General features: G+C 40.8%; 1 non-coding gene across 1 annotated transcript; it reads left to right on the top strand.

The window, feature by feature from the left end:
- Nucleotides 1–40,374: 40,374 nt before the first annotated feature.
- Nucleotides 40,375–40,481, top strand: LOC145013619 (small nucleolar RNA R71). The gene has a single exon (XR_013665167.1). It is a non-coding gene; the product is annotated as a small nucleolar RNA R71 (small nucleolar RNA).
- The last annotated feature ends 31,608 nt before the right edge of the window (nucleotides 40,482–72,089 follow it).

The following is a 72,089-nucleotide window of genomic DNA, read 5'->3' as shown; positions in this document are numbered from 1 at the left end:
TGATGTGCCTTGTCATATGAACTTGAGGAAAATGGATTCGGTGTCGGGCCTTAGCCCAAATTAGAGTAAAGAAAAATGGCTATTATTGTATGAGTCATTCTTAATCAAGATTTATACTCCCGTGTGTTGACTCATTATTTTCTATTCTGGATAGTTCGGGATTTTCAGTGAGATGGTGGTTCGGGAATCTACTTCTTTGGTTTAGATCGACATTTCAAGGTGATTTATCCTCACTATATCAACAGGGTCTAAGGTACCAAGGCCGACCCTTTCACGGATTGTATACTTGTATTGATTTGATATGTGTGTTGATCTATTAGATCCGTGTCGTGTTAATTAGGATGGTACTATGTTGGTGACATGGTTCAGGTTGGTATCCTGGTATATAGGATGGTACTATTTTAGTGACCTGTTAGGTCGGTATCCTATATAGGATGTTGCTATGATATATGATCTGTTAGATCGGTTTGTTATATATGGACTGTTATGTGATTATCTGTTTATCTGCACATTATTGTTTGGTATGGGGGGTTGGGTTGAGGCGGTCCTGCTTCGTTCTATAGGCCAACATACCTAGGGTGGATAGGATAGATTGCAGACCTAGAAGGGTACATTGTCAGGCTGAAGGCCCAGCGAGCGGTTCGTATAGGCTGAAGGCCCGAGAGGGCGGTCTATACGTGCCGAGGCTCGGAGAGTGGACCAGACAGATTGAAGGCTCAGTGTGGGCTGTCCAGTCATACTGTAGACTTAGAGAGTGGACCAGGTGGACTGAGGTCCGTTATGGGCGGACCAGCCACACTGCAGACTCGAGATGCATGGTTGTTCTGTATTTGTTGATACGATATGATTATGGCTATATGAGGTTGGTATTTTGGGGGTAACTTACTAAGCATTCGAGCTTACATTTATCGATTATTGTTTCAGGTTTGGCGGATGACCATGGGAAGGCGAAGGCGTGATCGTACACTTTCCTTGATTTATGATTATGATTTCTGGGAACTCTGATATGAAACTGTTTTGGTAACCTTTTTGTAATAACTTCTTGCATTTTAAATGTTTTTAAAAGTTTAAATTTTGGCATGATTTTATGGGTGTTACAATCTAGCGCTCATTATGCCAAAACAAAGCTCTTTAAGGGTATAATGCATGATAGTTGGCCAATAGCTTGATAAATCTTATATCTTTAGGCCCAAGGGACCTCATGCTGTCCAGATCTGAAGTCTCAACTTCATTACATGCTCAAAGAACTTAGGGACTCAAAGAGAATATGGAAATGGTCATTTACTCCATAGTGAAGAGATATAACCAAAAAAATGATCAAGGTGATAGCCTTTTACCTCTAAGTAGCAGCTAGCACTGAAAGAAAACTAGATCCAAAGGCTCCCACTTATTCCAAGCCTTTTCCTCCTCAATCTCCTTCCAAAAATACACTAAAACATACAGTCTTAGCCCCTCTCTCTCTCTCTCTCATAGATGGTAATAGCTCGATTAGGGTTTCTCTCAGTATGTTAAGGTGACAAGGGAGGTGGAAATGAAGGCTTAAGGTCCTTTAACTAGGGTAAAAACCCTGAAAATTAGGGTTTTCTCACTCAGCTCCTACTCATCGAGTTGGGGTTCTCCAAATCGTAGAGTAGATTCTAAAAATCACGCGACCATTTTGAATCTCTACTCGGCGAGTTGGGGCCTCTAACTCGTCGAGTTTCCCTGAAAAAATGAATATAAATTAATTAAATATTATACCTGGGAGTCGGGATGTTACAATTCTCCCCCACTAGAATCAAACTTTGCCCTCAAAGTCATCCTCTGGAAATATCTTTGGGTACTACCCACGCATCTCGGACTTTGGCTCCCGAGTCCACTCGGATCCCTTCCGATGCTACCACTGAACCTGATCCTAGGGCACCTCTTTATTCCTCACGACCTTCACTCTTTTATCAAAATTTACCATCGGCTTCTCAATGTAGTTTTGGTGATCATCAACATGAATGTCCTCTAAAGGGACCACTGCCATCTCATCGGCTACACACTTCCTCAGCTGGGACACATGGAAGGTGTTATGAATCTGGCTCAACTCTGCAGACAACTCTAGTCGATAAGCTACCTTACCTACTCTAGCGATCACTCTGAAAGGACCAATGTATCTAGGGCCCAACTTTCCCCGCTTCCCAAATCAAATCACCCCTTTCCATGGGGATACCTTCAGGAGAACAAAATATCTGACCTGGAACTCTAGCTCTGAACGTTGCCGATCTGCGTAACTCTTATGATGACTCTGCGCCGTCAGTAACCTCTGTCTGACCTGTTGGATCTACTCTGCCATCTTGAGCACTATCTCAGTGCTCCCCATCACTCTATGCCTTACATCTCCCCAACAGATGGGAGTCTGGAACCTCCTCCCGTATAAAAGCTCAAAGGGAGGCATATCGATACTGGAGTGATGGCTTTTATTATATGAAAACTCAGCCAAGGGCAAGTAAGTGTCCCAACTTCCACTGAAGTCCATAACACATGCATGTAGCATATCCTCGAGCATCTGAATCATCCACTCCATTTTCCGTCTACCTGTGGGTGGTAAGCAGTGTTGAAGTGCAACCGGGTACCCAAACCCTCATGAAATTTCTTCCAGAACCTGGAAGTGAAACACACATCCTGATATGACACTATCGATATTGGAACCCCATGTTGTGCCACCACCTCTCAAACATAGATCTCGACCAATTTCTCAGTAGAAGAGCTCTCACTTATAGCCAGGAAGTGAGCACTCTTCGTCAACCGATCTACAATCACCCATATCGCATCGAAACCTTACACGGTCCTCGGTAATTTGGTAATAAAATTCATGGAGATCTGCTCCCACATCCACAGGGGAATCTCCAAAGGCTGCAACTGGCCATTAGGACGCTGGTGCTTCGCCTTGATCTGGCGATAGGTCAAGCATCTCTCGACTACCCAAGCTACATCTGTCTTCATATAGGGCCACCAATAATCCATTTTTAAGTCTAACTACATCTTGGTGACCCCTGGATGGATCGAGAATCTCGACCTATGGGCCTCCTCCATCAAAATACATCACGCTTCACTCATATATGGCACCCATATCCTCCCACAAAGGGTCATAAGCCTCGACTATCAGTCTCAAACTTAGTAATCTGCCCCATCACCTGCTCTCTCTTATGATTCTCTGGTCTCATGGCCACCACCTGGGCCTCTCAGAGGGTATCTAAGACTGGAGTCATCACGATCATCCTCATGTACACGTCTCGGATCAGAGCACTTGCTGATCTACCACTCAGGGCATCGACTACCACATTAGCCTTGCCAGGGTGATACAAAATCTCACAATCATAGTCTTTCACTACATCCAACCACCTCCTACGTCTCATATTCAGGTTGGACTGATCCATAAGGTACTTTAGCTTCTTATGGTCCGTGTATATGGTACATCGGGACCATCAATATAGTGGCACCAAATCTTGAGGGAGAACACCACCCTCTAACTCCAAATTGTGAGTGGGATACCTCCTCTCATGAGGCTTTAGCTACCTCAATGCATATGCTATCACTGTAACACCCTTAAAATTCAAGCCAATTTAAAATATTTTAACCCGTTAAAAACCATTAAGTTATACAACTTGTTTTCAAAATAGTTTAAACATCAGAGTATCCCCAGAACCAAATCACAAAATCATGCAATATGAGGAGCGGTACGATCACGCCTTTGCCTTGCCGCGATCTCCTGATGTACCTGAAACAATAAACTGAAGCTTTTTGCCCGAAAGCTTAGTGAGTTTTCCCCATAATACCAACCACATACAACCATAATCATATCATATCACAATACAGAACAACCATACCTCTCAAGTCTGCAGTGTGACTGGTCCGCCCTCAACATGCCTTTAGTCCACCTGGTCCACTCTTTGAGTCTACAGTATGACTGGACCGCCCGTACCGGGCCTTCAGTCTGTCCTGATCTATCCCGAGACTTCGGTATGACTGGGCCACCATACGGGCCTACAATCTATCCGGAACGCTCGTACGGTATGTTGGCCTTCAGTACAAAGCAGGACCGCCTCAACCCAAACATCAAGCAAATAACCATGTGCACATATAACATGTAATCACATAACGGTCCATAGACAAACAAATCAATCTAGCAGATCATAAAGCATAGCAACATCCTAACCATGCTACCGACCTAACCAGTCACTAATATAGCATCATCCTATATACCAGGATACCGACCTAAACCAAGTCACTAACATAATATTGTCCTACTTACCAGGACGCCGATCTAATCAGATCAATAAGCACATCAAACAATACACGTATAGATATCAGATATAACTATCTCATAAATCATCGATCATAGTTATCTCTCATAACCAAAACACCGACCTAACCAGGTCACTAACATACCAATCATAACGGATCATAAGATCATGACAACATACTGTCTATCCGGATACTGATCTAACATATCATAACCACATGTAGCATACTGTAACCAAGATAACAACTAAAAGGGCTGGCCCTGGTGCCTTAGACCCTATTGATATAGTGAGGATAACTCACCTTGCAATTGCCGAACTAGACCATGAAAGCACTTGCCCGAAGCACTGCTCCAAACTCCAACACCTGGTGCCATCAATGGACCACAACATAAATATCCAAAATACATAACACCCCTGAAGGTCAAATAGGTCAAAGTCAAAGTCCTTGCCAAAGTCAACCATCCTGATTGAATCTACTCGCCGAGTCAACCCGTCGAGTCGTTGAGTTCTTATACTCAGAAAACTCTTAGAACACGACTCAACTCGTCGAGTCACCCCAAGACATGTCGAGTTCAATGATCAATGAATTCCATCATGTCCAACTCACTGAGTCTCCAACCGACTCATTGGTCCGAAGTTTAACCACAAGAGGTTGGGGTTCTGCGACCTTACTCACCGAGTCCAAGAACAGACACGTCGAGTCCAAGACAATCTTCAACAGACTTGCCAACTTGTTCTTCCAGCTCTTCGAGTCCATGCCCATCTTCATATGACTCGCCGAGTCCACCCATGTGACTCGCCGAGTCCCTTCAATCCTTCATCCATACAGAGGCTTTTCGAGCTATGCAGGGGCTCTAAACTGTAGATCCACTCTTCTAGGGCATAACCCCTACATAAAGTTTCAAACTTTATGTGAAACCTAGGAGTTAAAGGTCCAAGTCACTCTAGGGCTTGGGTTTTGGACAAAGGGGCTTTACCATCAGCTCATTGACTGATGCTTTATGACATTCTGGACCAACACAAGTCTAGATCCGAAGTAGATCTAAACTCCAAACCCGAAATAGATCTCAAACATACCCAAAATGGCCCCAAATCTCTTTCATGAATAGATGTAGATGTAAAAGAGTGATGGTAACAGCTTATTACCTCCAAGATGTGCCCAAACTGAAGTAGATTCTGGATCTACACCACTCCCTTGATGCAAGCCCTTCTTGATCTTCAAGTTTCTTACACAAAAGACAACTTCCAAAGCTTTAATCTCCCTCCAAAGGCCTCATACACATGGGCTTAGGGTCTTCTAGTTCTCAAGGGAAATAAGGAGGATGAGAGAAGGACATAAAGTCCTTTAAATAGTGTGCAACCCTCGAGATTAGGGTTTTCTCATTCCAGCACCAACTCGTTGAGTACAGCTTCCAACTCGGCGAGTTGGCCACTTAACTTGTGATCAAATCCCGCTCCGACTCGATGAGTAGCATACCTACTCGACGAGTAGCTTCCTTAATTTACATTCTAAGACCTTCACTCATAGTTCTGGAATTTGGGATGTTACAATCATGTATCCCCTCTGTATCAACACGGCACCCATCCCCGATATAGATGAATCATAGTAGACTGAGAAGTCTAACACTCACTCAGTGAGGGATAACATTGGAGCTTCATACAATCTCTAGCGAAGAGTCTCAAATGAAGCCTGTTGCTTGGGCCCCCAAACAAAAGTAACACCCTTCCTGGTCAATCTGGTGAGATGAACGGAAATTTTGGATAAATATCTGATAAACCTCCTATAGTAGCCTACCAGGCCTAGAAAATTCCTGATCTCGGATGGAGATCTTGGCACCTCCCATTGCGTAACTGCCTCAATCTTGGCCGGGTCGACCAAAATCTAATTCTAGTTAATGAGGTGTCCAAAGAACTAGATCTCTTGTAACCAGAAATTAAACTTGGAGAACTTGGCATAAAGTCACTCCATCCTCAATACTCCAAGAATCTCCCGAAGATGATCTTCGTGTCGTTCCCTCGACATCGAGTACACCAAAATGCCATTGATGAACATGCTCACCGACTGATCCAACATGGGCCTGCACACCCGATTCACGAGGTCCATGAACATTGTCAGTGCATTGGTGAGCCCAGAAGGCATCACCACAAACTCCTAATGCCCATAACGAGTCCAAAAGGTCGTCTTCTGGATATCCTCATCGCAAACTCTCATCTGATGATACCCATATCTCAAATCAATCTTGGAAAACCAAGACTCCCCCTGCAACTGATCAAACAAATCGTCAATCCTTGTTAGTGGATAACGGTTCTTGACCATCAACTTATTCAACTCCCAATAATCGATACACATCCAATGTGAACCATCATTTTTCTTGACAAAAAGGATCGATGCTCCCCCTGGTGAGCTACTCGGTGTAATGAAACCCTACCCCCAACAGCTCCTGAAGCTGCAAGGATAACTCCTGCATCTCGGACGACGCATGGCGATAAAGTTCCATGGAAATAGGCGCCCCCCCTCCCCAAATCAGATTGATTCGAAACTCCACTTGCCTCTAGAGAGGCACACCGAAAACTCCTTAGGGAAAACATTTGGGAACTCACATACTACTAGTACATCAGAAACATAACTTGACCTCTTGGTGGCAACCCGCGTATCCATCACATACGCAAAAAATGCCATGCATCCCTGCTATAGACTCTGCCTCGCCCTGGCGGCAGAGCAAAAATTTGATCCTGATCTAGTTCCCTCACCATAAACGGTAAGTACTCCCCCACTAGGATCTCATTTCGTCACCATCTGATGCTCACAGACAATCACAGCCCTAAACCGACTTAACCAATCCATGCCTACTATGACACAGACATCACCCATTGCTATTGGCACCAGATCTATTAGAAACTCAATACCGATGATCTGTAATACAAATCCCTGGAATACATCAGTGGCAAAAACCGCATGCTCATCAGCTATAGAAACCCTCAACGATCGACTCAACACCTCGCGTCTAACACTAATCCGACAACTAAAGGATAAGGACACGAAAGATTAACTCGCACCTAAGTCAAATAACACCAAGGTAGGCACATAACTCATAAAAAAGTACCTATATACAACATAGTATAAGCATAAACAAATCTCAAAATAACATAAATAAGTAGTTATGTAGCAATAACAACATCAAGTGTTGCGCGGACCTCCTCCGTAGTCAACTGGAATGCTCTCTCATCAGCTCACATAGCCTCGGCCTTCCCCGGCCGACGATTAGTAACACGCAAATCAACAAGAGCAGAAACCTGGGTTGATCCCTGGGTAAGCTGATGACACTCGGCCTTCCGATGGAACTCCTTGCCAAATTTGTAGCAAATCCCTGCTCAACAAGACCCCTCATGATTCTTACCGCACTTGCCACAAGTGCGGCCCTTCTGGCCTCCTGCTCTCGAATCAGCAGGCAAAGCCTGCTTCATCATTAACTACGACCACACTGGTATCTTATCCCTCCCCTTCTGCTCTCCTTCCTCCCTGGTCTGAATCTCCAACTCAATATCTCTCCTCCTGACATTGGTCTGCAACTCAACTAATGTCCGATATGACGCGTTCGCCACTAACTCCCGAATATCTCTCCTCAATATGCTCAAATATTGGGTCACACGTGCCTACTCTATAGACACGTGCTTAGGGCAGAACAACGCTCTCTCATGAAACATCCCTGTAATCTTTGTTACTATTTATGTATTCTGCTTGAGAGATAGAAACTCTTGTGCCAACCATTCCCTCTCCACCTGGGGAACATACTCATCTCTATATGACTGGGTAAACCTCTTCCAAGTCACTACAACATGATCAGCAAGAGTGAAGTCATTCGTCACGAACTTTGACTAGTCCTTCGCTCCCAAGCGAAGCTGGTTCAGTGCAAACTGAACTCTCAAGTGCTCCGGGAATGAACATGTATAGAAACACCCGTCAGTGTCAGATATCCATCTCATGGCAGTAATTGGGTCCTAGGTCCCATCAAACTTTGGTGGCTTTGTATTGCTGAACTCTTGAAACAACAATGAGTTACCCCATGTAGCCTCGTAATAGCTACGACTGCAGTGGCTGAGGCAGCAGCAGCTTCTGTGACAGCAGTGTATCGTTCATCAAACGTCTCAATCAACATGGTCTTAATTGACCCGAACATTTATGGTATGACCTCTCTGATAGTTGTCTCTGAAACAAAAACACAAAAATCATCAGAGACTAACTCAAACACACATGCCATTACCCACCCCTACATGCTCCATAACATCCTAAGGTTCTAACTTGGGTCGCATACATACCCGATGCATTCAGTAGTACGGGCCCAATACTACCCTCCATACCAGCCCATAGTCGCCCAAGTTCTCTTCAAAGGATCCTAATTCACAAATACTCTATCCCTCATGGATATCAAACTACTCTCTCAGTAACTTTGTCAATGCACATCTAGGTATCTCTCCTAGAATGCTAAGTGATGATTATGAGATGAGTGTCTACCATATTTTAGACACGAGCACTGGTTTATTTTAGAAAGATGCCTAAAATGCTTCTATGTGTTAAGTGCTATATGTTTGCCGTATATGCTATTATTTGTTCGGATCTATGGTCTGACTGGATCTGGAAACCTTATGTGTTTAGGATTCTAAGCGATCGACTACGATATTAGAACTAGCATGTAATATTTTAGAGTGATAAGGAGGATTTAAACATCTATCATAAATAAACATCTAAATTCACCTACTTTGGTGTATAGATCAACATGGGCGGAAACCAAAGTGGAATTGGAAACGCGAATGAAAATATGAATCAGTGGCCATAGGAAATATGATGGGGAGATCACTTGTTTTAAGTGTGGAAATCCTAGGCACTATTCCAATGAGTGCTCCTTCAACAAGAAAGTTTGTTATGGGTGTAATGAGGAAGGGCACATCTCGAGGGACTACCCAAAGAAGAAGGAGGCAGCAAGGCCCAATGTCCCACCGAAGCCAAAAACCAAAGCTTTCTAGATAACCCTGGAAGCCGCAAAGGATGCAACAGATGTTGCTTTAGGTACCTTTCTTGTAAATGGATTGCCTACCAATATATTGCTTAATTCTGGAGCGAATTACTCCTTTATATCACATAAATTTGGTGGAATACTAGCATTGCCTATAGAAAAACTTGATAATGCTCTAGTTGTAGAAGTTGCTAGTGACAAATTCATACCTGTTAGAGATTTCATTAAGAATGTCATCATCGACTTGAACGGAGACGAATTCCACGAGGAGTTGTTACCCTTTGAGTTGAATAGTTTCGACATCGTACTGGGAATGGATTGACTTAGCGCTAATGATGCTGAGATATTGTGCAAGAAAAAGATAGTAAGGGTAAACCCGCCTAGAAAAGAGTCATTTATGGTTTATGGGGACAAGCACAAAGTAAATACTGGAATCATATCCCTGATGAAGGCCATAAAATTTTTGTCTAAAGGATGCACATCATACTTGGTGTTCATAATCGATGTTAAGAAGGAAAAGAAAGAGATAAAAAGTATACCAGTAGTGTGTGACTATATGGAAGTCTTTCCCGAATATCTTCCCGGATTACCCCCTGATAAACAAGTAGAGTTTTGAATAAACTTGTTACCTGGAACGACACCAATAAAAAAGATCACCATACCGACTAGCACCAATGGGTATGAAGGAGATTATGACGAAACTTCAGGAGTTATTGGACAACGGATTCATTAGACCAAGTTCATCACCCTAGGGAGCTCCAATGTTATTCATAAAGAAGAAAGATGGGAGCATGAGGATGTGCATAGACTATTTCTCAAAGATCAATCTCAGGTCAGGATATCATCAGTTGAAGGTGAGAAAGCAGGATATTGAGAAAACTGCATTCAGAACAAGATACAAACACTATGAGTTCTTGGTTATATGATTTGGACTAACCAATGCTCAAGCAACATTCATGAATTTGATGAACAGGGTTTGTAAACCATTCCATGATAAATCTGTAATAGTGTTGATAGACGACATTCTGGTTTACTCAAAGAGCCAGCAAGAGCATGGAAAGCACCTACGAGAAGTGTTAGAAGTTTTGAAGAAGGAGAAGTTGTATGTAAAGTTCTCCAAATGTGATTTTTGGATTCAAGAAGTCCATTTATTAGGTCATGTGGTTAACCAGGAAGGGATAATGGTTAATCCAACATAAATTGAAGCTGTGACGAAGTGGGAACAACTGAAAAGTCCCACGGAGATCCGAAGCTTTCTAGGATTAGCTGAGTACTACGGAAGGTTTATCCAAGGCTTTTCTTCAATAACAGTTCCGTTGACAGCTTTGACCCATAAAGGAGCTACATATACATTGAGTGAAAAACACAAAGAAGAATTTGAGAAGCTAAAGAAGAAGTTGTTTGAAGCATTGATTATTTCATTACCTGATGGAGTTGAAGATTTCGCAGTTTATAGTGATGCATCTAGAGTTGGGTTAGGTAGTGTTCTGAACCAAAGGGATAAGGTGATAACATATACATCGAGGCAACTGAAAGAGCATGAGAAGAACTACCCCACTCATGATTTGGAGTTGGAAGCGGTAGTATTTTCCCTAAAGATATGGAGGCATTATCTTTACGACACAAAGTGAAAAAATTTCACTGATCTTAAGAGTCCACAATATATCTTTAATCAGAAGGAATTAAACATGAGGCAACGACGCTGGCTGGAGTTACTCAACGATTACGAATGTGAAATACTTTAACACCCTGGTAAAGCAAATGTTGTTGTCAATGCTCTAAGTGGAAAGGTAAAGCTTGAAAGGAAAAGGGCAAGAGCGTTGAGAATTGAAGATGTCTCAACGATTGTGGAAAGCACTGAGAAAGCTCAAAAAGAAGCTTCAGAGAAAAATGACCGAACAGAAGAACGTTTGGGAAAAACGTTAGTGTTCAGTACAAATTCTTAAGGACTGAAGGTATTCCCAGATAGGATTTGGGTACCTAAGATGGGAGGAATAAGAGATCTTCTGATGGAGGAAGCTCACAAGACGATGTACTCGATTCATCCTTGCAACACAAAAATGTACAGAGACCTATAACCCTACTACTGGTGGCCGGCGATGAAGCTCGATGTTGCAAAGTATGTGGCTAAGTGTGTAACCTTTGCAAGAGTTGAGGCACAACATCCCCATATGGGAATTTAGAACCTTTACTTGTACCCATGGGTAAATGGGAAGACATCACCATGGATTTTGTCACTAAACTACCTAGAATGAAGAACGATTATGACATGATTTGGGTGGTAGTGGATCGGCTCACTGAGAGTGCACACTTCATAGAAACCAATGAAAGATGGTCTATGGATAAGCTTACAAATGCTTACATGAAGGAGGTAGTAATACTTCACAGGTTTCCTTTAACGATTGTATCAGATCGTGATAGTCTTTTCATGTCAAGGTTCTGGAGTAGTCTACAAGAGGAATTGCGTATGAAGTTGTGTTTAAGCACAGATTACAATCCGCAGACCGATGGTCAGAGCGAAAGAACGATTCAAGAACTTGAAGATATTCAAAGAACATGTATCTTTCAATTCCAAGGTAATTGGGATGAGAAGTTAGCTATGGTATAGTTTTCTTACAATAATAGATTCTACTCAAGCATCAAGATGGAATCTAATCGAGCTTTGTATGGACAAAAGTGTCGTACAACTTCATGTTGGCTTGAAGCTGGAGAAAAGTAATTTATGGGCCCCAAGATAGTCCATCAGACTGCTGAGAAGCTGAAAATGATTAGGGAAAGGATGTTAGCAGCTCAAGATCGTCAAAAGAGCTATGCTGACAAGAAAAGATGACCGTTGACATTCGAAGTTGGCAATTCAGTTTTGCTTAAATTCTCATCGTGGAAGGGGCTTATAAGATTCACGAAAAGAGGAAAGTTGAGTCCAAGATTCATTGGACCATTCAAAGTTTTTCAGAGGATTGGGAACTAATCTTACAAGCTAGAACTATCAAAAGAACTAAATGGTATTTATAACACTTTCCATGTGTGTTATTTGAGGATGTTCACGGGAGAAGTTTTCGAGATAATTCTATATTCTGAGCTAAGGATGGATGATAATAAGAGGCTAATTGAAGAAACAGAGGTGATTTTTGACCATAAGATGAAGAAGTTATGATGCAAGATTGTCGGCTTAGTGCTTGTGCAATGGAAACATACGAATGGGCAAAACCTCACCTCGGAAACGGAGAGTGACATGATGAGTCGCTATCTGCATTTGTTTGTTGATGTATGATTTCGAGGACAAAATCATCCTAAGGGGGAGAGAATTGTAATGTTCGTGTTTCGAGGCTAAACATTAGTAAGATGATGTAATAGTTAGAGTCAATAATTGTAATCAATTCTGAAGTAATAAAAAGGAATTATTTGACTATTATGTGAATTATATGATTTTGTGTGCTTATATACATTTTTATAAAGAAATAATAAATTAAGAATGAAAACAAGCATCAAAAATAAAATTTTAAATAAACCCAATATCTTGGAAAAAAGCTATAGTGGTCGTGACAAGGATTCCAGAGAGATAACGAACGCCGAAATCCGAGTTATAACGAATAAGTTATGACATCTTGAAGTTTCGCGACAAAACCAACACGACGCTATATCACATAAAAAGTGAGTTTACGATAAAGTGGTTTTTAGCCTTAGCGATCTAAACTAAATTTGGAGTATACATTCAACTGAGAGCGTGCATAAAAAAACATCTAAATCTGACTTCGTATGAGGAAGTTATGAATTTTCTCAGATTTGGTATAGCAGTGTGCAACCCGAAGTTCGAATTTTAGACTGAGCGATTTTTTTGCCGACACAACCTAAATCAGAATTGAATATCTCATTAATAAGAGTTCAATGATAAAAAGACAGACGAAAACGGAGCTCGTATGTAGTAGTTATGAATTTTACACGGTTGTTTAACACTGTAATTTCCTATAGTGTTAAATTTGAAATCGACCGAGAATTAGTCGACCGAATCTAAACAAAAGTTTTAAGGTATGTTCCCACCTACGTGTCGATATAAATAACGTCAAAAACGGAGCTCTTATACGAAAGTTATGGGGTTATAAGTTGGAAATCTAAGCCATTGCTTTCTCCTCACAAGATGACGAAACGTGGCACCAACTCAACGAGTTGGACCATCAACTCGATGAGTTTGGGCCAAAAACTCGACGATTTGGGCAAGAAACTCCACGAGTTCAACACTTTTTCGGCCTATAAATACCACCCGAGAGTTCCTTCATTTTCACACTTTTTACCATTTCTTTCCCTCTCTACTCAGTCTCTAAACCTCCCAAAACATTCCCAAAATCCTAGGAAGCTTCCTTAGCACTTAAAGAAATCCCCGGATTGTCCGGAGGCTCCAAGAAAAAGAGTTTTTTGGTTTGAAACTCTACCCAAGCAGAACCCGGTTTTCAACCAAACCTCCCAGTTTCATCGAAGCAAATCATTGTCCAAGTTGGAATCAACACCTTATCAAGTGAGTGTATAGTCACTTTCATCTTACACATAGACATGAAGTATTTTATATAAATTATGTGCTATGTGTATCTATTATTTGTTTACTTGAGATCTATGATGAATGAAAGATCTAAACTTCTTTCTTTTCAGATCTGAACTTTTTCTTTCAGATCTGAACTTTTTCCTTCAGATCTAAACTGTCTCTCTCTCTCTCTCTCTCTCTCTCTATATATATATATATATATATATATATATATATATATATATATATATATATATATATATAAATACTTTGAGATCTATGTTGGGTGAAAAATTGAAACTTTATATTTCAGATCTGAATTGTATGTGTATTTTATATCTACAAATATGTTGCATAAAAGATGGTTAGATTAAATAGTTGGTGTGTGATAAAATAAAATAATGAGAGGCCTCGGTGTTGATGATGATCCAGTCATGTAGCAGAGTATCGATGACGGCCACATACTTTTCTAGGAAGTCCATTGGAACGCTAGCAGTCGCATAACCTGTAGGTGTTTTTGAACAATGTGTTCAACAGTGTACTCCATTCCCCTCGTGGTTGCCCCTCGTGGTTGCCTTCAGCAGTAGTGTCATCCTCGATGAAATTCCTTAGGATAGGTACCTTATAATAGATGCCTTAGGGACATTAAGTGAGGATAACGTGAACGTGTAATCGGGTTGAATGATTGTTGAAATTAATAAACTTATTTATTGTGAGTTGAAAACCTTATATTCTCACCAGGTGCCCAACTTGACCCACTAAGTTTTTTTGTTTCACAGGCAGTGGCACAAGAGCATAGTTGGATGATTTGATGAGAGATTATGTATTCTAGGCCAGTAGAAATAAATAGAAATATTGTAAGGCCTGTATTGTTTTTGGTTTATGATTTTGATCTGTATTGACGATGACATCCCGAGTTTTGTAATGTAATGAAAATACATTTATTCGGAAATGCTTTGACAAATTCTTATCTATATTTTTGGGAACAAATTCTGCAATACTTTCTTTAAAAAGTTACTCTGATTCTATTATAAAGCATAAACAAAATCGATCTTTTATGGCCATGAAAATAGGGATGTCACAGTCGAGTCCCTTCAGTCCATCCTCTCATTCAGACGTTTTTAAGTAGAACTAAGGCCCCATACTCTAGATCTAACCTTCTAAGGCTGAAATATCACGTAAAGCTTGCAGCTTTATGTCCATGCATGGCATCTAGGGCTCATTATGCCAACACAAAGCTATTTAAGGGTTTAATTCATGAAAGATGGCCAATAGCTTGATGAAGAGTAGATCTTTAGGCCCAAAGGACCTCACACTATCTAGTTCTAAAGTCTCAACTTCATGGCATGCTCAAAGAACTTAAGGACTCAAAGAGAAGTTGGAAATGGCCATTTACTCCATAGTGAAGAGATCTAACCAAACACATGATCAAGGTGATAACTTTTTACCTCTAAGTAGCAGCTAGTACTGAAAGAACACGGGATCCAAGGGCTCCTACTTAGTCCAAGCCTTTTGCTCCTCAATCTCCTTCCAAAAATGCGCTAAAAGATAAAATCTTAGTCTCTCTCTCTCTCTCTCTCTCTCTCTCTCTCTCTCTCTCTTTCTTTCTCCTTCATAAATGGTAATAGGTCGATTAGCGTTTCTCTCAGTGTTTTAAGTTGACAAGGGAGGCGAAAATGAAGGCTTAAGGTCTTTTAAAGAAGGTGAAAATTAGGGTTTTCACACTCAGATCCTACTCATCGAGTTGGGGTCCTCCAACTCGTCGAGTAGACTCTAAAAATCACGCGGCTATTTTGAATCTCTACTTGGCAAGTTGGGGCCTCCAACTCGTCGAGTTTCCCTGCCAATATGAATATAAATTAATTGAATATTATACCTGGGAGTCGGGATGTTACATATGCCATTATATGTACTCGCACTGATGTTTAGTGTGCTTGAGCATGACAAGTTGTTATCAGGCCAATCCAAGTTAAAATCATTGGATCACAATCAAGAACATTCTCAAGTATCTTTAGAGGATGAAAGATATGTTCTTCGTGTATGCTGGTAAGGAAGAGCTAAATGTAAAGGCTTACATTGATGCAAGTCTCTAAATTGATAAAGACGACTCTTGTTCATAGTTGGGTTTCGTGCTCTCGATAAATGGAGGATCAATGACTTGGAGGAGTTCGAAGCAAGAGACAGTAGTAAACCTGATGACAACATCAAAGTATATAGCAGCTAGTTGATGAAGCTATATGGTTGAAAAAGTTTCTTAGAGATTTAGGTGTTGTTCCCATCATATGTGATCATGTTGAAATCTTGTACGAAAACGAGGTTGCAATCGCTTTAACTACAGAACCCAAATCACACAAGCGATCAAGACATACTCAGAAAGTACACTATATAAGAAAGCTCATGGAAAAAGGAGACATCATAGTAAGTCGAGTATCATCAGAAGAGAACCATACTGTTTTGTTTACCAAACCACTATAAAATACCAGGAATGATCGTCATGCTCAGTCGATAGGCATTATATTTGCTAGTGAATTGGTTTGATTGTTTAGTTTATAGTTTGATGCTTTGGAACTAACACAATTTATATTTTATCTAACTAAGTGATTAATTTTTGGTGACTTAATGATGAGCTAGATTGCTACCATTTACATTAATATATTTCTATGTTCCGTTTTGCATGTTTTTAAGACAACTTCTAGAATATTAATTTATTTAAACCTCCACAGTCAGTCCTACTTTTGGAAGTAAGTGGTGATTGAAAATTGTCATGGAGTATTAGTAGCTTATTCATGGTGATGAACATAGTATATAGATGCGACTAATACTCATGAGTACTTAAAATTAAGATGTTTAGTATTGGAGGGTGGCATCCCCATTTTCACGGCCAATTTAAAACTTTTTGTTTACGATTTATATATTTTAGAGTATAAAAATTAATATGGAATTTGTTCCCAAAATATAATATATTTCTTGAAGAAACACTTTCATTTATATATAAAACCTTAGGATATCATCTTCAATAATGATACATAAGCATAAACATTGTCTTATAGTACCTATACCATTTATATATACTAAAGGCCTACAAACTCCTCGAATAACTCATCATCCATGTGCCTTCGTACCGCTACGTGTGATACAGAGAAAATAAGTGGGTCACGCTTAGGGGACTGGTCAACACATATGGTTTTCAACCCATAATAATCAAGTTCTTTAATTATATATTTCATATAAAATAATTTACCCAATTACCCATTCCCGTTATTCTCACATATTGATCCTATAATACTGATCTCAAGGGACCTATCCTAAGGATCATCATCATCAACGGGTAGACAATACCGCTTAGTGGATTCCCTTAGCAATACATGTAAATAAGGCAACCATGAGAGGATACAATATATCAAATGAACAAATAGTTCATTACCTACAGGTTATGAGCCTGACAACATTCCAGTGGACTGTCCAGAATAGTCTGTGGTCATCATCTATACTCTACTAGATGACTGGTTTCTCAACAGTCAAGTCCTCTCATCATCATCTCATCATGTTCATCACCCCCACTACCCAATATATGTTAGATAAATGTATGAAAATACATATGTGATTAAATCAAGTAAAAATTACATAATTCATTTAACACGGATATCGAGTAATACAAATAATAGGCATACATAACATTTAATCATATAGATTCTTCATGTTTATGTGTAAGCTGAATGTAACTATGAACTTACTTGTTAAGATGGATAACTGGAAAGTTATGTAGCACTTCGCTTCAATACTTAGCCTTTCCTTTGACGTGACCAAGGTTTAATTATTACTAAGTCTTAGTAAAATATTTCTTATGACTAATTTAATAGTCTAGATTCCACAACAATCCCAATGTCTACATCAAGATCTATCAAATAAGGAACAACTAGGTTGGATCATATCGAAGATAGGGTCTGTTTGGTATACAAAGAATATCATTTAGAAATCTCACTTTGAACACCTAATTAAATCCAACTTAGACATCATCCTGATAAGTAGATAAATCAATATAACGACATGGAATTACAAATAAATCCTATTCATAACTTCATAATAACGACTATGAATATAAATATAAGTTATACTTTAACGCCTAATTCCTGGTATGCATTTAAATTATAAAATATTCATTTTAACAGAGAGATTCGATGAGTTGGAAGCCCCAAACTCGTCGAGTAGAGACTGTCAGAACCACATGATTTAACTGACCTACTCAATGAGTTGAGATCCCTCAACTCGACGAGTAAATTGGCTGGGTTGAAACCCTAATTTCCAGGGTTTTGCACCATATTTAAGTGACTTAATCCTTTCCCTCAGTCTCTCATCAACCTCCCTAAAACCCTAAATCGTACTGAGAGCTCTTTGGTGAGAAACTTGAAGTTTTTAGTGGATTTGTGTGTGTTTTTGTGTTTGGTAAAGGAGTTGGAAGAACTAGAATTCATAAAGCTTGAGGAGATGCATTGGATCTGGGATTTCATCCACCTTTGGTAGCTTGCTGAGGTAAAAAGTCATTAACTTGGTGACTCATAATTTATATCTCTTTTAGTTTTGCTTTATGGGTCTTTTTGACCCCATTGTGGTAAACATGATACCCCTCATAGATCATATGCTACGGATTTCCATTTTCTAGTGATATTTGGCCCTTAGAATCATAAAAATGGTCTTAAACCTGTTCTTTTCCAAGAAAGGACCGTGTTCATGGAAGTAGGTTGTTATATCTCGAGTTTGATTCCATTTGAGGCATGCAAAGCCATCAAGTCGTCAACTTTACAAAAATAGGTTATGGAAACAATGTGGATCTGCATTCTGGAACCTTAGATTTGAGGAAAGGGATGAATAGACTAGAAATTTAAGGCACCCGATGCGTTCATAGAGAAACTCAACGAGTTTGGTTGAGCACTCCTGATTCTATTCATGGAACTCGGAGAGTCTACAAGGGTACTTGACGAGTTATACTAGGAAGTCACGTTTCTGTTGAGTAAGAGGAACTCGACGAGTTGGAAGAAAACTTGATGAGTTAGATCGTGAGTTCATGATTTTGTGATTCATGAGAGCTCGACTAGTTGAAGGGTAAACTCGATAGTTGAGTCGACTTAGAGCGTTGACTTTGACTTGACCAGAGTTGACCCTTAAGGGTTATGAGTATAGAATGGTATCTAAGGGGTTGTTTTGATTTAGGTAGTGAGTATATCTGATACCAAGCAGAGATATTTCAACTATCATTTGATAGTGAGGTGAGTTTTCTCCTGTAGGAATGGGTCGAAGGCACCAATGTTGGCCTGTTTATGTATGTTAGTATATTCTGGGCTAAGGTCCGATGTCGGCAGTGCCCGATGTAGATTTATATGTTTCTTGACTTAGGTCTGATGCCAGGGAATGCTTGATGAATGTTTGTATGCTTGATGTCTTTGAGATTCTTGCATGTGTTTATTTTATAGGTTTCCGGACTTCGATCCGATGCCGGGGAAAGCCCGGTGAATGTTTGTATGCTTTCAGATTTTGGTCCGATGCCGGGAGGGGCCCAAGAAATGTTTATATGTTTATGTTATGTGATTATTAATGTGTATTTGTTGATATGTTATATGTATACCGAGCTTTGCTCGATGCCGGGCGGGGCCTGATGCTGGATTTTGGTGTGATGTCGGGCGCGGCCTATGTCGGGCGAGACCGATGTAGCGGAAAAGGCCCATGTTATGTTATTGTGTGATTATGTGTATGGTATTTTGTAGTTTGGGGAGGCTCACTAAGCTTCATGCTTAGAGTTTTTGGTTTTTGTTTCAGGTAGTTCCGGTAGCAAGGGGATGAGCTCGAGATGACTGCAGTGCACACACCATTTATTTAGCATGGGATGTTTTTACTCTGATATGTTTTGAAGATGTTTATGATATTTTGAGATGCATCACTTATGATTTTTATTTGATGAATTGTTAACTATTTTATTAATGATTTAAAACAGAATTTTTGGTCCGTATTTTTGGGATGTTTCAAGTTGGTATCAGAACCTTGGTTTGAGGGATTCAAGCATACTCTCGGGTTTGTCTAAAATCAAACTGAGGACTTGGTGTAAATTTTTTAAAAGAAAAGGCATTTTTACAAAGAAGATTTTGAAAAAGAATAAAGGGTGTGGTGTATGCAATCATCCGAGCTCAAGTAAGTTCTCCCAAATTACCCATACAAGTTTGCTATGTTATTATTATGAGAACTGCATGCTAGATTACGGCTAAAGATCTACGAATGATTCCTTGTATGCTTGTTACATGTGTATGAGAACTGCATGCTAGTTAGTTCTAAGGATGTTGGAAGGATGCCTTATATGCCTGCTATATGAGCTTATTGAACCGTATGTTGGTAATGATTAGTCAGTAATATGATATATTGAGTAGGACATGCTTGATTATGTTTACCCAATGCTTGAATGTTGCTTGCTTTGTGCTTTTAGGAGTTCTAGTTATCTTTAACTAGCTAGTAAACGAATATGTTAAGTTACATATTATGAGGACTAAATTAATTTAGAAGGTTAGGTTTAGCTCTATTTCATAGCTCTCGTTTGAGTCTAACCATTATAGGGTACAACCTCTCATTCGAAGAAATAACTGGTCATAGTGATATGTAATGGTATTCACAAGCTAGTTAGGGGGAGATAGCAGGGACTTCTAATGAAGCTGATGGAAGAGAGTGGGGTGGAGATTACCCTAGGGCAAGCCTAGGGAAAGATTAGCGTGTGAAGCAGTAGTAGTAAAAGGGATTTGGTGGATTCAAGGCAGTTCTTGAGGAAAGTACGGATAGATGTGGAAGGTAGTATGTGCCCATACTACTGAAAACAGAGGATCCATACTCGAATCAATGAAGGAAGAGATCAACCCAGGGAACTTGTAGTATCTAAGATCCCTCGAGTTATGATGAGTATATTGATGTTTGCTATGGTGTATTTTCAGTATGGTGACGCTTCGCACTAGACTAGTTGGCATTTCAAGTGCCAGTGAGGGATCAAGCTCGGGATCTGGAGTCAAGCAACTCAATGAGCATATGAGAGAGTTGATTTCATCTGAGGTCACATGCAGTATTTTAGACCAGACTCCTTTGGTCTTCGGTATGGTCAAGGAGAGCATATTGGAGATACTTGATGAGAGCTTGGGTGCATTCCGCACCGAGATGGCGGCCATACTAGGGGTGCGCACGATGACATTCAGGGAATTCCCGGCTTGTGGAGCTCCGGAATATCATGGGGTTCGGGACCTCGTTGCTAGAAGCAGGTGTTTGGCTGATGTCATCAATGCCTTCCGTACAAGCCGATGTCCCAAGGGGTACAAAGTCTAACTTGTTTCCTGATTTCTGAAGGACAGAGCACGTGACTGGTGGGAGGAGGTCAGACATCCTATTGGAGATGATGCAGCTTTATATGCGATGACTTGGAGTGACTACTCATCCAGGTTCAGGGCCACATTTTCACCTGTAATTGAGGTGTAACAGCTTGCTAGAGAGTTCCAGGATCTCCAGCAGACGAATAAGATGGTGACTGAGATCACCACCATGTTTAGGGAGAAGGCCCTTCTTGTTCTGCAGAACGTGGTGGACAAGGAGATTAAAACTCCCCGATACCATGAGATGTTATGGAGTGATATCTGACAGATTGTGAGCTGGTCCAACTGAAAAACGCTAGAAGATATGAATGTGAGGGAGAGAGAGAGAAAGAGATAGAGAGAGAGAGAGAGAGATAGAAAGAGAGAGAGAGAGAGAGAGAGAGATAGAGAGAGCTGGATTTGGAGATGGAGAAGAAGAGGAAACCAGATGGGGTTCAGTTAGGTAGTGAAGGAAAAAAGCCCAAGGTATCGGATCACAGATCGAAGAGTCAGAAGGACTGCAGCCGTTGTGGCAAGTGCGTCAATTTACACAAGGGAACGTGCAAGGAGGGTAGTTCGGGCTGCTTTAAGTGCAGCCGAACCGGTCATGTTAGCAGGGACTGTACAGCTACCACCACCAGCATGAAAGTATTAGATCTAATTTGATTCTAGAGCATTCAGAGGGGAGATAAGCGGACCCAGTGTCCGAGTTTAGCAATAGCAGGAGAGGTGGTAGCACCTACTCTTGCTACACTGAGGATTACTTTAACACCGTAAATTTTCAACAAAATTTTTTATTTAAAATCACAGTAGTCTCATTAATATAATCACAAAATTCCCAAAATATCAAGTAAACAAAACACATGTCCGATATAATAAAATTTAGGATCCTCATAATATAACTTCGCCTTGTGTGTACAATCAAGCTGGTGCCTACCCGCGATCCTAAGAAGTACTTGAAACACATAACACATAACACGATAAGCATGAAGCTTAGTGAGTTAGCCAATAATACCACACACACCTCATTAACCTAACATGTCTATGCTCAAATAAGACCCTATAGTCAATGTATCTCAGTGGGATCCTCCGGTTCCACAACTCGGGTGGACCCTCCGGTACTAACTCAGTAAGCTCAGAATAATACACATCACAAATCACAAAGTTATAATGCAGGATATCACAATATTCAATATAAACACATAAGACCCTCTGGTCACACAAAGATTACCACAATAGGTAAATATAGTGAGAAGACTCACCTCGTAAGCAACCAAGCAAAATAACCATGTACACGAATCGGATCTTGCCTCCGCCTAACACACATGATAATTATCTCAATTAAATTCTCGATCACAACTCTAAATAACCGAATGCTATTTTCTCTTTCCCTAACTCTTGTGATGGGTAAAAGACCATTTTAACCCTCCATGGTCCCCACAATCCCTATCTTGACCAAACCCTAAAGTCAACAGAAGTCAACACGCGAGTCAACACTCCATGTTGAACTGACTCGCCGAGTGCATCTATGTGACTTGCCGAGTCCCGTCATTTCCTTAGACATGTCGTGAAAACCCAACTTAACTCGTCGAGTTGCCTCATCAACTCGCCCAGTTACCCATGTCCAGAATCGTTCGGGGGGAAAACCCTAGCCGACTCGTCGAGTCTGCTCATTGACTCGATGAGTCCATTCAGTCTATATCCTCTTTCATATATTTTAAGGCAGATCTACAACCCAAATGTCTAGATCTGGCCTCCCAAGGCCCGAATGTCACGTAATGCTACAAGATTTTACATACATGCATGGCATAGTAGGCTCATAATGCCAATACAAACTCCAACAAGGGTTCGATGCACAAAACTAGTCTCTAACTCAATAAAGCTCGGACTTTTGGGCTCTTAAGTCCTCTTATAGTCCAGATCTCAGGTTTCAACCTCATGATATGCTCAAATAACTCATTTTCACAACATAGATGGGAAAAAAACCATAAAAACCTCCCTAAACTAAGATCTTATAAAGGTAAGGTAAAGATAGAAGCTTTTTAGCTTTTCACCAGAGCTAATCACTGAAGAACTCTGGATCTACAACAACTCAATTTAACCTCTCTCTCTCTCTCTCACTCTCACAAGCCAATTTGATCGATAAGGTTTTCACACAGGGAAGTTAGGTGGATAATGAGGCGAAAATGATGGCTTAATGCCCTTTAAATAGAACACAACCCTGAAGGATTAGGGTTTCCACTCACAGCACCAACTCGCCGAGTTGATCTCTCCGACTCGTCGAGTTGGTTTAAAAACCCATGTGGTCAAATCTTCCCTACTCGAAAAGTTGGGGCACACACTCGTCGAGTTGCTCACTCAAAATATAATTAAATATGCATAAATGTTATACCTGGTAGTCGGGATGTTACAATTCTGCCCTGGTAGAATCAGATTTCGCCCTCGAAGTCATGTTCTGGAAACAACTCTAGATACTACTCGCACATTTTGGACTCTGGCTCCTAAGTCCACTCGGATCCCCTATGGTGCCCCTACGACACCTTAATTAATTGCACCTCATTGTTCCTTAGGGTCTCAACCTTCCTATCCGAAATCTCTATCGGCCTCTCAATATAAATCAGGCTCGCATCAACCTAAATGTCCTCTAATGGTACCATCACCGTCTCATCAGCTATATAATTCCTCAACCAAGACACGTGGAAGGCGTTATGAATCTGGCTGAACTCTGCAAGTAGCTCCAACCGGTAAGCTATCATACTAACTCTGGCGGTCACTCTAACATGACTAATGTATCTAGGGCCTAGCTTTCCCCGTTTCCTGATACGGATCACCCCTTTCCATGGGGACACCTTTAGGAGGATAAAATATCTAACCTGAAACTCTAGCTTGGATCGTCTCCGGTCTGTGTAACTCTTCTGGCGTCGATGGGCCGTTAGTAACCTCTGTCTGACCTGCTGAATCTGCTCGTTCATCTTCAACACTATCTTAGTGCCACCCACCACTCTCTACCCTACTTCTCCCCAACAGATGGGAGTCCGACACCTCCTCCCATATAAGAGATCGAAGGGAGGCATACCCACACTGGAATGGTGGTTGTTGTTGTAAGAAAACTTAGCCAAGGGAAAATAGGTGTTACAACTTCCTCCGAAGTCCATACCACATGCACGTAGCATGTCCTCAAGCGTCTGAATCCTCCGATCACTCTGCCCGTATATCTGCGGGTGGTATGTGGAGTTGAAATGCAACCGGGTACCCAACTCCTCATGAAATTTCTTCTAGAACTTGGAAGTAAAGTGCACATCCTGATCAGACACTATCGGGGTCGGCTCTCCATGCCATGCTACCACCTCTATCACATAAATCTCGATCAATTTCTTTTATAGAAGAGCTCTTACTAATAGCGAGGAAGTGAGCACTCCTCATCAACCAGTCTACAATCACCCATATCACATCAACCCCACACACAGTCCTCAGTAACTTGGTGATAAAATCCATAGAAATTTGTTCCCACTTCCAATGGGGAATCTCTAGAGGCTGTAACGGGCCATGTGGATGTTGGTGCTCCGCCTTAACCCAATGACAAGTCAAGCACCTCTCAACTTTCCATGCCACATCCCTCTTCATAGATGGCCAATAGTAGTCTCTCTTCAGATCCAAATACATCTTAGTGGCCCCTAGATGGATCGACAATCTTGATCTATGTTCCTCTTACATTAGTATGCAGCGAGCTCCACCTGTCTAGGGCATCCAAATCCACCCACAAAAAGTCATAATCCCCGATTATCCGTCCCAAACTCTGAAATCTGCCCGACTATCTGTTCACTCTTATGGTTCTCTGGTCCCACGGCCTCCACCTGGGCCTCTCGGATGGTATCTAAGACTAGAATCATCACCGCCATCCACATACACACATCTTGTATCAGAGCACTCGCTGCTCTATAGTTCAGGGCATCGGCTACCATGTTAGCCTTTCCCGGATGATACAAGAACTCACAGTTATAGTCTTTCACTACTTCCAACCACCTCCTTTGTCTCATATTCAGGTTGGGTTGATCCATGAGATACTTCAGGCTCTTATGGTCTGTGTATATGGTACACCGGACTCCATACAGATAGTGACGCCAGATATTGAGGGCGAACACCACCGCCCCCAGCTCCAAATCGTGGGTGGGATACCTCGTCTCATGAGGCTTCAGCTACCTCAATGCATACGCTACTACATGCCCCTTTGTATCAACACCGCACCCATCCTTGTTTATAGAGGCATCACAGTAAACTACAAAGTCTTCCACTCCCTCAAGAAGGTCTAACACTGGAGGTATGCACAATCTCTAGCGAAGAGTCTCAAATAAGGCCTGGTGCTTGGGCTCCCAAGTAACACCCTTCCGGGTAAATCTGGTGAGAGGAACGACAATCTTGGAGAAATCTCTGATAAACCTCCAATAGTAGCCGGCCAAACCTAGAAAAATCCTGATCTTAGACCTGGATCTCGGCACCTCCCATCTCATAACTGCCTCAATCTTGTCCGGGTCAACCAATATCCCATTATGATTTAGTAGATGTCCCAGGAACTGGACTTCTTGTAACCAGAAATCACACTTGGAAATTTTGGCATAATGCCTCTCCATCCTCAATACTCCAAGAATCTACCTAAGATGCTCCTCGTGCTGCTCTCTGGATCTCGAGTATACCAGAATATCATCGATGAACACAATCACCGATCGATCCAACATGGGCTTGCACACCTGGTTCATGAGATCCATGAACATTGCCGGTGCGTTGGTGAGTCCGAAAGGCATTACCACAAACTCGTAGTGCTTATAACAAGTCCTGAAGGCCATATTCTGGATATCCTCCTCACAAACTCTCATCTGATGATATCCAGATCTCAAATCAATATTTGAGAACCAAGATGCCCCCTGCAACTGATAGAAAAAATAGTCGATCCTTGGTAGTGGATAACGGTTCTTGACCGTCAGGTTGTTCAACTCCCGGTAATCAATACACATCCGGTGAGAACCATCCTTTTTCTTGACAAAAAGGATCGGCACTCCCCACAGTGAGTTACTAAGTTTGATGAAACCCTTCCTCGTTAGCTCTTGGAGCTGTGAAGACAACTCCTGCATCTCTGGCAGTGCAAGGCGATAAGGTGCCTTGGCAATAGGCGCCGCACCCAGAACAAAAATCGATCCAGAACTCCATCTTCCTCTCGGGAGGCACACCCAACGACTCCTCACGAAAAACATCTGGAAACTTGCACACTATCGGAACCTCGGCGATAGAACTCGACCTCTTGGTAGCACCCCTTGTATCCACCACGTACGCTAAAAAGCCCATACAACCTTGTCGTATACTCTTTATCGCTCTGGCAGCAGAGAAAAAAGTTGACTCGAGTCTGGTACCCTCGCCATACACCGTAAGCACTCCCCCACTAGGGTCTCATATGGTCACCATCTGACGCTCACAGTTGATCACGAATCCGAACCAACCCAACCAATCCATGCCCACTATGACACATACATCACCCATCGTGATCGGTACCAGGTCTATCGGGAACTCAACATGAAAAATCTCTAGCACAGATCCTTGGAACACATTAGTAGCAAAAACCGCATGCTCATCGGCTATGGAAACCCTTAGAGGTGGATTCAACGCCTCACGTCGGATACTGATGTGACGACTAAAAGCTAAAGACACGAAATATCGACTCACACTTGAGTCAAACAACACCAAAGCAGGTACATAACTCACAAGAAAAGTACCTAAATACAACACAATATAAGCACAACAAATCTCACAATAATACAAATAAAGAAATACGTACTAGCCATGAAATCAGGTGTTGTGCGGACCTCCTCCGCTGTCTACTGAAAAGCTCTCCTACGATCCCTCGATGTCTTGACCTTCGCTGGACGACTCTCAGTAGTACGTAAAGCAGCATGTGTGGAACCCTAAGTTGATCCCAGAATGAGCTGAGGGAACTCGGCCTTCTGATGGTCGGTCGGGTTGCAGTGAAAGCAAACTGCAAATCCCTTGGGTCAATCCTTCGCCATGTGTGCCTCCTTAACACATTTAAAGCAAATCCTTGCCCAACACGATCCCTCGTAACTCTTGAGGCACTTGCCACAAGTACAACCCTTATGGCCCCCAACTCTAGTATCAGCGGCATTAGCCCACTTCGTTGCCGGTTGTGACTGCACTGGTCTCCGATCCCTACCCCAGGACTCCTCCTCCTCTATGGTCTGTAATTCTAGCTTAATCTCCCTCCGCCTGGCATTGGTCTGAACCTTAGCCAATGTCTGATATTATGATTTCGCCACAAACTCTCATATATCCCTCCTCAGTATGCTCAGATATCGACTTACATGTGCCTACTCAGTAGACACGTGCTCAAGGAAAAACAACGCCCTCTCGTGGAACATCCTCGTAATGTCAGTCACTGACTCTATCTTCTGCTTGAGCGACATAAACTCCTGTGTCAACCGTTCCCTCTCCACCGGGGGAACATACTCATGTCGGAATAATGATATGAACCTCTCCCACGTCACTGTAGCATGGTCTAAAAGAGTAAAACTAGCAGTCACATACTTCCACAAGTCCTTCGCTCATAAGCGTAGCTAGTTCAGCGCAAACCGAACTCTCAAATGATCTGGTTATGAACAAGTGTAAAAGCATCCCTCAATATCATAGATCCATCTCGTGGCAAAAACCGAATCCTGAGTCTCATCAAACTATGGTGGTTTTGTGTTGCTGAACTCCCAGAACAACAATGAGTCACCTCCCTATGGCCTAGTAGTGGTGACAGTTGTAGTGGTTGCAGCAGCAGCCGCCTCAATAACAACAACATACCGGTCGTCAATTTTTCAATCATTATGGTCTTAATGGACCCAAACATATCCGATATCGCCTCTCACATGGCTGCGAAAACCTCCTCATGAATCATCCCACGGATCTCATCATCACTAGTCCTACTGCTCCCGGGGTTGTGGCGTGTACCCACCATGATGTCTCTAAAACATATCACAAATATTATCAGAGACTCACTCAACTATACTCACACTCTATCACCCGTCCCTACTTGCTCTTTAGCATCCTAAGGGTTCTTACTTGGGTTGCATACATATCTGGTGCTTTCAGTAGTACGGGCCCAATACTACCTTCCACACCAACCTGTAGTCACCCCAAGTCCTCCAAGGATCCCAATTTACAAGTACTCTATCTCTCACAATTAACAGACTACTCTCTCTCAGTAGACTCCTCATATGCTTATATAGGTATCTCTCCTAGATTATCTCTCTACTCAGAACTCTTTCTAGGTAATTCCTTCCAGATACTCCTACTCAGCATATACTTGAAGCACATAACAGATAGCAAGAACTCCTAGGCTAAGGCATCACAAATCAGGCAACTCTAGCCCTAAATATGAAATACCTAGCCCAATCCTCTAGCATGCATCCCTAACTTTTCAAAAATATCTCATAACACAAATAAGTAAGGGTATTTTTAGGAAATCATTGTTCGAGCTCTGGCTAATTGTACACACTTCTCCAACTCATTTTTAAAATCTTTCTCATTTTATAAAAATCCGTTCTTTTGAATTTTTTTTATCTAATCCTCAGTTTGAGTCCAGACACACCCGAAGGCACATCCGAATCCCTCAAACCAAGGCCCTGATACCAACTTGTAACACCATAAATTTTCAACAAAAATTTTCATTTAAAATAATAGTAGTCTAATTAATATAATCACAAATTCCAAAAATATCAAGCTATCAAAACACATGTCTGATATAATAAAATCTAGGATCCTCATAATATGAATCTGCCTCATGTGTACATGGTAAGCAAAAAGCTTAGTGAGTTCCTCGAAATACAAAACACATCTCATTATCCTCTCATCTTTATGCTCGAATAAGACCCTTTAGTCAATGTGTCTCAGTAGGACCCTTCGGTCCCACAACTCGGGTGGACCCTTCGATCCTAACTCAGTAAGCTCAGAATAATACACAACATAAATCACAAAGATATAATGCAGGATATTACAATACTCAATATAAGCACATAAGACCCTCTGGTCACACAAAGATTACCACTCTAGGTAAATATAGTGAGAAGACTCACCTAGTAAGCAAGTAAGCAAAATATCCATGTACACGAATCCGATCTAGCCTCGGCCTAACACACATGATAATTATCTCAAATAAATTCTCGATCACAACTCTAAATAACCGGATGCCATTTTCTCTCTCCCCAACTCATGGGATGGGTAAAAGACCATTTTACCCTTGTATGGTCCCCCCGATTCTAAAGTCAACACGCAAGTTAATAGTCCATGTTGACCTGACTCGCCGAGTGCATCTATGTGACTCACTGAGTCCCCTCGTTTCCTCACAAATTTCACAAAATCCCAACTCAATTCGTCGAGTTACCCATGTTCAGACTCATCGAGGGGAAAACCCTAGCCGACTCATCGAGTCAACTCATTGACTCGACGAGTCCATTCAATCTATATCCTCTTTTAGATGTTTTATGGCAGATCTAGAACCCCAATCTCTAGATCTGGCCTCCCTAGGCTTGAATGTCACATAAAGTTGCAAGCTTTCACGTTCATGCATGACATAGTAGGTTCATAATGCCAATACAAACTCCAACAAGGGTTGAATGCACAAAACTAGTCTCTAACTCAATAAAGCTCAGATCTTTGGGCTCTCAAGTCCTCCTACAGTCCAGATCTAAGTTTTCAACCTCATGATATGCTCAAATAACTCACTGTCACAACATACATGGGAGAAAACCTTAAAAACCTCTGTAAAAGAAGATGTCATAAAGGTAAGATAAAGATAGAATCTTTTTACCTTTGCACTGGAGCTAATCGCTAAAGAACTCTAGATCTATAGTCCCTCATTGATGAAACATACCTAGCTCTCCAAATATCCTTCCAAAGATGCACAAAACCACTCAATTTAACCCCTCTCTCTCTCTCTCTCTCTCTCTCTCTCTTTCTCTCTCAAAAGCCAATCTGATCGATTAGGTTCTCACACAGGGAAGTTGGTTGGCTGATGAGGTGGAAATGAGGGCTTAAGGCCCTTTAATGAGGACAAAAACCTAAAGGATTAGGGTTTCCACTCACAGCCCCAACTCATCGAGTTGGTCTCTCAGACTCGTTGAGTTGGTTGAAAAACCTACGTGGTCAATTTTTCCCTACTCGACGAGTTGGGGAACCAACTCGTTGAGTCGCTCACTCAAAAAATAATTAAATATGCATAAATGTTATACCAGGGTGTCGGGATCTTGCAATTACTGATGGCCGTTAAGGCCGGTTAGAGGTGCCTGTGGTGAAGAGCAGGGCCTTTTAGCTAACAACAGAGGAGACGCATGCAACTCCTGATGTGCTGATAGGTATGTATCTTCTCCTTATCTTTTTATTCAAATTGATTATTGCTTATGTTTATGTGTTTCATTATAGGACAATTCCAGGTGAACGGTATATATGCTCTGGTATTATTTGATTCGGGGGCTACCCGATCTTTTGTGTTGCTCGTTCTTAGCAAGCGGTTTGTGGGAGCTCTAGGAGAGCTGAACTCTGCACTAGATGTAGAGATAGCAGATGATAGGACCATTAGGGTTGTGAGCGTCCATCAGGGATGTACACTGCAGTTATTTGATGAGAAGTTTCCTATGGATTTAGTCCCCATTCCCTTATGAGGGAATAAGGTTATAGTGGGTATGGACTGGTTGAGCTCCAATGGGACAGTGATTGACTACGAGCAACACATTATGTGGGTTCAAACCTCGAGTGGGGGTAGCTTAGTAAGTCATGGCTAGAGGACGCAGAGTGGACCGACTTTGTGTTCAACAACGAGAGTTAAGAGCTACCTTCAGAAGGGTTGAGCAAGTTATGTTACCTATGTTATGGATACCCGGGATAAGAGTAAGGAGATAGTGCATAGGATTTTCCTATGATACCTCCGCAAAGGCAGGTAGAGTTTAGGATTGACCTAGTTCCTGGTGCGGCTCCAATAGCCAAGGCACCATATCGGTTGGCTCCTCCCAAGATGCAGGAGTTGTCTATACAGCTGCAAGAACTGTTAGATAATGGATTTATCAGGACGAGTAGTTCACCATAAGGAGCCCCGATTCTATTTTTGAAGAAGAAGGACGGGTTGCATCAGATGTATATAGACTATCAGGAGCTGAATAAGGTAATGGTGACGAACCATTATCCCCTCCCAAGGATTGATGATTTATTTGACCAGCTTCAGGGTGCATCTTGGTTAGTATGAGTTCGTGGTGATGTCGTTTAAGCTCACCAATGCTCCGGACGCATTCATGGACCTCATGATCCATGTGTGTAGAATGATGTTAGACCAGTCTGTGATAGTCTTCATCGATGATATCTTGGTTTATTCCAAGACTCAGGAGCAACACGAGGAGCACCTGAGCGAGGTGCTAGAGACACTGAGGAGGGAGATACTTTTTTGAAAACTTCTCAAAGTGTGAGTTTTGGTTGCACAAGGTGCAGTTTCTGGGGCACCTTGTAAACCAAAAGGGTATTCTAGTCGACCCGGCTAAGCTAGAGGTCATGATGCAATGGGAGGTTCCAAGGTCTTCATCTGATATTCAGAGTTTTCTTGGTCTGGCGAGTTACTATTGAAGATTCATTCGAGATTTTTCAAAGATTGTTGTTCCTTTGAACCGACTGACCAAGAAGTAGGTGACATTCCACTGGGGACCTAAGTAGTAGGCAACTTTCGAGACTCTCAGGCAATGATTGTGTGAGGCATCGATTCTGACCTTGCTAGAGGGCGTTGATGATTTTGTGGCTTAGCGTGACACTTTGATCATGGGTATGGGCGTGGTACTAATGCAACGGGGTTACGTGATAGCATACGCTTCAAGGCAGTTGAAGCCTCATAAGGCGAACTATCCGACGCACGATTTGGAGTTGGGAGCTGTGGTTTTCGCTCTTAAGATTTTGTGGCATTACCTCTATGGGGTTCGTTGTATCATTGATTTACATAATCAATCCCTCCATATTTAATTAGTCAGGGCCACTATGGGGTTCGTTGTATCCATGGACTATCTATGGATTATATTATTGGTTTACCCCCACTTACATAATCATGGATAACATAGCCCATACTATAAGTATCATTGATTTACATAATCAATCCCTCCATATTTAATTAGTCTCTTTTGACCAAAAAATTAATTCCAAATTAATTCTTGGACAATACTAATTAAATAACAACATTAATATATTATATTTATAATATATTAACAAATCGTAAATAACCTTATTCTATAAAACCATCCTATAAAAATGCACTGGTGAAGGCAACCCAAAAGGACCATGCTACTATCGGGTTAAGTACATACCAATTATAGTTATGGGATTAGACATCAAATCCAACAAGGCCAGATAGCCTCATTTGATTATGAGAGTCGGGGGTTATTGACCCTACATCAGACGGTATGGGTTCCTTATTGGGGCAGGGTGCCCTAGGTTCTGATGGAGGAGGCCCATAAGTCTAGGTTCTCCATCCATCCCGAGGGGACGAAGATGTATTGGAATCTTCGCCCTGACTATTGTTGCCCTGCATGAAGCGGAACATAGCATGGTATGTGGAGCAGTGCTTGACTTGCAGGAAAGTTAGGGCCGAGCACCAGCAACCTCACGAAAAGATGCAACTATTAGATATTCCCGTCTGAAAATAAGAATATATCACTATGGACTTCATCACAAAGCATCCTAGTACCGCTCATGGAACAGATTCGATTAGTGGTGTGTGTGAAACGAACTAGTTTTAAACCTACTCTTAATTATAAAATAAACACACAAAGGCAGTGGACCTATCCATTGTGGTAAAGCTAACACAGGGAACGGTAAATCAAAACTAAAAACTAATTTTATCTAAATTAATTAATAATTAGGGGTTTTTCTCTAGTTTTACAAGAATAGAAACTTACTACTATCACTAAAAATAACTAGAAAAGCAAAGATTTAACTAAATTCAATAATGAAAAGGACTTCTGTTTAGTTCAACTCAATTGATCCTATGGTTGATATTATGGTAATAGTGCAATGGATTAATTCTTCTATTGGCTACCGATTCAGTTGATTAGATTCACATTCGCTGCACTAATCCTTAGAGAACAAACTAAACTCAAACAATGATCAGTTGTCTAATTCAATTTAATTCACTAGATTTTTTATTTGGGTTAATTTAGACTTGTAATTGCTAACTAATTTGGTCCTTTAGTTAACTTCTTGTTGATGGTCATCATACAAGCTCACACATGAATTTACTTATTTTTCTTATTAATTCTAGTTTCATGTTCATTAATCCTAGACATATGGCAAAGTGGTCACACAGCATATGAGGTTGACAATTAAAAGATGTTCATACTATTTAATTATCTTCTTATTAATAGAAAAATATTTGTCATCCATACATAAGGTTCTTTAACAAGCTAAAATCAACAAATCACCAATATTGAATTAATCCTACAATAAGAATCAATCCATAGTATCAATATTGTATCCCCAAATAGAAGTTTAAGAGTTTTAGCTCATGTTTGAGGTAATAGACAACATAAAAATGAATTCTAATTGTCTAGCCATAATGGAAAACAAAAGATTAAGTAGAATGATGTAGATTTGCCTCAAATCTCCTTTAGGATTGAATTCTAGGTTGTATCTTCATTCTTCAGGTCTCTCCTGGCTCTGGTTCGCAGCTTACTTCTCCCCAAGGGTTCCGTAATGTCGAATGTCGATCTGGGAAACCGTTTATATAGATTCGACCCGACTCGCCGAGTCCATGTACGACTCGCTGAGTCCATCAGTTAAATCCCGTGTACGGTAAGTCATGAAGTCCTTATCTCTTCATTATCTTCTCAATCCTTCGCTCAGACTCGTCGAGTAGGCGACCCTAATTGCCGAGTAGGTGATGTTTTTGGTGTTTTTTCTTCTTTGTTTGATTCCCGAGCTCCAAACCGCTTTTCCTGCTTCCTTTTTCTTCCAAGCTTAAACTTTGGACTGAAAACATAATTCAAACACTTTTAAGTATCTTTTGTCCATGAAATGCAATAACTTAGCTAATAAATGATAAAAATCTATGCTTAATATATATAACTAAATATGCAAATATCAAAATACCCCACACTTGACTTTTGCTTGCCCCAAGCAAAACCGAATTTTAACACATTAGAATCACATATGACAACTCCAATCTAACCTAGCCATTATGCCAAGACCGCAACACATGCATTTGTGTCTAAAATTGTCCTAAATACCCTCATACTCTAAATACTCACAATCCTCATAAACATTCGCCCACTCACCCCGAACTATGCTCATTTTATGCATCCCTCTGAATCCATCCTCAGAAAACCTCTTAACCTCAAGGTATTTTTGGTTGAGCAACCCAAGCATACATAATCTAGACAATTACAATTTATGATACCACATTGGAGCTCTTTGGAATTCTTCACTTCTTTGACATTTCATCTTTAATTTCTTTGAATTCACCACCTTGTTGTTTGATTTTTGGTATCTTCAAATTTTTGAATTTCTTTGGAATTTTTGATCTTCATATTTGATATTTGACTTTGATGCTCCAAAAATTCTTCAACTTTTTCTTGTAATTTTCTCTCTCTTTTTTTTACATGTACCTTTTCACTCAGATCCCTACATGCTTAAGCAGGGGCGCTCAACTTCAACCTTTATTGGTTAGCGATAATAATTTTCCTAGATACATTTCTGGTACATGATGTTAAACATATTGTGTCCCTCAGGCTGAGCGAGGTCGTGTTTTTTTCCCATGATTTCACTGGAATAAGGAAGCCACAAATGCACGAGAACGTATATAGGCTCAACTAAACATTTGGGTCTTCATGCAATTATCAACATAACTCTAACATGGAATCCCAATTACCTTTTTTTACCAAAATTTCCTAGATTAATTCCTAAGTCATATTTTTGGTATGCAAATTTTTTAAATTAATCCTAAATAAGATTCTAAATTTACTAAGATGACATCAACCCCCTACCCCACACTTATTTTATGCAATACCCTCATTGCATATCATGCAAAAAATAACAATGCAAACTATAGAGAGAATTGGAACAAACTCCCCTGGGGTAGCAGTCGATAGGTTGATAACTCTTTTCTTCAGTTCCATCTTCAATTGACTTTAGACATGGAAAAAACTCATCCATGTCTTGGGCATCAAATCACATGTAGGCAGCTCCAAATAGGCAGGAAAAATAGTGTAAGGTCTTCAAGAATCGATATGGAAGAATAAATGGTCAAGTGGTATATTCAACAGCATCGAATCACCAGTCTTGTTGGTATAAAATTGAGTGACTCGTCGAGTCATATAAACGACACGTCGAGTATAGTCGCGGACAACTTCGAATATGCAAAAATACAAGGCAACTCATCGAGTCAATTAAGTGCACTCGACAAGTAGACCGCTGGGTGAAAAGTTTTACATTCTGCATTTGTTCCAGCTTTTGATAAATCTTCAAAACTCCTCATAACTTCTAGACTCATTCACTCATGTCCCTCAGGACCGAACTCGACACCTTAACTCTAAACTCCGCCCTTTCTTGACTCTTTCCCACTCTTCATATTTTTCCTTCTCTCTCAAACTCTAGACCCTCTATGCAAGCATTCTTAATCCAAAATCTGAAAGTCATCAAGGAAAATTAAACATCAAGCATAAAAATAAAAGTCTAACAATTCAAGCACACCAAACAAAAACAAAACAAAAATAAAATGAAAATTGTTCAACAAAGCATAAAAAAAAACTAATCCTCCTCATCATCATCATTGCCATGAGCAGTTCCACATCCACCAACTCCACTTCTCCTTGCATCAATGACCTCGTCCCACGAAGGAATATAGGGAAAATTACCCCCATCAATGTGCGGAATATGGAAATGATCGAAAAGTTGCACGTGGGATTCGTTGCTAAAATTGATGCCCCTTGCCATTTGATCTTGGAGCCTCCTCATCTCAATATTGTACCAATCCATTGGTACCTCCTCATTATCCACCGGAATCACCGGTGACTCCTCCTCAACTTCCCGCTCGCGTCTCGATCTAACTCTCCTTCCCGGTGCCTCGGGTCCAATTACCGGATTGTCACTTGGGATAGCATAATGACCACCCCTAAAGTCTTCAATAATATTAGCCCTCCTAAAAGGAATAGGATTAAAGGGTAGGGTTGGAACCATTGTCATCAAGTTCCATGCTCCGCGGGTCATCAACCCATATGAGTTGGCATGTCGGGTCACAAACACGCCTCCATTAATTTTCGATGTTTTGCGATCCATGATCGCACCCTCCGACAAATAAGAAGCCAAACACCATGGAATATTGCAGAAAGTGTCGGACGAGATGATACTCCAAAGATAAAATACATCAAGGTTGGACACCTTGTTGTCATCCTTCCGTTGATTGATGGTGGTGGAGATAAGGCAGTGTATGAGGCGGTGTGTAGGCGACCTAATGCTCCCTTCTTGAGCCGATTTTGGAATATACACTTTGTTAGCAATTGTGTTCCACCAACCCGTACTCGTAACACCATCGGGGAACACCTTATGAGATTGTTCCAAAAAGGCCCGAAAAATAGCAGTAGTAACCAATGGTTGGTCGTAAATTCCCATTCGACACGCAAGCTCAATGACCGAACATTGATGGTATTCACCCCCAAGACAAAAACTAAAACTTGTGGGGTGGTAGCAATCATCTCCTCTATGGAAAGACACCATGGAGAAAAATTCCCAGCAAAGTTCCTGGTACACTGGTTCTTGAATTCTAAAAACTCTGCTCCATCCATCACAAATCATTGTCTCCCCCTCATATGTAAATTCCTTCAAAAGATAAGATGCTAACTCCTCCTCATAGCGAACATTTTGCAACTAATCCCAGTCAATCCGATTAGGTACATACACCTCCTTTTTTCTAACATCAGCGAGTTTCTTCTTCCATTTCGTCATCATTGAGGCCGATTCAATTGGAGGAAAATTCAACCAAGGGAAATCTCCTTGGCTTCCTCTCGAGCTTTATCCTCTGAAAAACATGATACCTGCAAAATAAAGAACAAACAACCCAGCAAATATAGAAAAGCATTAAGAACAAAACTCATCTGGGCCCCCGACTGGACTCGTCGAGTCCATGAACGACTCGGCGAGTCGTATGAACTGTGCGAGTCAGTCGGCGAGTCAATCAAAATTTGACCATAAAACCTCAAAATTTCTTTAGGGGTTTTGTCCGGGGATGTTTCTACGATGTATTAGGACAATAATAAGCATCCAAAACAACATAATTAAGACTAAATCAAAACCCTAAAAATTCACTAAACTTCAAAATCGGGTATTCTATGAAATTGACACCTTAGATCATCTAAAAATCATGAATTTAACTAGAAAATATGAAAAAAAAATAAGTACCTTCGGTGATAAAAATTGAAAATCTTGAAGAAGGAGTGTAGACTTTGATGAATACTTGAGATAGAACACAAATGGGGCGTACGGTGAGTGAAGGGGGAAAAACTGATTTCATTAGGGTTAAAAACACTAGTTACCGATTGTAAAAATTCATTTTTTTTCTCTGTAAATAAAACCGAATCGTCAAGTCAGGGTCAGACTTGGCGAGTCTAGTAGCGATTTTTAAACTTGTCTGGAATTGGAAGCAACTCATTGAGTCAGGGTCAGACTCGTCGAGCGTCTTATAAACAAATCAGAAATTAAAATCAATTTGTCATTAAACACTCATTCCACCCCACACTTAGTCCATATGCACTCTCAAGCAGTCATGTTTGATGATTTGGGGAGATAAATAAAATCCTAAAAACAAAAATTAACTAAAATGAAAAAAAATATGAAAGAAAGCAAACCCTAATAATGGGTTGCCTCCCGCCAAGCGCTTCTTTTTTCAAGGAGTCATTAGCAGGACTCCTTCCCTTCTACGCTTCTTCATTTTCCTGCATTGGGAACGCACGCCCAATCTTTTGTGGTTTGTACTTTGTCTTGTAAGCATGTATCTTTTTCTTGTAAGCTCGTCTCAAGTCTTCTTTCCTCATTCTCATATCATCATCTTCAACTACATGGCCTTACTTTGTCCTCACTTTCTTCTTCTTTACCCCATTCTCTCGCACCCTCTTTTGCACTTCCTTATCCTTAAATTGAATTACTTCATAATTGGTGAAAACTCAGGCTCGAGGCTTAGTAAAGAATGGTTGATCAGCATCATCTTTCCTTACATTTTTCTCTTCTCTAAGGCTTTCCTCCTCTTCAAGTGGATCATCTTGCATTATCTTGTCAAGGCATGCTACTTGAACATATTGAAATTCACCATCCATTCCTCCTTCAGCTGCTTGATTTGCTAAAGAATTAGGGAAAGTCTTCTTTTCTAGAACATGTAGAGAGCTGGTAACAAGTAGGTCTAAATTGTCCAAGATGTTGAGGTTTTCGATCGGACTCGTCGAGTCATGGAAAGTGAAACGACGAGTCAATTTGTATTCCTCACTTTTTACTGTGTTTCCCAAATCGGTTCCATCTAGCATCTTCTCTATCTCCTCCAAGTCTTTGTCAACATCTTCATTACCTCCAGAGGATAGCAAAAGCTTAATTGGATTTTCTTCTTACAAAAGTGCAAGTTCTTTTTGTAGTATCTCATCATCCAAATCAATGAATGAGATCTCTTCTTTTCTTTCTTCTTCTTTCTTAACTTCTAGTAGATCTTTAAACACTACTGTCTCATCTCCTACCATCAACGTTAGTGTGGACTCGCATACATCTATCAATGCACTTGCGGTGTTCAAAAATGACCTCCCCAAAATAATTGGAATTTCGGGGTCTTCTTCCATGTCAAGAACCACAAAGTCCACGGGAAAATAATTTGTCGACCTTAATGAGGAGATCTTCACAAACACCTTTTGGTTGAATAATTCTCTTGTCCGCCAGATGGATCTTCATATTAACAGACCTTGGATCTGGTAAATTCAGCTTCTTGAAGAAAGAGAAAGGCATTAAGTTGATACTTGCGCCCGAATCGGTCAACGCTTGAGTGGCGAGTACATCTCCAAATTGGCAAGGAATTATGATGCTTCCCGGATCGCCCTTCTTTTCAGGTAGCTCACTCATTACTATTTCCGCGACTTCAGCTAAATCTTTTCTAGCAGCAAAGAGACCCTTCAGCAAGTTAAATACTTGGGTGTTTGAAGCATTGTTTCCACAAATGGGATGTTTACTTGCAGGGCTCTAACATGCTCCATGAAAGCTCTGTATGCTTTAACCTTCTCACTAGGTATGGCTTTGATTAGGTATGGCAGAGGAGGGTTGTAAGGCCTTAAGGAAACAACAGTTTTATCATCAGGGCATGGACTCGTCAAGTCCATTAGAGGGACTCGGCGAGTCAGGTCAGGTTTTGCTAGATCCGAATCTTCTGTCTTTTCTGCATGTACGTTGGATATCTTTTGTGCAGGGGTGAGAATTTTTCCAAAGCTGGAGGTCACAACACTCATATTCTCCTTTCTTGGATTATTCTCGGTTTTACTTGGAAGTTGACCCGGTCGTCTCTCATTCACTTGTTGTGCAAGTTGTCCTAGCTGTTTCTCAATGTTGAGAATAGATGCTTGCTGATTCCGAAGTATATAAATCTAGTGAACATTTCTTCTAAATCGGTCTTCTTTTCCATAACCGGTTCTTCCTTTTCATAAAAACCCCTCTCCTTCTGTTTGTATTTCTCCTCCTTCACCTTCTTGTATTCTTCATACGGGAGCCATTCCTTCTTTGGTTTCCGCCAATTCTCATCGTAACGATCGCTACTTGAATAGAACACTTGCTCATTTTTTTCCATTTTCCTCTAAGTCGCAATCCTTCATGAGATGAGGCCCACTACAGTTCTCGCATCTAACTCGAATAGCATGGATTGCTTAATCCATTTTGTCATCCTTCTATCTAAACTATCGAACTTAGCCATCATCGCCGCTATGCCATCACTTGCCGAGTTCACTACCCTCCTGCTTAGTTCGTTTCTTGGGTTGTGATATTCTCTAGAATGTTTAGATAATTCTTCAATTAATTCTTTAATTTCTGGGGGCGGCTTCCTTGTGAGCGGGTCTTGCGAATCGACCAATTGCCTTGTGGTGACATTGGCTCCATCATAGAAGATGGAAACTTCTTGTTGGCTATTAAGGTCATGGTGTGGGCAATTTCTGAGAAGACCTTTATACCTTTCCCACGCCTTATAAAGAGATTCTCCGAGTTGTTGCTCGAAGTTGGCAATGTCTTTCTTTAACTTGGCTATTTTGGAAGGCGGGCAAAAATGGTCTATGAACTCTTCTTTCATATTGGCCCATGTGGTGACCGATCCAGGAGGAAGTGACTTGAGCCAATCCTTTGCAGCACCCTTGAATGTGACTGGAAGCATGCGAAGTAGCTGGGTCTTGCGTGGCACATTTGGTACATTAAAGTAGTCAGCCACATCATTTACTTCATGCAAGTGCTTGTAGGCGTCTTCATGGTCTTTTCCATAGAAAGGAATCTCCTTGAGTTGGGAAAGGATATGACCCTTTAGCTCGAAACTAGCAGTAGCGGGAATTGCAGGCTGCACAAGTCCCGGGCCAGTGTCATCGCACATCCTCTTCTTCCATTCCCCCATGGGGACTTGATCGATATTAGCCATAGTCATAGCTAAATCGTCTTCAAAATCGGATTCGTGCTCGTATGTGGGTTCTTCTTCTTCCTCGGTCTCATACTCGGTGTATTCTTTAATTGGGTCTTCGATTGTCAAAGAGGCGCTGGATGCTCCTAATTTTGTGCTCCTCTTCTTGCTAAAAATAGACTTGAGGTTCTTTAGTGGCGAATTCTTTGAAGAAGTGGATTCTCCAACGACTTTTCCTTTGCTCCTCCTTAATGTGGATTCTGGGTCTTCGAGAGGAGGGACCAAAGGTGTATCAGATCCTCGGGTCATGAAACAACTGCAATCAAAACAAAAAACGCGTAAAAAGAACAAAAAGAAAAATTAAAAACTATAACTGTGAACAACGATGAACTCGCCGAGTCGGCACGAGTGCACTCGGCGAGTTGAAGGCAAAAACAAAAAAAAATTTCTAATTACTTTTAAAAATGATTTTTTATTAAAACTTATACTAATTACTAAATTACTTGAGAATTAACTTTGTGTAAGATAAATCCCACACAAAGAATCGATTAAACTAAAATTTAGTGCTAATTTAGAACCGTTCCCCGGAAACGACGCCAAAAACTTGATGTGTGTGAAACGAACTAGTTTTAAACCTACTTTTAATTATAAAATAAACACACAAAGGCAGTGGACCTATCAATTGTGGTAAAGCTAAATAAGTAGGGTATCGAACACAGGGAACGGTAAATTAAAACTAAAAACTAATTTTATCTAAATTGATTAATAACTAGGGGTTTTTCTCTAGTTTTAAAAGACTAGAAACTTACTACTATCACTAAAAATAACTAGAAAATCAAAGATTTAACTAAATTCAATAATGAGAAGGACTTCTGTTTAGTTCAACTCAATTGATCCTATGGTTCATATTATAGTAATAGTGCAATGGATTAATTCTTCTATTAGCTACCGATTCAGTTGATTAGATTCACATTCACTGCACTAATCCTTAGAGAACAAACTAAACTCAAACAATGATCAATTGTCTAATTCAGTTTAATTCATTAGATTATTTATTCGGGTTAATTTAGACTTGTAATTGCTAACTAATTTGGTCCTTTAGTTAACTTCTTGTTGATGGTCATCATACAAGCTCACACATGAATTTACTTATTTTTCTTATTAATTCTAGTTTGATGTTCATTAATCCTAGACATATGGCAAAGTGGTCACACAACATATGAGGTTGACAAATAAAAGATGTTCATACTATTTAATTATCTTCCTATTAACAGAAAAATATTTGTCATCCACACATAAGGTTCTTTAACAAGCTAAAATCAACAAATCACCAATATTGAATTAATCCTACAATAATAATCAATCCATAGTATCAATATTGTATCCCCAAACAGAAGTTTAAGAGTTTTAGCTCATGTTTGAGGAAATAAACAGCATAAAAACGAATTCTATTTGTCTAGCCATAATGGAAAACAAAAGATTAAGTAGAATGATGTAGATTTGCCTCAAATCTCCTTCGGGATTGAATTCTAGCTTTTATCTTCATTCTTCAGGTCTCTCCTGGATCTGGTTCGCATCTTACTTCTCCCCAAGGGTTCCAGAATGTCGAATGTCGATCTGGGAAACCGTTTATATAGATTCGACCCGACTCGCCGAGTCCATATCCGACTCGCCAAGTCCATCACTTAAATCCCGTGTATGGTAAGTCACGAAGTCCTTATCTCTTCATTATCTTCTCGATCCTTCGCTCAGACTCGCCGAGTAGGCGACCCTACTCGCCAAGTAGGTGTTGTTTTTGGTGGTTTTTCTTCTTTGTTTGATTCCCGAGCTCCAAACCGCTTCTCCTGCTTGCTTTTGCTTCCAAGCTTAAACTTTGGACTGAAAACATAATTCAAACACTTTTAAGTATCTTTTGTCCATGAAATGCCATAATTTAGCTAATAAATGATAAAAATCTATGCTTAGTATATAACTAAATATGCAAATATCAATTAGGGTCATCGTGGATTGGTTGACCAAGTGTTCTCATTTCATCCCAATCTAGGAGAGTATATTGGCTGGGAAGCTAGTCGAGATCAACATTCGCGAGGTGGTGGCACGTCATGGAGTGTCGATTTTGGTGGTGTCAGACTGAGATGTTCATTTCACTTCCAGGTTTTGGAAGCGGTTCCATGAGGATATGGGCACTTGTCTACACTTCAGGATAAACGTTCACCCTCAGACTGATGGGTAGAGTGGGAGGACGATCCAGACTCTCGAGGATATGTTGCACACAAGTATATTGGATTTCAGCGGTAGTTGGGATACATATCTTCCGTAAGCATAATTTTCGTATAACAATAATTATCATGCCAGCATAGATCGGCCTCCCTTTTGAGATGCTCTACGGGAGGTGTCACACCCCCGAACCGGGACGGAAAAAACATCCGGGGGCGGGTGACTTCATCTTGTAATATCATAACAATTGAATATGAATGAAGCATAGCAACCATCATCATCCATTAAATATACCAACATGTATTTTTACAACTTTGAATTGTGTTCATGAAAATACATCCAAAAATAACATAATGTATGATAATTCAAAGATATAACAATTATCCAAAGTCCTTGGCTAAAAACGTGCTCACTGTGTTCCTGAGAATACAAGTCGTTTTGAAAAGCATCAACATAGAATGTTGGTGAGTTCATAAGCATATTTTTAAGAAAAACTTTGTAATAGTTTTTAACCTCCAGAAAATCCAATATTTCCTGTAAAAATAGTTTGAGAGTCTTGTTTCAAATCGTGTATAATTGCATGTGTATATTTTGTTTATCGTGTTTGAAAATTGTGTATAGAGTGTTCCCAGAAAATCCTATATTTTCTGTTATACGAAAAGTATTAGTCTTAAAACCCTAAGACTAGAGTGGTGAAATTATTTGCAAAATAGACGGCACTTAGATTTGTACTTTATAAACCGAGTAGAGTGTGTGTTCTATGTAAATTTCTAAAATGATAATTTTATTATCTATGTGAGTCATTACAACCATACTAATGTGACTAGAGCACCTGTCTAGACATTCTTCAGGCAGCGATTTCTAAAGATAATTGTCACCGTAGACTGTCCGGTCTAGCTGTAGCGAACAGCTCAGGTGTGGGGTGTCAACCCCATATAGATCTATACACATTATCCCGCTCTCCCTCCAGGAGACTCTGCTTATAACTACAGGACTTACGATATACACTATGTAGGTATGAGTGAAGGAGTGTCTCACAAGAGCCTTAACAGAATTTACACAAATATTGAATCCCATTATCTAACGTTATAAATAATGTTAATAGTATATATTTACGACTACAGGTTACGACACACAATAATTTTTGTCTTAATTTTTACATAGTTCACTAGAAGTGATTAAAACCTTAACGATAGACAGATTATGACATGCAACTTTCGTGTCATAAATAAGTTTAGTTCACCCATTTGGTAGATTTATTTGTAAATTTTTTTTATAAATATTTTAGGTTGGAACTAACATAATTAAGACATTTTACCACAATTGTTGAAAATAGTCAATTTTTACCATAAGTGTCAAAAATAACCTATTTTTACTATAAGTGTCAAAAATAGCCCAATTTTACAATAAGTGTTAAAAATAGCCCATTTTTACCATAAGTGTCAAAATGTTCCATTTTACCATAAATGTTAAAAATAGCCCACTTTTACCATAAGTGTCAAAATTAGCCAATTTTTACCATAAGTGTTAAAAATAGCCATTTTTACCATAAGTGTAACAAATAGCCCATTTTTACCAAGATGGTCATAAATGACCCATTTTTACCGAAATGGTTATGAATAGCCCATTCTTATCATTGTTCAAACTTTCATGTCCAAATATGTTTCCAAATAACTTGAGACTTGTACAAAAACTCGAGTTCATGATATCACAACATTTCAACACACATAAACATATAAAACATACACATGCATGAGAATATCCAAGGATTAAGACAAGATTTTGACTTGTATTCCCCCCCCCCCCCCCACCCCCCTCCCCAAAAAAAGAAGGAAAAACTCGAAAACAACGGGTATGAAGCTCACCTTAGGGCTTTTTCGGGTTATAGAAGGAGAATGGAGAACATTTTGGTTCTAGGTTGCTCTTTTGAAGAGATTCTTGAAGTTATGGTGTTCCAAAGGCTTAAACAGGAAAATGGAGTTATATGAGGAAGGATGTTTAGTGTAAAATTGGAACAAAACTATAGAGTTTACCAAAGCTTACCAAGTTATGAAGCTTCAAGAAGACTTTCTTGGAAAAGTACCACAGAAACCCATGAATTTTGAAGAAGAAAATGAGAAAGAGTTTATTGAGCGTTGAGACAAAATGAGATAAGAGTGTAAGTTGGAAGTGAAAAGTGGAGAGGGGATGGGGCATAAGATGGCGACCGATCTAAAGGAAGGTAGGGGTGATAGGGGTTGACTTCTAGCTATGGTGATGTAAAGGTCATGGATGTTTGTTGGGTAATAAGCATTGTTACATGTAGTGAAATTTTGAGGTGGCATCTATTTATGAACTCTTGTGTTTTTCCTTTTCCTTCTTTTTTTTGAAAATAGGCTAACCGAGTTTAGAGAGGTATTCGGCCCAAAGGTTGGCCCAATAGATTAATCCTGATTTTTGGTTTGGCCCAATAAGGATTTTCATCCCATCAAGGTTTAACAAATGGTTTTTCAGGTTAAAGATAGGGCCTAATAGAAATTTTTTATCCATTATGGCCCGTATATGGGTTTTTGGCCCAATAAGATTATGTGGAAGAGTTTTCAGCCCAATAGGGCCCAGTAGGAGATTTTCAGCCCAATATAGTCTAAGAAGAATTATTGCAGCGTAATATGGCCCAATAAGGTCATACGGCCCAAAACAATGCTAAATAATTTTTTTGACCCATTAGGAAGTCCAATAGTGAATTGCAGCCTATTGAAGCTAAAAATAAGGCTTTAGGCCCAATAGGGTCAACTTGAGAGGTTATTGGCCCATTAGGGCCCATTAAGGGAGTCTTGGCCCAAATAGGGGCTTGGGTCGAGAAAGCTTGGGTTAAGGCCCAAAGTTGAGTCGACTTTGCTTATTGGGTTAAGTTTTTGGGCTATACGAGGTGGTTTCGACTTGGATGATAATGTATGAGGTTATGAACTTAATAGCATTGAAGTTTGAATTTCAATAATTGAAATGATACAAGGTTACATAATGGAAATTTTCTTGTACATGGATAGGCATCTTAATCCTAACTTGCTGGTTGTGACATTATCCCCTCATTAGAGCGAATTTTGTCCCAAAATTCATTCGAAAGTAATCTTTAAGAACTAGAGAAGAGATGGGCATATTTTTGCATCATCTGATCCTGATGTTCACATGTGAATTCAGGTCCGCATTGGGCACTCCATCATTTACAATAGGAATGCGACTTTGTTTTGTACGTTTCACTTCTCTATCCATAATTTTGAATGGTTCTCGAATGAACAGGAGATTTTGTTCACCTCAATCTCATCAAGTGGAACAACGAGGGTTTCATCCGATAGACATTTCTTTAGGTTTGATACATGGAAGACAGGGTGTACTTAGCTAAGTTCTGGTGGTAGCTGTAGCTTGTAGGCTACCAGACCGATCCTGGAAAGGATCTCGAATGGTCCGATGTATCACAAATTTAACTTTCCTCGCCTTCCGAATTGTATCATCCCTTTCCAGGGAGAGACTATTAGCAGAGCACGATCTCCTACTTGAAATTCCAAGGGCTTTCGTCATTGGTCTGCGTAGCTCTTCTGTTGTACTTGAGATACCTGGAGTCGTGCTTCGATCTGGATGATTTTCTCTATTGTTTCCCAAATGATTTCAGGTCCTGTGAGAGTGTTGTTGGGTACCTCCCCTCTCGCCAATTGTGTGTCTTCTACCTCCACCCAACAAAGAGGTGATATGCATTTCCATCCGTATAAGGCCTCGAAGGGAGCGAACTTAATGCTTGTGTGGTAACTGTTGTTGTACGAGAATTCGATTAGTGGCAAGTGAGCATCCTATGCCTTGATGAAATCTATCACACATGCTTGGAATATATCTACTAGTTTTTGACTTGTTTGTTCACTTTGGCCGTCAGTCTGGGGGTGGCAGGCAGTGCTCAGATCCAACTGAGTTCCCAATGCTTTCTGGAGTGACTGCCAAAATCATGAGGTGTACCAACTATCCCGGTAAGAGATAATAGATATCGGTACTACATGTAGTCTCACCACCTCTTTTATGTAAATCCGGGTCAGCCTTTCCATTTTTTACATTTCCTTTATTGGTAGGAAATGGGCGGACTTAGTCAACCGACTGACAATCACCCAGATGGCATCCATTCTGTTTGTCGTCTTGGGTAATTTGGTGATGAAATCTATTGTTATCCCCTCCCATTTCCACTCGGGTATGATGGGTTGCTGCAGCAAACCCGAGGGCTTTTCATATTCTACCTTCAGTTTAGCGCAAGTCAGACACTTTCTCACATAGGTAGCAATTTCCGCTTTCATGTTCGGCCACCAATAATGTTGTTTGATATCTAGGTATATTTTGTCGGAACCCGGATGGACAGAGTATCTTGACTTGTGGGATTTATTCATAACCATGTCTCAAAACCCTCCAAATTTTAGGGTCCAGATCCCATCCATGAGATGGGAATGAATGGTTATTGATAGTGTTCTTACTCGGCACCCTGAGTATTCCTTCCAGCTTAGGGCATCGGCTACCACGTTAGCTTTGCCGGGATGGTACCTGATCTCACATTCGTATTCGTTTAGCAGCTTGACCCATCTGCGCTGCGTTATGTTTAATTCTTTTTTATTTAGAATGTGTTTGTGGCTTTTATGGTCTGTGTAAATTATGCACTTTGTCCCATAGAGATAGTACGTACAAAATTTTAAATCAAAGACTACTGCTCCTAGTTCGAGGTCGTGGGTAGTATAATTCACCTCATTGTGTTTTAGTTGCCTAGACGCGTAGGCAATCACCTTTCCACGCTGCAATTGTATACAACCCAAACGTTGGTTGGAACCGTCGCAGTATACTACAAAATCCTTAGTTCCCTCTGGAAGTGACAAGACCGGAGCACTACAGAGGGTTTGCTTTAAGGTTGGAAAGGTTATCTCTTGCTTCTTTTCCCAAGTGAAAGGTACTCACTTTTGAGTTAGAGTGGTGAGGGGTTTGGCGATCTTTGAGAAATTTTGAATGAACCTCCTGTAATATCCAGCGAGGCCCAAAAATTTCCTGATCTCAGTGGGTTTTTTCGGAGTTGCCCAACCCTCAATTGCCTTAACCTTAGATGGATCTACATGAATTCCCTCTTTCATGACCACACGTCCCAAAAAATTCACTTGACGAATCCAAAACTCGCACTTGGAAAGTTTCGCGTACAATTTCTCTACTCTAACCGTTTCCATGACTTGTCTCAAATGTTGGCCGTGTTCCTCTCTGCTTCGAGAATAAACCAGTATGTCGTCGATAAAGACTATTATGAAGTTGTCGAGGAAAGGTCGAAAAACTCGGTTCATCAAATCCATGAATGTTGTTGGTGCATTCGTCAATCCACATGGCATTACGACGAACTCATAGTGACCATAACGAGTTCAGAAAGCAGTCTTGGGGATGTCTTCTTCTCGGACCCGTAGCTGATCATATTCGGATCTTAGATCTATGTTGGAGAAATAATTTTCCCCTTGCAACTGGTCAAACAGATTGTCAATCCAGGGAAGTGGGTATCGATTTTTGACCATGAGCTTGTTGAGTTCCTGGTAGTCGATACACATGCGGAAAGAACCATCTTTCTTTTTGACAAATAAAACCGGAGCTCCCCAAGGAGAGAAACTCGGTCTTATGAATCCTTTGTCTAGTAGCTCGCTCAATTGACTAGATAACTCTTTCATTTCTGCAGGGGCTAATCTATATGGTGACTTGGCAATTGGTGTGGCTCCGTGTACTAGTTCGATCCGAAACTCGACCTGTCGCTCGGGGGGTATTCCCGGGAGGTCTTTAGGAAATACATCCGGAAAATTACACACCTCCGGAATATCCTTGATTTTCTTCTCCTCTTTCTGTTTGTCCACTACGTGGGCTAGAAAGGCATGATTCTTTTTATGCAAGCACTTTTGTGTCTTGATTCATGAGATAATATGAAGATTTGTACCGGGTTTATCTTCATAGATAATTAGTGTTTTGTTGGTGGGTAGGTGAAGGCAAAACGACCTTCTCATGGCACATAATATCCACATGGTTGGGGCTTAACCAATCCACACTAATGATCGCATCAAAGATTTTAATATTAACTAGCATCAAGTGTATTGGAAACGAGTGATTATTTAATGTTAACGTGCACCCTATGAAAATGTCATTGGTTGTTTCAGTCCTCCCATTAGCCATTTCCACCATGTAAGCTTCCTTTAACTTCTAGGGACTTTGTTTTAGTAAGTGCTTAAACTTATGGCTCACGAAACATCATATCGCCCCACTATCGAATAGAATGCATGCATAGATGTTGTTGAGGGGAAACATACCAGTGACTACAATCGAATATTGCACCATCTCCCCTTGTCCTATTGTTAGGACCCTGTCTAATCCCCCTGCACCTTGATTGTTGGCTTTTGGACAATTTCGCTTGAAATGACCAGTCTCCCCGCATCCGTAACATATGCGACTGGCCCCAACATTATTGGGTTGGTTGTTTTGTTGTGGCTGAGATCTGCAATACCGAGCGGTGTGTCCTTTTTTATTGTAATTGGTGCACTGTAAGTCTCGGCATGCACCATTGTGGTGGAAATTACATTTATCACACTTCGGTAGGGTGACCGCATATGACCTTGTCGGTGTTGGTGTGGTTGATTTTGGTGTAGCTGGTGTTGGTGTAGTTTAAGTTGTAGCAACGTGGACTGCTATAGTTTGTTGCTTCTTGGATGATTCTTGAGTCTGTCAGCCTTTTCTTTTTTTCCCTCGGTTTTTGTTATTGTTATCCTCTTTCTTTGTTTCAGTGCCAGTAGTCTTTGTGTCCTTTCCATCCCCGTGGTCATACAACTTTTAAGCCAGACGTTTGGCACTATCGAAGGTCGAGGGGTTAGCAGCAATCACGTTCCCCTGAATTGGAGGAGTTAACCCCCAAATAAAGAGTTCAATCTTTTTGGCCTCAGAAGTTATTATCCCTGGGCATAAGAGTGCCAGCTCACTAAACCGGGAAATGTATCCTCCAATGTCAGAGTTCTATACGGTAAGATTCCACAGTTCCTGCTCGATTTTTTGCACCTCACCTCGGGGACAATACTCATCCATCATCATTGTTTTGAGGTCTTCCCATGACATAACATTTGCGACTGGGAGATTTAGGGCCTTGATGTGGCCATTCCACTATGAAAGGGCCCTGTCATCAAAGGTGTAGGTTGCAAATCTTACTTTGCTTTCATCCAAACACCCGCAAATCTTGAAAATAGACTCGGTTTTTTCCATCTACCGGGTAAGAGCTATTACCCCACCACTTCCGTTAAATGACTTCGGTTTTGCACTGGTGATGTCCTTGTAGGTGCATGTTCTTTGGTGCCCGTGCTTATCCCCGTGGTTGGAGCTTCCTGCCCCACTCCCATTACCTCCTCTATTTGTGCCCTGATTGATGTGGGCTAATGTTGCAGTGATAGCAGCTGAGACGGCTGCTTGGAAAGCAACAAAGTTCATTTTCGGTTGAGGCGGCGACAGCAATGGTGCTGATGTAGTGTTTTTTCTAATATATCTTCTAGGCATTTCCTACAATGAGACAGGAATGATGATGAGTTTATGGAAACCCCTTATTTTAGCGGTTATAGTGGTTCAAGTGTACTTATAATTGAATTGAATTATATCAAATATAAACAAAAAGAGAGAACATATCCGATAACAATGTCACAATAAAAACACATAATTGTTTCATTAAATGATAACGTTTTACTACATAAATGCATGAAAATTTACCTTCGAAAGGTCTACAGTACATAGAGGATACAAAAATCAGACATCATAATGACCCCACGAGTAGTGTAATCACTTAATCGTAGGCTCAGTCCTACATACATAGAGTATAAGAAGAAAAAAACCCGATCAACAATAATGGTGAGTAGGATGGGTCTTACTCACAGTGGGAGGTATTTGGTGGTGCCGACGATGAAGTAGAAGCGCCCTGGAGTTTGGCTAGCTGGCGTTCGGTGACTCGCATCCATGCCTCTAGTGTGGCCTACCACTCCTGGTATTCCTTCACTATTGTCTGGCTTTGCCTCTCTGCACGCTCCACCGTGGCCCTCATCTTGTCCATCTGATTGGCGGTCGTCTGGGCCTGATTGCTGATATATCGAGTCCGTCTGACCATAACAAGAAGAGCTCGGTCTGCCGACCCTCCATGTCTAAGGTCGTAGAATCTTTGATCCATGCCAAATGGTGGATGTTGTCCTTGCTGCTTGCTCCACCTTCGGATATCGTGGGCGCAGGCGGCATAGGGCTATTAGGGCCCATCCGTTGTGCGGGTACCCTAGTTATGTAGGGTGGATCGATGACTTCGTACTCTGTGTCCGAGTCATCCTCTTCCTCCTCGTCAACTTCCTCCTCTTCCGGGTCTTACATGGGTTCTTTTTTCGGGTCTTCCTCTATCCACCCACCATTCCCATGTATGTTATATATGGTATGTATTGGATATAAAGGGATATTATTTTACGGTGGAAAACTCGGATATTTATAGATTTTCACGCAAATGTGTTGCTAACGCAGTATTGTTATGTCTCAATGTCGGGTTTCAGCATTCAAATTGATTTAAGATTCATGGGTGTGACCTGTTATAAGTACATTGTAACATTAAAAAAAAAGTACGGACGAAAAAAACACGTACATAACAATGAGCATGGAAACATAAAAAAATTGTGTCGAAACGATAGACACATTCAAATGTATACGTTTTTTAAAGTTAACAAACGAAAGTTATTATGTGTGACATGAATCATATATAGGAAACATGTATAAAATTAAGTACAAAAACGTAAAAACAATGTATAAACGTAGGTAAATTCGAATATAATACAGTTATTTTTTAAATCAATGAACTAAAGTTATTATATATGATGCGAATCATATGTAGGAAACGCACATAAAATTAAGCATGCAAAATAAAAAAGAACTACATCGAAGCATAGGCAAACTTAAATTTAAATTGACGCGTGGAAAAAAAAAAAGCGATTAACTTAAAAAAATAACTAAATAAATTTCTAAATTCAAATAGAAATGTTGACAACCTCGAATTTTAACTGACATGTATGTAAAATAAACACATAAAAAATTAGTTTTCTAGGTTAACGAACAAAAGTTTCAAAGAAAATAACATATTAAAAAGTAAGAATGGAAAAGCTACAAACTCATAAATATAAAATATAGACAAAATTACGTAAATGGTCCCCATGATTTATCCATGACCATAAATTCAATCTCTACTACTTAAAAAACCCAAACACATCAATAGTAATGATGATAGAAAAAAAGGAGCATTCACACAAGTTTTGGAAGTTATATGGATCATTCTTATCAAAAAAATATTTACAATTTCAATTTATGATATTTGATAAACCACAGGTACCATTTATGTAACTTTGTTTATTTTTTTCAAAAACACTAAAACACTAAAAATCATTAAACATCTTCATATTTTATCATATACTCTTTACAACGCCATTTAAAATGTTATGAATATGTTTTACGTTAATTTGATTCCGACTTTAATTTTGTAATAACATTAATCATATTTTGAAAAACAGGTAAGAAGTTCTTGTAAAGAAATACATCGTCAAAATAACTGTGGAATTGCCTAACTATTTATGACGTAGATCACTTGCTTGTTCTAATTCTCTATTTTGACTTTGATTGTAACTTTAGAAGTGTGTCTCATAATATGTTTAAAAGATGTAAGGCAAATATAACGATATTCAATTGGTGTGTTGCACATTCTTGCGTTAGAGACTTTGGTTTGATTATCTTTTTATTCATTCTTCTAAATTAAAATCGTATTCCACATTTGTAGAAGAAAACTCTTGCGTAAAACAGTGAGCTAAAATGATCAAGCGTATCGATGCTATCTAGTTATCTCATATGACGTTCCTCGACGTGGTTAGGTGTCCAATTTCCTTGGTAGCTCGAGCTACTCCAAAATCAATGCAATTTACAGTTATGATTTCCATATTTAAGTCATTTAAAGCTAGTAAATTTCAAGTATAACTATGTTTTTGCGCGTGTTGGGCAAACATGTTTTTAAAACTTCTATCTTTTAGCTTATAAGAAAAAGTTTGAAAAAAGAAAAAAAAAAATATGCTCAACGATAGGAGCTTTTAGCTTTTAAGCTAAAACAAAAACCTCAAAATCTAATACATATTTCAAGTAGCGTTTAATAAACAACTCTTTTCGATAATTTTGCAAATTTACTTAATTACCATTTTTTAAAATCATAGACATTTTTCAGATAAGTCGTTTTATGTAATTTTACAAGTTTTAAAACCATCCAACTATTTTTGTCTAACAATCATACATAAATAAAAGCTACAATTTGCAATTAGTTTTGCCAAAAATGTCATTCCCATAGAACATGACCATTTATAACAACGTGTAGTTTCGATGTTCGGAATAACGATCAGTCTCATTTGAAGATACACAGACTAAGAGAATATAATAAGGCCAAAGTGAATATACCCTTAAAGGTATATAACCTTACGTACACAAAGTCACCATACTATGTCATTTTGTATCATATAATGCATTGTAATCGTCAACAATTCTTCAAATTCAACTCCTAGCTTGATTTACTTCCAAAGATTCTTATAAATTTCACCATTATTGTCCAATTACCTAGTTTTCATTTTTAACTAGAATATATATAGTCTGGAAGGTGTTCGGTAGAAAGATGTGATGTAAGAGGAAAATAATAGTGAAATTTCAAAAATCTTGAAAGCAAATCAAGTTAGGGATTGAAGTTTAAGAACATTATAATGAATATATGATACAAAATAACAAATTATGATGAGTTTGGGTATCTAAGCTTACATACCCTTAAGGGTATATTCACTTTTCCCATATAATAAGGGCAAAATGAATATACCCTTAAAGGTATATAATCTTAGGTACCCAAAGTCACCATACTACGTCGTTTTGTATCATATAATGCATTGTAATCATCCACAGTTTTTCAAATTCAACTCCTAACTTGATTTACTTCCAAAGATTCTTATAAATTTCACCATTATCGTCCACTTACCTAGTATACATTTTCAACTATAATATATATAGTCTAGAAGGTGTTCGGTAGAAAGATATGATGTAAGAGGAAAATAATAGTGAAATTTCAAAAATTATGAAAGCAAATCAAGTTAGGGATTGAAGTTTAAAAACATTATAATGAATATATGATACGGAATAACAAATTATGATGATTGGGTATCTAAACTTACATACCCTTAAGGTTATATTCACTTTTCCCATATAATACGGGCAAAGTGAATATACCCTTAATGGTATATAACCTTAGGTACCCTGTAACATCGCAAATTTCGAGTCCAAAAATTTCATTTTTATTTAACTGAGTATAAAAACATTCATAAGAAATTTTTGTAAAAATATATCATTTCGTAAATCAATATATTATGTCTGAAAACCCCAATCATAAAATAGTAACAAGTCAGAGTAAAATCCCAGAATATCTCAAGTGCGGAAAACCAATGTGTGTGTATGATGTGATGCTACCGCGCCGGCTCCTTTCCCTTTGCTGAAGAGGTACCTGAAACCAAAATTGTAAATTTTAAGCACGAAGCTTTGTGAGTTCCCCCATCCTACCGCATACCATACGATCACATAGCATACATACTGTCGGGCAATTCTAGGGTGTCCGACCTACCCGATACGACCATTCTGGGGTACCGACCTACCCATGTCAATCCCTTCTGGGTGCTGACCTACCCATGTCAAGCCCTTCTGGGTTGCTCACCTACCCTTCCGTCCTAACAACCGAATTTAGGGACTATTTCCCTCCTACTACCACTATTATAACATATCATGCCAGCATATAAACATATCATCACATATTGTAAGACATATCTGGGGTGTCTGACCTACCCTTCGGTCCTAAAAACCGAACTCTACTAGTATCACATATAACATATCATGCCAGCATATAACATATCAGGTAGTAGCAAACCTAGATGATATCACAAAGATAATCATCTAACATACAGCTCCTACTGGTGGGTCGGCATTATGGTCGTAGACCCACCGCTAATGGAAAGTAACTCACCTCGCAAGTTGACTGCTGAAAAGCTGATCTGCAGATGTCTGACTGCTGCTCCGGCGATCCTTCGGTTATAAATCCATAAAACACTTAATCAGACAATGATAACAACTCTTAGCATAAAATAACTATTTTACCCTCGACCAAGTTAAAGTCAAATTCAAAGTCAAAGTCAACTTCCAGTTGACCCAACTCGCCGAATTGGGCCACCAACACGTCGAGTCCCTATCCTTTCATCTGGCCTTCTTCACACCTCAACTCGTCAAGTTTGGCAACGACTTGACGAGTTCTCCTTCTAAAATAACTCTGAGCGAGCCTTCATCCGACTTGCCGAGTTGTATGAAAAACTTGTCGAGTTTATTACCATCTTATGAACAAGTCCTGCACTTGACTCACCGAGTTGTATGTACAACTCGTCAATTTCATCTTAAAACGTTGGGAGATTGCCTTGGACTCGCCGAGTCTGATCATACACTTGTCGAGTCCTATGGTTCTCAGGTCCTTTTTCACGTCCAAACATCCACGAGACTCCCTTTCCTAACAACTGGTCCATTCGTAGAATGGATTCGGTGGTCATTACGCCTCGACTCGTCGAGTCCCAAGAACAACTCGTCGAGTCCATCCTTGACCAATACTATATAGTCGATTTAAATGGGTCTTAACACCTCAAAACCATAGATCTGGCCTCCTAATGTCCATTTTATACTTAAATTTCCAATGTTGGTGCACATGCATGGGGTTTTTGGCTCAAAAATCCATAAAAGGTGTTCTACAATGTGCATAGGGCTCTCATGGCCATAAAGTTGGCACCTCTATGCCATGAGACCCCTCCAATGATTCAAATCTGAAATTAGAACTCCATGAATCCCATCACAAATCCAGAATTGGCTTAGAGAGCCCTAAATGCACCAAAAATCTAAGCCATAAAGATGAACAGCTACAAGAAAGACCAAAACAGGGGGCATTTACCTTGATTGAGCTGAAAATGGAATAAGATCTCTGGATCTACAAGCCCCAAATTGAATTCCCAAGCTTCCTCCTTCCTTCTAAGCTTCACAACCACCCAAAAGCACCAAAAATGGCCTTAGATCACTCAAAGCGACTAGGGTTTCGATAAGAAGTGTGCTGGGAAGGGACACTAGAGCTGGAATAAGATGTTTAAATAGGGTGCAAACCCTCAGATTTAGGGTTTCCCTCAAATAGCACCTACTCGTCGAGTCAGTCTCCCGACTCGTCGAGTAGGTCACTTATAATTCCCGCGGATCGCGACCCTACTCGACGAGTTGGGCCACCAACTCGTCGAGTCCCAAAGGAAATACAGAAATGCTTAAATTAAATGCGTACTGGGAATCAAGTGTTACAAATCTCCTTCACTTATTTTAGACTTTGTCCTCGAAGTATGTTGTTCGATCCTGAAAAAGCTCGGGGTAACGCTCCTTTCAACTCGTCCTCTGGATCCCAAGTCCATTCCGATCCTTTACGGTGCTGCCAATACACCTTTACCAGCTCCACCTTCTTGTTCCTCAGATCCTTCGAATTCCTGTCAAGGATTGCTACTGGCCGCTCGATGTAGTTCAGGCTATCATCAACCTGAATATCCTCTAAAGGCACCAATACCGAATCATCCACCAAACATTCCCGTAACTGGGAGATGTGGAAGGTGCTATGAATCTGACTAAGCTCGGTTGGCAGATCCAGCCTATATGCTACCTTGCTTACTCGGGCCATAACCCTGAAAGTCCAATGTACATGGGGCCCAACTTGCCCTGCTTCCTGAATCGAATGATGCCTTTCCAAGGCGACACCTTCAGGAGAACCATATCTCCGACCTAGAACTCCAGGTCTGAACGGAATTTGTCAGCATAGCTTTTCTGCCGACTCTGTGCAGTCTGGAGCCTACTCCGGACCTGTTGAATCCTTTCAGTCGTCTTGAGCATCACTTTAGTGCTCCCTATGACCCTCTGGCCAACCTCACCCCAACATATCAGGGTCCTGCACTTCCTCCCGTATAACATCTCAAAGGGAGGACGATCGATACTTGCGTGATAGCTGTTGTTGTAGGAGAATTCATCCAATGAGAGTTGAGTATCCCAGCTACCACCGAAGTCTAGGACACACGCCTGTAGCATATCCTCCAAAGTATGGATGGTCCGCTCACTCTGACCATCCATCTGTGGTTGAAAAGCGGTGCTAAAGTGCAGTCAAGTACCCAGCTCATCATGGAACTTCTTCCAAAACCTGGAAACAAACCGTACATCTCTATCTGAAATCACCAAAACTAGGACCCCGTGCCGCACCACCACCTCCCGGATGTAGATGTCGGCCAACTTTTCGGCCGAAATACTTTCCTGAATCAGAATGAAATGGGTGCTCTTGGTCAACCGATCAACGATGACCCAAATCGAATCCACTCATCGCGCGGTCATGGGAAGCTTCGTAATGAAGTCCATGGTAATATCCTCCCACTTCCATAGCGGGATATCCAACGACTGGACCTTGTCGTGAGGTCTCTGGTGCTCAGCCTTGACCTTCCTACAAGTTAGGCACCTCTCCACAAACCAAGCTATGTCCCTCTTCATACATGGTCATTAATAATCGAGATGAAGATCCCTGTAAGATGCGACCTTGGCTTGGCTTGATCGGTATTATTAACTTGGATTCTCGGCTGCCTCTGCAAGATCACAAAGAAAGGAGGTCGTCAGCCGCTTTTTTGGAGGAGCTCCCGGAAGAACACTCCTACGGTCAAGTTAGAGAATGTTTAGGATCTTTAGGTGTGCACTCTTATTGAGTCCAGAGAGCTTACCTCGTAGGTCTGAGGGCGTATCCTTTTATACCTAGCTCCCTTGCCTGATCCGTACTGGACAAGATCGCTTTTGGGGAGATAGGATTAGGGGGGCCGATTGGAGAGTCATGCGCCTTCAACCTTTAGGGCAATCTTATTGGCTCTGACGGTAATGGCCTGGTCCTCCTGCTTGTCTCCTGACCGTATCTTTTGTCTCAGAGCTAGGAGAGTCCCTTGGCGGGTGCGGGCCTTTCGCCTGTGCATTCCACTCCCGAGGGCGCCAACGGATACTAAGCCTGTTGGGTTGGGCTTGGTTGGCGTGCCCGGCTGGTGCTTTTGCCGTGCTGGCCTAGGCATGTCATCAAGTCCCCCAGCCCAATAGCCGTAGCGTTGCAGCGCTAGTTATGATGTTTTGGACTTAGCTAGCTTACGCGTGTTGGTTTTTCTTTACCTGTCGTTCCGTCTTTAATGGCGACGTGATTGCGCATGATGACCGGTAGTTACGTCACCGTGCCAAGCATTTAAATGTCCCGCCTCTTCCTTTTCTTTATAAGGGCATTTAAGCGATTTCTCTATATATTTTCCTCCTTCTCTCTTCGCCTTCCTCTTTTCTGGTTGTTCTTCTTCTTTCTTCCTTTCTCATGGAAAACCTTCCCGATATCCATCTTCTGCCACTGAGTATCCTCAACTGGAGGTCACATATGGCTTATCTTCTTTGGAAGGTGTAGAGTTTCCTGCACCCGGTTCTAGCATCTCATCCCCTCCCCCTGGGAAGATTAGGGTTTACTTGAAAACCCTAGGAGGCCTTCCAGAAAGACGGTTGCAATCTTCAGATGCTGACCCCTAATGCAGTCAACAAAGTGGTTGCATTTCAGATGATCTGTAGGGCCAACGGGTATCTTCTAGATTACTTCGTTTTCAAGTTTTTCTTTCGATTCTACGTCACTGGAGATAAGTGCACCTTTTCGGTCCGACGAGGGGGGCACGCCTTAGTTCCCGACATGCAGACCCCTAAGAACTGGCAGGACAAGTGGCTATGGGTAAACCAGGAGTTGGTCGGAAGCGATCGGTATCGTGTGAATGCTTTTGCCGATACCATCCCCAAGCTTTTCCCTCACAACCAAAGTGTCACTGATTACCTGAAGTGTTTGCAAATATCCCCTGAGGATTATTCCGAGGCTCTGCTTTCTGGTGTGGGGATGAGCCCTTCTTGGAGGCGTTGTGGCAAAATGGCGCTGTTTTTCTCCGTTCTTTGATGGTGAGTGTTGCGCCCCTCTTTTTCCCTTCTCCCCTTGTTACTACTATGTGAATGATATTCCTTGTTCTGATATCTCTAGGTGTTAAATCTTCCCTGTCCATGGATGAGGTGTTACGGAAGCGTTATCTGGGAAAGTTAGAGTATCACGAGGTGGATCTAGCTAATCGTCTTCCTTCACCCCGCTGAATGGACCAGCTTACCTTAACTGCTGCCCCTTCCGCCCCTCCTGCAGGTTCATTAGCGTCGGAGGAGGATCCTTTACACGCCCACCCAATCTCTGCTGTCATGCCCCTGGGAAGCACTCGCTCCTCCTTCATGGAGGGTATCGAAGATAGTAAAGAAGGGATTATCACGTATGCCCATCGAATGCAAGCGAAGAGAAAAGTTATCTTAGCCATGGGTGAGCCGGTTACCGGCGCGCCTACCGCTGTCAAGAGAGTTCGCACCCGACGCAACTTCTCTCATCTGCTGAGTTCTATGACTTCCACACCTGCCGATGTGGTCGTGATCCCTGATGACGACACGCAACAGTCCAAAGGGGTCTACATGGCGACTGAACAGCCCGGTGCTCCTACTTTCTCCTCTATTCCTGTTTCCAGGTGTTCCATTGGTTTCCCTGAAATTCTTCCCAATTAAAGGCTCTAGCGGCCCTGGGTCAGTTTCAGTTCCTTTAGGTGGTGTTTCTGGAGACAGCTCTACTGAGTCTCCTATTTTTGTTCCTTCCTAGGATCTCCGTAATGATTCCCGACTCTCTGTTCGTAACAATGCTTTGGAATTTTCCCGCCATGCTTTTCCTCCAGCAATTGTTGGCGATATGGAGGCTATGGGTAATCTTGCCCTTGCTCATAACATGGCCTATGCTGCTGCGTGTTTTACCTTGTTACAGGTTCCCAATATGTTCATGGCCTTGGAGAGATGGAAGCCATCCATGGTACTTATGAGTCACGCGTGATGGGGATGGAGCGTCACCTTGGCGAGCTTGGCGAGGACCTCCGTCTGTCTGAGCAAAAGTGTGAATTGCTATCCTCTGAGAAAACCATCCTTGACAAAACTAGAGTCGTTTTGAAAGCTAAGGTCGAATCCCTGACTCAAGTGAATGAAGGTTTGATGATAGCGAAAGATGCTATGATCGCGATAAGCTTATTTCATCGATGCAATCGGATTTGGATGCTTCCCGTCGAGACTTGGATTGGCTGGTGTACGTTGTTGTTGTTCGCATTGTTGATAAATTGATTGAGTATCCGGACTTTACTAACGCGACAAGTCTCATCCGACATGCTGCTTTTATGGTCGGGATTGAGTCTGTTCAGAAAACTTCTGCTGGTGCTGGTGGTGGAGATGTTGGTATTGATGTTGCTTTTGTCGGTCTCATGGTTAGTGTGAATGATGCTTTGTTGTCTTTTGCCAGTATGGATCATGCATCCTTGTTGGGTCTAGGTGAACTGGGTGTTGGGGGTCTCCAGGAATTGTGCTCTTTTGGTGGTTTAGAGGGTACTCCAGAAAGTGCGATGGGTCAGGATATTGTGTAGGTGGTAGAGGTTGATGCTGTATGGGGTAATGAGGGTGGTGATGGTGATCGTGGCGAAGGTGAAGTGGCTGTTGTGGGAAATGAAGTCACATGTGGTGAGAATGATGCTGTTGAAGATGCTCCGGCATCGTGTGCTACCCCTCTTGGGGCGTGAAAATTTCTTTGCATGTTTCATTTTCTATCTTGTATGTTTCTTTTGATGGCCATATGGTGCCTTTTGTTTGTATAACGTATGGACATTTGAACAATATTTACTGTTTTATGTGTGTGATCGTGTACTCTAAGCGTTACTTGTTTGTTGCTTACTCTCTTTTTCTGTTTCTTTTTTTGTTTTGAAAAAATAGCGCTCTGATGCGCTAGGCGTTCTGCTTCGCCTATGTCATTTCCGACATGCTAAGTATCGGTACTGCGTGCTCTTAGTACCCAACGAATGGATCTCTACATGCACATTTTCAATTGTTAAGAGTTAATACACTAAGTATTAAAGATTAGCATTTGAATAATCCCATTATATTAACCATGGACTATAAATACACTAAGTATGAGACTCATGTCACTAAGCATGGACTTGTGTACACTAAGTACTTGGGATGTGCCGCACTAAGCACCATATCAGTCGACTAGGATTACACTTCTTTCTTTTTAAAAGAAAAACTTTTTCAAGTTCCTGGCATTCTACGTTCTTGGAATCTACCTTCCTTCCATCGTTTCCAAGACATATGCACCATTCCAATTTGCTTCCGTGACTTTGTAAGGGCCTTCCACGTTGGGACCAGTTTGTCTTGGGGTTGGGCTCGGCTCGCTTCGTTTTTCCTTAGAACATGCTCTCCTACTTTGAACGCTTTCTCCTTTACCCTTTGGTTATAATACCTTTCTGTTGGATGCCTGTGTGCAGCCTGACGCATTTCTGATTTTTCGCGTTTTTCTTATAGGATATCCAGGTTTATCCTCAGGTCCCGTACGTTGCTTTCTTCATCCGTGCTAGCTACCCTTAGTGTACTCACTGTTAACTCCATGGGGAGCATAGATTCTGTCGCGTATGTGAAGCATAACGAGGTTTCTTGTGTGCTCGTTCGCGGTGTGGTCCTGTGTGACCATAACATTGTCGGTATCTCCTCCGCCCAGTTCCCTTTTGCTTTGGCAAACATTTTCTTGACCCCATTCACGATAGTTCGATTGGACACCTCAGTCTATCCATTTGCTTGTGGGTGTGCTACTGATGTGAATCGTTGATTTATCCCTTTGGTGGCGCACCACTCCTTGAATGGGTTCTTGGCAAACTGTAGGTCGTTGTCACTGATGAGTACTTTAGGCATCCCAAACCTTGTTATAATATTCTTCCATACGAACTGTATCATGTGTCTCCCAGAGATGCACCCTAACGGTTCCGCTTCAACCCATTGTGTAAATTAGTTAACGACCACCACCATGTATTTCAGCTTCCCCGGTGCTTCCGGGAATGGGCCCACTATATCTATACCCCATTGGTAGAACGGCAACGGGCTAGATATGTTATGCAATGGTGCTGGGAGGTTTGCTTGGACTGGACCGTAAGACTAGCATTCCCTACATCTCCTGGAAATCTCTAGCACATCTTGTTGTATTGTGGGCTAGTATACACCCATTCATAGTACTTTGCTTGTTAAGGCGCGTGCCCCCTCGTGTGCACCCACCTGGCCTGCGTGTGCTTCCTGTAGCATTTCTCTCCCTTTGGCTTGGTCTACACACTTCATCCATGGCATTGTAAACCCTTTCCTGTATAATTATCGATTTGTTAATGCATATGAGGGCACTTTTATACGTATCTTCTTGGCCTCGTCGTGATCGTCCGACAGCACCCCCCTTTGTAGGTATTCCATTAATGGTGTCATCCACGTGGGTCCAGTGGTGGTTAGGGCATTCACCTACTATTCGTGTATACTTCTTTCTCAGAGTACCACTACCAAGACTTTCTTCGATGGGTGATCGAAGCACGTAGATGCCAATTTGCTTAAGGCATCCACCCTCTTATTTTCGCTTCTAGGTATCCGCTTAATTGTGAACTGCTTGAACGATTCGACTAGTTGTTTCACCATCTTCATGTACCCTCCAATTCTCTGATCTCTTACCTCGAAACTTCCATTGACTTGGTTCGCTGCTAGCCTTATGTCAGTCAGGGCCGTTACAACCTTTGCACCCATTTGCTTGGCTAGTCGCAATCCTACGAGCAGAGCCTCGTACTCCACTTCATTGCTTGATGTGTGAAAATCAAAATAGAGGGCATAAGTCACTTCTTCCCCCTCAAGGCTAGTCAAGATTAGCCCCGCCCCGAGCTTTCCCTGTTGGATGCTCTGTCCGTATAAAGTGTCCATGAACTATTTTCGGTCGGAGCCCCTTCAACTACCCACACTTTCTCCTTAACAGGGCCCCCTTTGTCTGGGATTTCTAGCAGGAAGTCGGCCAAAGATTGTGTGACATCCCCAAAATCTCGGCCAGAAAAGACCGATTTTCATTTATGCTTTTAAAATAATTTCAGAGTAAATCCTTTTGATTTGAAAGAGTTGCGGAATTTGTTCCCAAACACAAAACATGAATAAACAATGTTTACCAAAGCATTTCATAAAAGAAATCTATTTTCATTATATAATCAAAACTCGGGGTGTCATGTTCCGATACAGACCAATAAGCATAAACGATGACACTATAAGTCATTCAACAAATATATACATATACAGACTTGTAAACAAAACAACTTGATCGTTCATCCATCTTACGCCCTCGCACCACTTCCTGTAATACAAATAAAACTGAGTGGGTCAGGCTTGGGAGCCTGGTGAGCATATAGGGTTTTCAACCCACAATAAATAATTAAATTAATTTTCACCAATCAACAATAACCCAATTATCCATTCCCGTTATTCTCACTTTACGTCCCTAAAACAACTAACACAAGGGACCTAGTCTTAGAATATTTCATCGGGGCGACAACACATGCATTCAGGGGTTTCCTGGTAATATATGTCAAATAAGGCAACCATGAGGGGGATGGAATACATCGAATGAACACCCAAGTTCATTAACACCTACAGGTTATGAGCCTACTAGCGTTCCACTGGATTGTCTAGAAAAGTATGTGGTCGTCATCTAAATTCCACTAGATGACTGGATCAAAACAACATCGAGGCCTCTCATCTGTTTATTACACACCAACTATCTACCCATGTTCTACCCAATATATTAGTAGACAAAACATACATTTTTATACATAGTTTCAAAACCTGTATAGCATGCTCAATCAATACATTTTCCACATAATAGATGAGGCAGCCCCACATAACACGTATTTCATAGAGAAATAATCAGATCTATAAGATAGAAGAAAGTGAATATACATTCACACACATAACAACAAAATATACATACACATAACACGTATTTCGTATAAAATACTTCATAATTATGCGTTAGAAGAAATTAACTACACACTCACTTGATCAGAAGATGATCGAAGAAGTACTAATCCTCAACAGATCTGGAAGATCTCTACAAAAATCGAACTTCTCGCTGGCAGAGCTTCGGCTCGGGAACCGCACTTCTCGGGATCTTCGGGATCTTGGGACTTTCTTCGGGGCTTGAGAATAATACCGGGGCCTCGGGGTACTTCTAGCATGCAAATCGATGCAAAAAGGGAGAGAGAAGGCAGAAAAATAGCAAAAGAACTCGGCAGCCTCGCATCCTATTTATAGGAGGCTAGAGCCTCGGAGTACGCGGGGCATACGCCTCGGTTCGTAACCGCATGCATCATCCGAAGAACTCGAGTGCGAGTTTCGACATACCTTGGGTATGCAAGGCGTATACGAGTACGCGGGGCGTACTTCGGATGAGTCCGGTGACTCCTCTTCGGATAATGCCGGATTTAATAATTAAATTTAATTATTAATTATTTAATAAACTTCGAAAATTCATATCTTCTTCATACGAACTCCGTTTTCAATGTTATTTATATCCACACGAAGGTGAAACTACGCTATACAACTTGTGTTTAGACTCCGTCGCCTAATTTTGAATTTATTTTTATTATTTATTTTTAATAGACCGAGACAGAAAATTTCATTGTAAATTCATAACTTCTTCGTTTGACGTCCGTTCTTGACTAACTTTTTATCGCTTCGATACTAACAACGAGATCTTCGATTCTCATTTAGTTCACTAAGGCTAAATATCGCTCTAACGTAAATTTCACTTTTTACGTCATTCAGCATTGCCGGTTCTGTCGCGAAACTTCGACATGTCATAACTTCTTCGTTATAACTTGGATTTCGGTATTCTTTATATCTTCGGAAACCTTGTTTCAACTACTACAACATTATCCAAAGATATCAAGTTTATTTTACACTTAAATTTTGACGCTTATTTTTATTCTTAATTAATCAAACCACATAATTAAGCAATTAAGCACAAAACACATAATACTCAAATAATACACTTCTATTATTTCAAAACGGGTTACAAAGGTTAACCTAGACTATTATATCAACATTAATGACAGGCCCAGAAACACAGGCCTTACAATTCTCTGCACCTTAGAATGATTCTGTCCCCGGAATCACACATCAACAAACAAATGCGAATAGCGACCCATCATGTCACTCTCCGTCTCCTAGGTGAGATCCGGCCCATTCGTGTGTTTCCATCGGAAAAGCACTAACTCGACCATCTTGCGTCGCAACTTCTTAGTCTTTCGGTCAACAATTGCCTCTAGTTCTTCAATCAACCTTTTGTTCTCATCGATTCTCAACTCCGAAAGTGGAATCATGTCAGGAACTTCCCCCGTGAACTTCCGTCAATAACACACATGAAAAGTGTTAAGAATTCCATTAAGTTATTTTGGTAGTTCGAGCTTGTAAGCTTGGTTCCCAATGCTCTGAAGAACTTTAAATGGTCCAATAAACCTTGGACTTAATTTTCCCCTTTTTCCAAATCTTATAAGTCCCTTCCACGGCGAGACTTTAAGCAAAACCGAATCCCCAACTTCAAAAGTCATCGGTCTTCGCTTTTTGTCAGTATAGCTCTTTTAACGATCCTGAGCCGCTAACATTCTTTCCGTAATTATTTTCAACTTTTCAGCAGTTTGATGAACCAACTCCGGTCCCATAAACTGCTTTTCCCCAGCCTCAAGCCAACAAGACGGCGTACGACACTTTTGTCTATACAAAGCTTGGTAAGGTGCCATCTTAATGCTCGAGTGAAAACTATTATTATAGGAAAATTCTACCAATGGTAAATGTTCATCCCAATTACCTAGGAATTCCAAGGTACATGCTCTCAGCATATCTTCAAGTGTTTGTATCGTTCTTTCACTCTGACCATCAGTCTGCGAATGGTAAGTTGTATTTAAACATAACTTGGTACCCATTTCCTCTTGTAGACTTTTCCAAAACCTTGAGGTGAAACGGCTATCACGATCCGATACAATCGTTAACGGAACACCGTGAAGCCTCACAATTTCTTTCACGTAAGAATTTGCAAGATTTTCCATAGACCATTTCTCCTTGGCTGCTATGAAATGCGCACTCTTAGTGAATCGATCAACGACCACCCATATCATGTCATGACCATTCTTTGTTCTGGGCAGTTTAGTGACAAAATCCATAGAAATGTCTTCCCACTTACCCATAGGCACAGGAAATGGTTCTAAACTCCCGTACGGTTTCTGATGTTGTGTCTTGACTCTCGCACAAGTCACACACTCCGCCACATACTTCGCGATGTCAAGCTTCATCGTCGGCCACCAGTAGTAGGGTGTCAGGTCCCTATACATTTTAGTGCTACCGGGATGAATCGAGTACATGGTCTTGTGAGCTTCTTCCATCAGAAGATCCCTGACTCCTCCTGTCTTAGGTATCCAAATCCGATCTTGGAACACCTTCAGTCCATGACTGTTTACACCAAACACCAACGTTTTGCCCAAACGTTCCTCCTTTCGGTCATTCTTTTCAGAAGCTTCCTCTTGAGCTTTCTTTATACTTTCCACAATGGTCGAGACGACTTCAATTCTCAACGCTCTTGGCCTTTTCCTTTCAAGATTGACTTTCCGACTGAGAGCATCAGCAACAATATTAGCTTTACCGGGATGGTAAAGTATCTCACAATCGTAGTCCTTGAGTAATTCCAACCAGCGTCGTTGCCTCATATTCAATTCCTTCTGATTAAAGAGATATTGGAGACTCTTATGATTAGTGAAAAGTTTGCACTTCGTGCCATAGAGGTAATGCCTCCATATTTTCAGAGCAAAAACTACCGCTGCCAACTCCAAATCATGAGTCGGGTAATTCTTTTCATGCTCCTTCAGCTGTCGAGATGCATATGCTATCACCATTTCTCTTTGGGTTAAAACACAACCCAATCCAACACCAGACGCATCGCTATAAACAGCGAAGTCTTCAACTCCATCGGGTAGAGAAAGTATTGGTGCCTCGCATAGCTTCTTCTTTAGCTTCTCGAATGCTTCTTTATGCTTCTCATTCCAAGCATAAGTAGCTCCTTTGTGGGTCAAAGCGGTCAACGGAGTAGCAATCGAAGAAAAACCTTGGATAAACCTTCGGTAATATCCGGCTAATCCTAAAAAGCTTCGGATCTCTGTGGGAGTTTTCGGTTGTTCCCACTTCATTACAGCTTCAATCTTTGCTGGATCAACCATTATCCCTTCTTGGTTGACCACGTGACCCAAGAATTGGACTTCACGAATCCAAAAATCACATTTGGAGAACTTAGCATACAGCTTCTCCTTCTTCAAGACTTCTAACACTTCTCGCAAGTGTCTGCCATGCTCCTCCTGGCTTTTCGAGTAAATCAGAATGTCATCTATGAACACTATCACAGATTTATCAAGGAACAGATTACAAAATCTGTTCATTAAATCCATCAATGTTGTTGGAGCATTGGTTAGACCAAACGACATAACCAAAAACTCGTAGTGTCAATATCGGGTTCTGAATGCAGTCTTCTCTATATCCTGCTCTCATACTTTCAGCTGATGATATCCTGACCTAAGATCGATATTCGAGAAATAGCTTGAACCTTGCAATTGATCAAATAGGTCATCAATTCTCGACAACGGATATCTATTCTTTATTGTTGCCTTATTCAGCTCTCGGTAATCGATGCACATCCTCATGCTTCCATCTTTCTTCTTCACGAATAACACCGGAGCTCCCCAGGGTGATGAACTAGGTCTAATGAATCCTTTGTCGAATAACTCCTAAAGTTGCATCATCAACTCCTTCATCTTCGTCGGTGCCAATTGATAAGGTGCTTTTGCAATTGCCATTGTTCCGGGCAACAAGTCAATACGGAATTCCACTTGTCGATTAGGCGGTAATCCAGGAAGATCTTCGGGAAATACTTCTGGATAATCACACACAACTAGAATACTCAGCATCACCTTCTTTTCCTTCTTAGCATCAATCACAAATGCTAAATATGATGTACATCCCTTCGCCAAACACTTTCTAGCTTTCATTAGGGAAATGATTCCAGAATTCATTCGGCGTTTGTCCCCATACACCATAAACGAATCTTTCCCAGGCGGGTTCACTTTAACTATCTTCTTCTTGCATAAAATTTCGGCGTCATTGGCGCTAAGCCAATCCATTCCCAGAACGACGTTGAAACCATTAAGTTCGATAGGCAATAATTCTTCGTGAAACTTATTCCCATTAAGGTCGATTAAGATGTTTTTCATACGATGGCTAATAGGTACAAACTTGCAACAAGCAACTTTGACTAATAAATCATTATCTAGTCTATCAACAGCAAAAGCTAGTTTTCTACCAAATTCATGCGATATAAAGGAGTAGTTGGCTCCAGAATCAAATAAAATTTGGGCAGGCAATGTGTTTACGAGAAAGGTACGTGAAGCGACATCAGCTTCATCTTTCGCGGCCTCAAGTGTCATCTGGAAGGCTCTCGCCTTCGGCTTTGGTGGAATGTTGGGTCTACCTGCCTCCTTCTTCTTCGGATAGTCTTTCAAAATATTCCCCTCTTCATTACAACTAAAACACATCCTTTTGTTGTTCGGACATTCAGTGGCAAAATGCCCAACCTTTCCACACTTGTAGCAGGTTACATCCTCGCTACATTTCCCAAAGTGCTTTTTCTTACACTTATCACACCACTTCGCTTCGCCTCCTTTTCCTCCAAACTTTTTCAAATCGGATTTCGAAAATTTGCCTTTCTTACCTGAACCAGATGTTCCCTCAAACTTTCTCTTCTTACCAACTTCAACCTTGTCGGTGGTTCTCCCCTTAATCATGTTCTCAACAGACTTGGCAGCCCAGATAGCTGCCTCTAGAGTATGTGCCTGATGTACTGGCACCTCGTACTCCCATGGGAGTCCCTTCGCATACCGGTCCACCTTTGTCAGCTCATCTGGAACGATACGCAAGGCAAACTCCATCTTATCCTTGAAGTTATTGGTGTATTCATCAACTGACATGCTACCTTTCGTCAATGTTAGAAACTTGTTCTCTAGTTCCAATAGATTTTGAGTCGAGCAGAACTTGCGCTTGAACTGCACCAAGAATTCTGCCAATGACAATTGCAGTGGCTCATTAGGGATTAAAGTCTTGCCTAGAGTGTTCCACCAACAAACGGCTCCACCTCGGAACTGACGCACTGCTCAGATAGTCTGCAACTTACCTCTGCAGCCACAAGTCATGAAGGCTAACTCCATTTCAGAGATCCAATCCATAACCCCAATCGGATCCTCCTTTCCATTGAAGGTCGATGGTTTGCAAGTTAGAAAGTTCTTGTACTTGCATCCCATTCCATCATTCCTTCCATCATTTAATTCAGGCTCTTCCACACGAATTGACAGTTCTTCACGATTCTGTAAAAGCAACCGTCTAGTTTCATCCATCTAACGATCCAACATCGTCTGAATCATCATTTGCACAGCAGCCATGGTTATTGGGTCAGGTGCTGCTGCTATGATAGGTATTTGTTCACTGGTGGTTGATTCCTGTTTTCATCAGCATTTCCAACTCCACTTCTTGTTCTCACCATTTTTGATCTACACACCGAATAAAGTGAAATTAGATCCTCATTCACGATAGATATTCAAATCATCCTTATCACTCCGAAACGTTTACATGCTAGTTCTAATATCGTAGACGTACGCTTAGAATCCTACACACATAAAGTTTCTAGATCCGGTCGGCAACAAACCATAGATCCGAACAAATAATATCATATATGGCAACATATAACATTTAGCACATAAAGAATTTTAGGCAACTTTCCTAAAATAAACTAGTGCTCGTGTCTAAAATATAACAGACACGCATCTCAAAATTCCACTTAGCATTCTAAGTTTAAGTCTAGAAATCCTACAAATTCCTAGTTTGCTTAAACTAATGCTCTGATACCAACTGTGACATCCCCAAAATCTCGGCCAGAAAAGACCGATTTTCATTTAAGCTTTTAAAATAATTTCAGAGTAAATCCCTTTGATTTGAAAGAGTTGCGGAATTTGTTCCCAAAAACAAAACATGAATAAACAATGTTTACCAAAGCATTTCATAAAAGAAATGTATTTTCATTATTTAATCAAAACTCGGGGTGTTATGTTCCGATACAGACCAATAAGCATAAATGATAACATTACAAGTCATTCAACAAATATATACATATACTGACTTGTAAACAAAACAACTTGATGGTTCATCCATCTGACGCCCTCACGCCACTTCCTGTCACACAAATAAAACTGAGTGAGTCAGGCTTGGGAGCCTGGTGAGCATATAGGGTTTTCAACCCACAATAAATAATTAAATTAATTTTCACCAATCAACAATAACCCAATTACCCATTCCCGTTATTCAGACTTTACGTCCCTAAAACAACTAACACAAGGGACCTAGTCTTAAAATATTTCACCGGGGGGATCACACATGCATTCGGGGGTTTCCCGACAATATATGTTAAATAAGGCAACAATGAGGGGGATGGAATACAGCGAATGAACACCCAAGTTCATTAACACCTACAGGTTATGAGCCTGCTAGCGTTCCACTAGACTGTCTAGAAAAGTCCATGGTCGTCATCTAAATTCCGCTAGATGACTGGATCAAAACAACATCGAGGCCTCTCATTTGTTTATTACACACCAACTATCTACCCATGTTCTACCCAACATATTAGTAGATAAAATATACATTTTTATACATAGTTTCAAAACCTGTATAGCATGCTCAATCAATACATTTTCCACATAACAGATGAGGCACACCCACATAACACTTATTTCATAGAGAAATAATCAGATCTATAAGATAGAAGAAAGTGAATATACATTCACACACATAACACATATTTCGTATAAAATACTTCATAATTATGCGTTAGAAGAAAGTAACTACACACTCACTTGATCAGAAGATGATCGGACAGCACTACGGCTTGTAGAAATAGTAATCCTCAGCAGATCTGGAAGATCTCTACAAAAATCGAACTTCTCGCGGGCAGAGCGTCGGCTTGGGAACCGCACTTCTCGGGATCTTCGGGATCTCGGGACTTGCTTCGGGGGTCGAGAATGATACCGGGGCTTCGAGGTACTTCTGGCACACAAATCGATGCAAAACAGGAGAGATAAGGGAGAAAAATAACAAAAGAACTCGGCAGCCTCGCATCCTATTTATAGGAGGCTGGAGCCTCGGAGTACGCGGGGTGTACTGCAGTACGCGGGGCATACGCCTCGGTTTGTAAGCGTATGCGTCATCCGAAGAACTCGAGTGCGAGTGTCGACATACCTTGGGTACGCGGGGCGTACTTCGGATGAGTCCGGTGACTCCTCTTCGGATAATGTCGGATTTAATAATTAAATTTAATTATTAATTATTTAATAAACTTCAAAAATTCATATCTTCTTCATATGAACTCCGTTTTCGACGTTCTTTATATCCACGCGAAGGTGAGACTACGGTCTACAACTTTCGTTTAGTCTCTGTCAGCTAATTTTGACTTTATTTTCATTATTTATTTTTAATAGACCGGGACAGAAAATTTCGTTATAAATTCATAACTTCTTTGTTTGACGTCTGTTTTTGCCTAACTTTTTATTGCTTCGATACTAACAACGAGATCTTCGATTCTCGTTTAGATCACTAAGGCTAAATATCGCTCTAACGTAAATTTCAATTTTTACGTCATTCAGCGTTGCCGGTTCTGTCGCGAAACTTCGACAGGTCATAACTTCTTCGTTATAACTCGGATTTCAGCATTCTTTATATCTTCGGAAACCTTGTTTCAACTACTACAACATTATCCAAAGATATAAAGTTTATTTTATACTTAAATTTTGACGCTTATTTTTATTCTTAATTAAT

Source organism: Lactuca saligna, chromosome 8 (assembly GCF_052625555.1).
Source record: "Lactuca saligna cultivar CGN05327 chromosome 8, ASM5262555v1, whole genome shotgun sequence".
Lineage (NCBI taxonomy): Eukaryota > Viridiplantae > Streptophyta > Magnoliopsida > Asterales > Asteraceae > Lactuca > Lactuca saligna.
The sequence above is the reverse complement of the archived record's forward strand: the minus strand, read 5'-3'. Positions and strand labels throughout refer to the sequence as shown.